Genomic DNA, 72,089 nt, shown 5'->3' on the forward strand with positions numbered 1-72,089 from the left:
TGGCAATGCCCCTACTTATACAGCCCAAAATGCTGTTAGCCTTCTTGGCAACAAGGGCACACTCATATCCAGTTTCTCATCCACTGTAACCCCTAGGTCCTTTTCTGCAGAACTGGTTCCTAGCCATTCGGTCCCTAGTCTGTAACAGTGAATGGGATTCTTCCGTCCTAAGTGCAGGACTCTGCACTTGTCCTTGTTGAACCTCATCAGGTTTCTTTTGGCCCAATCCTCTAATTTGTCTAGATCCCTTTCTATCCTGTCCCTACCCTCCAGCGTATCTACCACTCCTCTCAGTTTAGTGTCATCTGCAAACTTGCTGAGAGTGCAGTCCATGCCATCCTCCAGATCATTTATGAAGATATTGAACAAAACTGGCCCCAGGACCGACCCCCGGGGCACTCCACTTGAAACTGGCTGCCAACTAGACATGGAGCCGTTGATCACTACCCGTTGAGCCCGACGATATAGCCAGCTTTCTATCCACCTTATAGTCCATTCATCTAGCCCATACTTTTTTAACTTGCTGGCAAGAATACTGTGGGAGACCATATCAAAAACTTTGCTAAAGTCAAGGAATAACACATCCACTGCTTTCCCCTCATCCACAGACCCAGTTTTCTCCTCATAGAAGGCAATTAGGTTAGTCAGGCATGACTTGCCCTTGGTGAATCCATGCTGACTGTTCCTGATCACTTTCCTCTCCTCTAAGTGCTTCAGAATTGATTCCTTCAGGACCTGCTCCATGATTTTTCCAGGGACTGAGGTGAGGCTGACTGGCCTGTAGTTCCCCGGATCCTCCTTCTTCCCTTTTTTAAAGATGGGCACTACATTAGCCTTTTTCCAGTCATCTGGAACTTCCCCCGATCGCCATGAGTTTTCAAAAATAATGGCCAATGGCTCTGCAATCACATCCGCCAACTCCTTTAGCACCCTCGGATGCAACGCATCCAGCCCCATGGACTTGTGCTCGTCCAGTTTTTCTAAATAGTCCTGAACCACTTCTTTCTTCACAAAGGGCTGGTCACCTTCTCCCCCTACTGTGCTGCCCAGTGCAGCAGTCTGGGAGCTGACCTTGTTCGTGAAGACAGAGGCAAAAAATCATTGAGTACATTAGCTTTTTCCACATCCTCTGTTACTAGGTTGCCTCCCTCATTCAGTAAGGGGCCCACACTTTCCTTGACTTTCTTCTTGTTGCTAACATACCTGAAGAAACCCTTCTTGTTACTCTTAACATCTCTTGTTAGCTGCAACTCCAAGTGTGATTTTGGCCTTCCTGATTTCACTCCTGCATGCCTAAGCAATATTTTTATACTCCTCTCTGGTCATTTGTCCAATCTTCCACGTCTTGTAAGCTTCTTTTTTGCGTTTAATGTCAGCAAGGATTTCACTGTTAAGCCAAGCTGGTTGCCTGCCATATTTACTGTTCTTTCTACACGTTGGGATGTTTTTTTCCTGTAACCTCAATAAGGATTCTTTAAAATACAGCCAGCTCTCCTGGACTCCTTTCCCCCTCATGTTATTCTCCCAGGGGATCCTGCCCATCAGTTCCCTGAGGGAGTCAAAGTCTGCTTTTCTGAAGTCCAGGGTCCGTATTCTGCTGCTCTCCTTTCTTCCTTGTGTCAGGATCTTGAACTTGACCATCTCATGGTCACTGTCTCCCAGGTTCCCATCCACTTTTGCTTCCCCTACTAATTCTTTCCAAAAACTTCCTGGATTGTCTGTGCACTGCTGTATTGCTCTCCCAGCAGATATCAGGGTGATTAAAGTCTTCCATGAGAACCAGGGCCTGCGATCTAGTAACTTCTGCTAGTTGCCGGAAGAAAGCCTCGTCCACCTCATCCCGCTGGTCTGGTGGTCTATAGCAGACTCCCACCACAACATCACCCTTGTTGCTCACACTTTTAAACTTAATCCAGAGACTCTCAGGTTTTTCTGCAGTTTCATACCGGAGCTCTGAGCAGTCATACATCTGGAGATCATATGGAATCTGTGGTGTCTTGTGTACTAGAGTATCCTTGAATCAAGGCACTGAGACTTGATAGTGGTATTCATAAACAGTGTTCTTTATTGATCTCACCTGCACTGCATGGTATATGTACAGCACTCACTAAAGGCCAGATTTTCAAGGGAGCTCAGCACACTGTAGGTCCTCACTGTGCTGAACCTTTGTGAACATTTGGCCACAAACTCCTGAAGTCCTGTCCCAGCCAGCAAACCCTGGGCTCATTGTAAAAACAGGGAAAGATTATCTGGGGGCAAGTCTCTTTTTTTTATTGTTTCAAAGTCCCAGTCAGGAATCTGGAGATGGCCCCAGAACATCACATGATATAGAAAATCTCCATATTCCAGTCCATTCAGTCTTCTGATAAATTTCTAGGCTTGAAAGAAATGGTATCCTGAGTATAAGGCTAAAAATCCCAGGCACCCAGGAAAGAAGCAAATACCTGAGAGTAGAAGCAGCATCCCTGAAAAAGAGTGTAAGATCACTTTGGGTTTGACACAGATAAGTTTGTTAACCAGCTACTGCCCAACAGTTATATCCAGGGCAGAGTAAATAACCCAAGAGTCTGTCCCATATTCATAGATGAAAGGTAGAAAATGTGAAACAAATAGGAGGAATAAGAAAATGTGCAGTGGAGGGAGGGGAAAGGGAGAGGAACAGCTTATAGATGATGATGCAAAACTTTCTGTTTAAAATTCCACAAACTTTGTAGGCATCTACTAAATGGAGCTGGGGTTACACTATGAGTTTGAAAATGATTAGAGAAAATTGCTTCCCAAGCCACGTGCTGGAAACCCCATCACTTGGGACATATAAATGTGGTCCAGACAAAGACCTGAAGGCAAAACTGTAGTGGACAATCTTCTAGACGCTGGGGGAAAGAGAAGTGATGGACAAGACATGACCTAAAAGAACTTTTTCATCTATAATATAAAACTACTCAATAACAGCAGCTGTATCTCTGCATTGATGATGCTAGAGCACCATCTGGGGGCTGTTTTAGGGCACATACTTCTATTTAAACTAAGCTTCATCTTGAAATCTAGTCATCTTCTTCTTAAGTAGAATGCAGTTTCAGGCCCCACCTCTGCCCCTGAGCCCCTTTCACATTTTTTATGGTTTTACAAGCACATTTTCCTATTTTTAAAAATGTGTTTCTCTCCACTGGTGCTGAGTGAAAGACCTACACAAACAACAGTGATTCTAGCTAACTGGTAATACAGGGAAACTACTACAGAACCCCTTCCCCCTCGCACAAAAACAGAGAAAATATGATTTGTGAAGTCTGTTTCTGTTATAGTGTATGAAGTGAAACTTGTAACAATAATAGGTACATGTTCAGAATGAAGCGTGATTTTCAGATCAATGGTCTCCCTTTCATTATGATCTTACAGTTTGCTAGCCCAATTCCCTTCGCCTCCCTTTTAGTTTTGTACAGTCTTTGCTGTAAGTAAATCATAATCCTACAGGTTCCCAAAGTGCTTTCCCACTCTCTCCACATTCTAGGTTCTTGTTAGCTGTGAGTCCTTGCTCCATTCTGAAGGGGACTGTTCCCCCCATCTCTCCTCTTGTTCGCAGGGCAGATGCATACAGAGTATGACATCATGGTATGTCACAAGGGCCTGATGACATCATAGCCCACCCTGAGCTGGAGTCAGTCTGCCAGGAGGATCCTGAGTCCTTCATTAATTCAAGGGGCAATGAGTACAGGTATCTCCTGCTGGACGGGAGAGGTGGAGGAGGGGTGATCCAATCCTGATGGTTTCCCTGGGGTACACCATCTATTTGTTGGCCATACTTCTGGCCACCCACTTCCTCATGTTCTCTGATGCCTTCATACCATCAAAAAGCCAGACCATGCTCCATGGAGTCAAGGACAAGAAGCTTGAGGGAAGGAGCCCACCACCAGGTTAGAGAGGCTGTCTCTGGCTTTCTTGTGTGGAGAGCCAATGGGGAGAGAGGATGGACTGAGAAGATGGCAGAGTGGGAAGGAAGAAAGGATGTGGCGAAGGAGGGGTTAGAGTGTGAGTATTAAAAAGAAGGGAGGGTGCAAGGCGACAGCTAGAGATGGAGGAAGAGGGAAGGGAATGGCTAGAAAAGTGGAAATAGGGGTTGGCAAAGAGGAATGAGTGGGGAAAAGGAATGGGACGGGAAGTGAAGAAGGGTGATAAGGAGTGACAGCATTAGGGAAGGGTAGATATAAAGAGAGGGGATATCAGAGGAGCTTGTTTTTTAGTTATCTATATGTGCAATGCCTAAATTCAATGAGGCCCTGCTGTGGGCCAGGGCCTCTGAGTGATACTAGAGATTAGTATGCCTGCTGCAACTGTTGCTGAAAAAGCTGTCTTTTAGTTCAGGCAGCAGTCCTGCATTAAGATCCAGAGGTCTCAGGTTTGCTCCCCGCTGCTGACAACCCATCCAGGAGTCATAACTACTAAATGATACAATCCTGCCATTCTCTCAATCATGCCAGCTGAAATGCCGCTCATAGGCAGGGAGCAAGGTTTCCCCTTTATCTGCTCAGCTCCCCTTCCCAGCAGGGGTTGCTCTCAGAGCTTCTCTGAACAGGCATCCAAGGCTTCCTCTCCTTGCCCCACCCTCACTTGGCCTCACATGGGGGGAGAAAGGTGAGCAGGCTGTGAGCTTGAGCACATCCACCTCCAGCAGCCTTCTGTGCAATGAGGGAGATGGGACCAGAGTTCACAAGTTCATGGGGAGCAAGGGGTCTGGGAGAGGGGCACTGGATCCCTGTGGGAAGAGAGACAGTGGAAAAGGGGAGGAGAAAGGGCTGGGTGAGAGCAAAGAGAGAGAGAGAGAGAGAGGGCCAATAATGAAGAAGTAAAGGTGGGAGGGACTAGATGAGAGATTGTGGTTGAAAGGGAGGAGGGAAAATGCTGTAGGGACAAGTCATGTGGCTCATGCACAGGCCTGGAATTCCTGAGTTTCATTGTCAGCTCTGCCACTGACTTGCGGTAGGACCTTGGGCAAGTCTCATCCCTCCTCTTTGCCTCAGTTTCCCCATCTATAAAATAGGGATAATGACCTTGGGTCACGGGTGGGTGAGAACACCTTCATAGCCTCGGATGGCAGTGTGACATTCATTTATTAGCATTAGATGATTTTTCTGGTGTAGAAAACGTTCACTCACTTCACACACATCCATAAGCACGTCACACGAGGAGCTACATAGAATTTGGCAGCTATGACAACAATATGGTGAGGGATGGGCTAAGGGGAGACATCTAGGGAGAGGAAGGATAGTGAGGGTAGGGAGTTCGGAAAAGAGAAAAGGGGACAGGAAGGAAGGGAAGCAGTTGGGGAGCTGGAGGGGACTGAATGCAGAAAGGGAGTGAAGGAGTGAGAGAATGGAGTGGGATGAGGATGAATTGAGGGAGAGAATGGAGAAAGGAGTGGGAGGAGAGGAGAGACAGACATAGAAGCAGCAAGAGACCAAAAAGAATGAGAGAACAGATAGGATGGACAGCGAAAGAGACAGAGAGGAGTGAGAGAGGCAGAGAGGAGAGCTTATGTCCCCTTCTCGGGTTGCAGGCTGGGAGCAAATGGAAGAAACCTTTGTGGCCTCGTCAACAGGGGAAGGCATGGAGGTGATTGACATGGTGCAGAATGAGGATGCACAAAGACTGAGGAACGCAGTGGTGAAGGATTTGCTGTTGGATCTGGCCATCTCCTTGAACACAGGCAGCATCATGCTCTTTTTTTTATGCGTGACATAGAACCAGAAATCATTGCCATGCTCATGGATGAAGACAACCTGAATGTCTACCTGCGTTTCATGATTGCCTACTAAGCAGCAGTGCTTTTCCTCACTATTCACACCCCAGGGAACCTGTGAACCAAGTGACATCAACAAGCACCTTCCCCATCACCCAGACCTGTCTCATCTCCCAACCCCCTTGAGAGCCCTCAATAAACCCTCAATCCAAAGCTTGTGGAATCTCTTATAAACCAGACTTCCCCATCTCAGGATCTCCATCCTCTATCTCCCATCTGCTTTTTATGGCAGAGCAGAGCACTCCCCAGTGAGCTGGGCCAGGGGGCTCTAAAGGGGCTTATGCACTTCATTGCCATGCTGGAGACCTACCTATGGGTCACAGTCTTGATTCCTTTCTCACCTGGTGCTGCTAAGATGACAGAGACCTAGTTACAGTGTGGCAGCCAAAATACCTAATGGTCCACCCGGCGCAAGGATCTGGAGTGACTCACCCTGTAGGTACTTGCTCCAAGTATGTTAATGGTTAAATCAGTGACATGGATTGTTCACATGAGAATGAATGAAAGGAACTATCTACACAAAGGGTACGTCTATACTTACCTCCGGGTTCGGCGGTAAGCAATCGATCTTCTGGGATCGATTTATCGTGTCTTGTCTAGATGCGATAAATCGATCCCAGAAGTGCTCGCCGTCAACGCCGGTACTCCTGCTCCACGAGAGGAGTACGCGGAGTCGACAGGGGAGCCTGCCTGCCGCGTCTGGACTAAGTTCTAACTAAGGTACTTCGACTTCAGCTACGTTATTCACGTAGCTGAAGTTGCGTATCTTAGTTCGAACTGGGGGGTTAGTGTGGACCAGCCCAAAGGGAAGCAGCTGGTCCATCTGGTCTGGTATTCTGTCTCCAGCAGAGGCCATTACCAGATGCTTCACATGAAGCTGCAAACTCCACCATAACTATACAAATACATGCTTACAGGGGAAGGTATTTCTTAATGCAGGCAGCTAGTGTTTGTTTTATCCATAAACCAGTAGGTCTGATCCTAAGAGTTGATCCTATCCAATGTCACCGCAGATATTTTCTCACTCAGATACGTATCAGCCTGCTTTGAATCGCACTATACTCTGCATCTCCATAATATGTTGAGGCAATGAGTTCCACAGGCCAACTATGTCCTGTGTAATAAAGTCAGACTCTGTAATGGCCAAAAATAGTCCAAATTTAAAGATGTTTCTGGCTTTGAAAGAGCAGCAGTGTAAAGGGGTTAAACAATTACGTTGCGTACATTGCTGGAGAAGAAACTACTGAATGACAAACATTTTTCTCAACTAACATTCCAGAGAAAATGTTTTTTCCCTGATTAACAAGGTATAAAAAAGTCAAAACAGAGCTCAATGTAGATTACTATAAGAATCAGTTTAAATAACAAAAAATAGGTTTGTTGGGGACATAACAAAATCTTTTTTTGATTATGAAAATTATGAGTAAAATAACTAAATACACTTTGAGATACCAATTATAAAAAAATCCACCATGAGCTGAATCATTCCCAGTATATATTGCTCACAATTCATTAGGTCAGGCTGTGGTATCTGAAGGAAATAAATGCAAAGGAAAGAGGAGTATTCTTCAGGGAGTCTTTCTTGAGGTGACTGGACTAGGAATTAGTGGAACAAAATTGAACAAAGAGGAAAAGTTTGGGTGTGGAATCAGTAAACACTTTAAGAGTGACCTGCAAAGGATAGCAATATTGGGCTTGTGCTCTTCTTTATGAGGGACAAAAAAAAGCCTAACAGGATTTGTTAAGGTGGCGCCCAGTCATGAACCTGGAGTCCATTGCTAGGCACTGTACAGACACAGAACAAAACGGGAGCCCTCCCTAAAGAGTTTACAATCCAAGTAAGGGTGTGTCAGCACATGGAGTTATTCAATAATAGCTGTCCCTGAATAACTCTATGTGTAGTTAAGCTGTAAGGTATTCACCACCTTTTTTTTTTTTTTTAACCTTAGAAATACCAGGAAAATAAAGTCTTGCTTTTCCTGTTTTGCTGGACGTCTTTCTTGGAAGACATGGATATGTGGATTCTCAGATCTCACAAAACATACTTGAAAGGCAAGGTGTGCCCTATCTACAAGAGCTTTGCTTCACACTGATTATTCAGGCATTTGAATTAGTTAAATAGATGTTTAAAAAACAAAAGCATCACCGCCAACAACCAAACAAATCGTTTAAAACAGTTAGAGTAAAAAAAAAAAAAAACCTCTTTCCATATCAATGAATCAGGTTTCATTTGCATGATTTCTCTGATGTCATAAAGATCCTAGCTCTCTGGTAGTCCAAGAGACTTCCAAGAAAAGCATGGCTGACAAGACCTGAATTTCCAATGTTATAAAAAAAAAAAAAAAGGAAAAAATATTGGGGGAGGAGGGCAGAGGAGGCAATGCCAACACTTTCAGGAAGCAAACAAACAAACAAAAGAAAAACCCCACAAATCCAAATTTGTTTCTCATTGGAAGTAATCTTAAATATATAATATTAGGTTGTTTTTTTAAAGGGAGTCAGTGTGATGCAGTGGATAAAGCACAGGAGTAAGAATTGGAAGACATGGGGTGAAATCCAGTCGTATTAATGTCATAAGGGAGTTTTGTCACTGACTTCAAGGGAGCCAGGATTTCACCTATGGTTTATTCTCTCATCTCTGCCACTGACCTGCTGTGTAAACTTGTTTAAGTCATTAGTGTCTCTGTGCCTCAGTTTCCCCATCTGTAAAATAAAGATAATGATATCTAAACCCTCTTTGTATAGCGCATGAAAATCACCAACATAGGTGCTATTACTTATATCAAACTGTGAGTTTGATATACACCATTTTCTTAAAACTAATAGAAATGTTTCTAAGATTTTCTTTGTTCACTCCAAGGAATACAGATTTTAGTTTGGATTTAAACATTCTCCGGCAGCATTTGCAACTCTGATATTACAGCAGTGCTTGAGAGCTGGAAAATAAAACTGACAGAAAAAAAAGTAAAAGAAGTGCTCCTGAAGAATATACTGTGTTGGCCTATACTGGTTGGCACTGGATTCATAGATTCCAAGGCCAGAAGGGATGATTGTGATCATCTAGTCTGACCTCCTGTATAAACAGGCCATAGAACTTCCCCCAATAATTCCATTTTTTAGAACAACATCCAGTCTTAATTTAAAAATTGCCAAAGATTTAGAACTCTCCACAACCCTGGCTAATTGTCACAGTGAGAGGAAGTAAGACAATTAATAGGTCTTTTCCAGCTTTAATTTTGATGCTCATTCCCAATACCAGTATCTACTCCCAAAGAATCACCACACCGGTAATATAATGGTCAGAATAAAATAGCTCCCACCATTTAAAAAATTTCCCAGGGACAGCTTTACAAAGAAACAGGTGCCTGTGAGCTGCAGGAGGGTTGTCTTGCCAATTCTAGTGAATTTTAGGTTTTTTGTTTTTTTAAATATAGGTCTAATTATCAGGGCCTCCAAAATGATAGTTTTCAGGCTGTTCTTAGTAACATAGAAATGTTCTTATATGCCAGTTTTCTTGCTGCTCCTGAAATCCACTACATCTTTTACTCTTTTCCCCCCTACACTGCATTACTACATGACATTTGGTTACAATAATACTATGTCACAAAAACATAACAGCAGCAAAACTACCCCATCGGATTAGCAAAAATTCCTGAAAAGCAGTTTGGTATTTGGAGAAGCATTCTAAAATCTGGAGGCTGACCTCTGGAGGTTCCCATAAACCCTGGAAACCATCCCCTACCATCCCAACCTTTCATTAAACAGGCCCCAGCCATAGCTAACTTGATGTAGGGTGACCATATTTTCCCAAAGGGAAAAGGGACACCATTCGGGGCTAACCCAAGGCACCCCCTCCTCCCTTCCCATGTGGGGCCAACCCGAGGCCTCCCTTTCTCCCACATGTGTGGGGCCAGCCCAAGACCCCTCTGCCACCCACCTGCGGCCAAAAGAGACTGGCCCAGCCAAAATGAGACATATGGTCACCCTAACCTGATGCCTTTTTGTGAGAGGGAACAAGACTTATCTGTTATCTCCATATGGAGTGACTGGGGGCAACTAGTAGGAATCTCTAACATCTTGGGGCGGGGGCATAACACCCTCCCACACCCCATTGCCTCCTGACCGGGGCTGGCTCTAGGCAGGATCTTCGGAGGGAATTTGGCGGCGAGTCCCTCAGTCCCTCTCTTCTTCTTTGAGCTGCTGCCGAAGTGCCACCAAAGAGGGTGAGAGCCAAATTTGTGTGAGCGGCATTGCCACCCTATGGGCCAAGTGATGTGTCGGAGTGCCATTCCATCTGGAAGTCCCTCAGAACCTCATAACTCAATGGTTCTGGTGGAACTTCATTACTTGCAACATTATAGCTACGTCACTGACTATACGTCACTGACTCCTGAGATTCCACTCCCTGTCCTGTCCATGCATTGCTTCCCCCCTTCCTCTTCTCCACAGAAGGGGTTCCACCGTTTCAGCCTTTCTTCTCCTTCAGCCAGAGCATGCTCTTCCCCTTCTTCTGAGTGCGAAAAAGCTTGAGAATAGCTGCTGCTGCTACTTCCTTCTCAGCAGAAATCAGCAGGGGGGGCAATTAGAAAAGAGAGGCAACTGCTGCATCGGAGGAGTGGTATCTAGGGTTTGATCCAAAGTCCAGTGAAGTTAATGGGACTGAGCTTTCCATTCAAGCTGGCCAGGCCCCTAGTGGTCAGAGGTAAGAATAACCGGGGGGATGGGGGGGAACAATCACAAAGAGCTAGACAGGTCAGATCCAGGACACTAGGCTAAGTAGCAGAAAATAAGATAAAATCCCAGGACCATCCCACTCATATTGGGGGCACTAAGACAGGTGTGCCATGACATATCTAGGTGGGGTTTTTAGCAATGTACATTAATTAAATGTCTCATCTTCCCATCTGGAAGCGGTAACCAGTGAGTCTCTCCCCCCATGTGATTTCAGAGTGAGAGATCCGGGTTCTTCTATCCCTGGTGGTCCAGGGTGGGAGGTGTGCATGGAGACTTGTGAGGTTTCCCCCAGAGTTGTAAATGATTGTAGCTTGTCTATTTACCTTGCAAGCCTGTGCCCCCACACTCTGAAGGGCAAGTTTTGCCTAATTGGGGCAGAGCATGGGGAGCATTTGAGGAGTAGCACACACTGTACTGGCTGCTATGTTTAGCCTCTCTTCCCTCCTGCTACCCGGACTGGAACCTTCTGCCACCATGACCTGTTGGCAGGGGAAAAGGATGAGAAGAAGGGATGGGGAGGAATGGGTTAGGCTCCAGAATGTCTTTGTGTGGGGGCAGGCCATTCTTCAGCAGGGATGAATTCTACAGCTCCAGTCTCCAGCTTTCTCTCTCTCTCCCCCTCCTTCTCCATGTGGATTACCAGATGTGGCACTTGAAGGCTGGATTCATTGGTGCTGTGCTGGAGCAGTGGAAATGCCTGGCAAAGTCCTGGCTGTTGCTGAGGGGCCCGCGGACGCGGAGTGGTGGTGGGCTGTGTGGGTCCCTGTGCAGGAAGGCTCGCAGTCTCTCGGGGCTCTGGTGCCCACACATCCCCTGGAGGGAAACAAAACAATCATGTCAGCATTTAAGAATGATCCCAAAGGCTCACTTGCCCACGAGCCCTCACATAGGTTCTGCAGGGTTCCAGCTTGTCATCCTTCCTGGGCAACATGAGCATAAGGAGACAGGGCAGACAGAGAGATATGCTGGACAACAGTGCCAGGAGAGAGGATGACACTCAGATCTACATGTTCTTCTCTTCACACCTGGATACTGCCATTTCCTAGTGCATGGTAGAGGGCAAGAGTTCCATCTATCCATATTTATCTGTTCTAAACTCTTCACTATGTTATTTCAGTGTGTTAATTTAGTCACAGCCCCAACAAGGCAGAAATTATTCTGGCTGGCAGGGGAAGCACCTATAGGACAGGTAGTGCTGTGAATATGCCATTCTTTGGAGGGGAGTGTCCAGCCTTTATTCAGGTGGTTTGCAGTGTCTGGGTCATACTAGACTCATCACTGTTGCTGGAAGCCCAGATGATCACTCTGGTTAATCCTGCCTGCATTCACTGACAGCTGGTCCTAGAGCTGCCCCATCCCTTCTCTAATGCAGACCTTACCAGAGTGACCCAACGCTTTGTAGCCACAGGATTGGATCACCTTCTTCTGCACTCTTCTCAGGAGCCTACCATCAATAAGCACCCTGAAGCTCCAGCTAGTGTGGAATACAATGGCTGATCTCTATGATCCCTGAATCTCTATGAGAACATAACACCAGTGATCTATGAAGTGCACTTCACTTGCAGCTCAAGAGTTTGGTTATGTATAAATCCTAAACTTGCGAAGAGGAAGGTACCTGAAAAATCTCACTCCATCCATCCATCCATGCATGTACTTGACCCCCATCACCAAAATACTTGATCATCTCTCTCCCTAAAGCCCATCATGGTGGCAGTGCTGGTTCACTCTTGCTGTCTTTTCCTTCCTGCAAACCTAAATTTCTTCTTGCCCACTCTTCCCAGGTAAGTAAATTATCTTTTGATGGGCAAGTTAAATATCATTCTTTTTTTTCTTTCATTATCATCAGTCATCATAACCAAGGATGCTTAGATATTCCAGTGACTGCTGCCTTAGATAAACCTTAAATGATGGATAGTAGATAGATTGTTGTGCTTGGTCCCTTTGACAGTCTGATATTGCTTCAGAGCCCAGTGTAGGATGTATGCCTTCAGTGAGGCCTTTGATCAGCATTTAGGGAGCAGTCCAGTGCTGCGAAGTAGGGAGAGAGACTCACACCAGGAGGGAGGGAGATGGTGATGATCAGACACACAAACCAGAGAGAGAAAGTATGAGAGGAAGATACATTAAAAGAGGCCAGATGGGCTGAGACAGACAAGATGAATAAGATCAGCAGGGTGTTCATTACATTGGCAAAGCTGATGTAGAAGAGCTGATGGTGTGAGAGTCCACTCCCGGGTAAATTCCTCTCCTGTTTGTGCTTTTTCAGCCAGTTCTTATAGGCCTGTGGGCAAACAGGGACAGATAAATTAAAATAAAAAATCTCAGACTGTGTCCCACAAATATCATTAAAGTTTAACTCACAACAGAGAGCTGAAATCAGGAGCCTCCATCCTCCCAGTGTGGATGTTGGTGCTGTCCGCTGATGCTGCCCCAGAGCTCTTATGCTGGGACACAGACATCCATCCACCCACTCACTGAGAAAGTGTAGTATCCTTTTCTTTCCCATCCCATCTCCTTGCTCTCTGAGATGGCTTATCCCTGCCCTCTTTCTTATCAACCTAACTGTTGTGCTTCCCATTCAAGGCAATACAACATAGTGGCAGCAGAGGGTCAGAAGATGATGCAGTTTGATGCACTATAATTGAATGAAAACCATTTCAACTTGAGTCACCCATGCTCAAAAAATACTTGCCATGCTTTGCATATCACTAGTACCTTCTATCTAAAGATCTGAAGGCATGTGACAGACATTATTTAATTAAACCTCATAACTTCCCTGAAGAGGAACTTTCTTCTACAGAGTACTTTCAGCTTCATAGATATGGGTATTGATTCATACAGGACCAAGACAGGACCAGAGTAGGGGGGTTGCAGGGCAGGGCAGGATTGAGGGGTATTGGCAGAGTTGTGTGAAACTACAAGATTAGAACAGCAGGTAGCTTGTGATACTTGGTAAGCGATGGCGAGTCCTCCTGTGTCAGCTGCATTCTCCAGCAGGGTGAAAGTGCCATTGATTCTCAGGCCCTGCAGAGAGTAGCGTTCATACTGTTCCACCAGGCAGTCTGTACCCCGCACTAATGCATCCTTGTTGCATCTAGGACAGCTCTCAGGCACCACTGTGGAGAAGAGGGAAATCCAGGAAGGTAAATGCAGTACCAGTGTCCACTGGGATTCAGTCACTACTCCCATTAGTAATGAACATGGTCTGGGATTGAGTCTTTTGAATTTACCAAACCCACCTTTGCACTACACATTTAAATAGGGAGCAGGTCCTGGAGTAGCTCCCCTGAGCTCTCCAGAGGGAACACACCCCTGAGGTCTGTGACAGTGAGCAATTACCAGCAATGGTTTGGGGCACTGGAACAATTTTTATAGTCAGGGTGCTGAAAGTGGAAACCATGTATTTGGTTATGTATTACTACTTCAGGCCAGGGGATGTTGCTGCACCCTTGGCACCTCTAGCTCCAGCACCCCTGAATGGTTCACAATACGCACCGTAATCATAGAATGCGTGAAGCAGCTCGTGTGCCATGATGACTCCCATGGCTCCAAAGTTCACAGCGCTGAAAAACACAGAATGTAAAGAGGTATCAGCTGCCAAGCCTGCAGGAGGCAGGGGACGCAAGGGTTTCTCTGTACAGCCCTGCTCCATCAAGTGTGATTCTACTCTGCCAAGTGATGGTGTAAAACCAGTATCAGGAGCTGCATGCTTATCGTCTCTGTTATTCCAGATCAACACGTTCAGTAAATGTGCAAGCAAAGGTATGATTCTTCTAACTATCAGCACTGCCAATTCCCCCTGGCTATGTTTACATAGCAATTAAATACCCACACAGCTGGCCTGGGTCAGCTGACTTGGGCTTGCTGGACAGCTGCAAAATTGTTGTATAGACTTTTGGGCTTGCTGGAGGCTCCAGGCTGAGCCTGAATATTAGATCTACACAGCAATTTTAGCCCCACAGCCCGAGTCAGCTGACCCAGGCCAGCCACAGGTCTTTTATTCTGGTGTAGACATATTCTGAGAGTCAAGCTGAATTCTTTCTAGCTCATATCCTTTCACCATTAATAAAGATTCTGCAAGTCAAATTCTGCCCTCATTAATTGTGGAATCCCACTGTCCTCATGCCAGGTTAGTGACATGGTAATGCCAGGTTAGTGACATCTGTGCAACCCCATTGCCTGCTGAAGAGTTGCACAAATGGTAACTGAGGGTAAAGATAATGGGGTTGTACAAGGTGAACAATTGCAATTGGATGTTTGTTAACAAGTCTGCTAATTATGCACAAGATAGTAATCTAATCAGGAGTTTCACTAGAAATAGTTGTGGTACTCCCACAAATTCCACCCACAAACCAAGCTCCACCCATTTGAAACACCAGAATTAATCCACACACAGTCAAATTTCCACAGTATGATCATCCCTCTCCTTTCTTACATGCATTGATCAATAATGAAAAAGCAAAGAACATTGACATGTACATAGTGATCGTCACTACCTTTCAGAATTAACAGGTCACTGAAATGAATAGGAGCAACTCACATCTCTCTAACAGTGGCTGCTTTAATAGTTCTACAGACTCAGTTCACATTTTAAAGGTTATCTGCAACTACAGCTGGATGTATAACTGATTTTTCAGTTTACTGGCCATTCTGAAAAATCAAAACTAACTTTTGTTTCAGGGTTGACCAGAATTTAATTTTAATTTTTTTTTTAGCAAACTGTTGAAAAAAATATCTGCTTTGTATTGAATGAAACATTCAGTTCCTCCTGAAATGAAATGTTTCATTTTCAGTTTTTTTAAAGTTTCTTTAATAAAATTAAAGTAAAATTCAAAATGAAAAGTCATTTAGAATTGAAAAATCAAAACTTTGCTTTAAAAAATGTCGAAACAAAATGTTTTTATTTCAACTGAAACAACTTGGAGAATTCAAAATGAATTTATGAAATATTTTTATCAACCCCAACCCTGGATGTCTGACTCCTGAATCTAATGCTCTCTCTCTGAACTGTTGGCTCTGCTGGGCTAACAGTGTTAACAAACTTATTTCCCTCACAGTCAATTTAGTCAGCAAATCAAACTGAATACAGGGGGCAGATCTGCTGGTTCAGAAGTGACTCACTCATTAAGCGGAAGCACATAGCATTAGAAAAGTATATTTGTCTTGCCATTAGTCATTTCAGCTGTGTCCCATTCTTAATCCTGTTATGAGTTTTATGAGTCATCAAGGGCATATGGGTGTTCTACAGATAGGAAGTGTAAGTGTCACCATAGACTAAAAAGAATTATTATATTGATCAGACCACTTGTTTCATTCCTTCCCCTAGTGAGAGCCTACTTTTGTACAGAAATTTAATGAGTCTGGGATTATTCTCCCTGTACAAACCTTTCTCCCGGGGAACAAAAACAATGACATCAAACAGTGTTTGATGTGTCTTAAATGACCACTTAATGACAACACTGGTTGCTCAGCTGAGATACTCTCATTATAACAAATAACAGAGGAACAGAATTGTACTGTTCGATGGTTCACAGGAACGCATATAAACCTCATAATGCAAAAAAAAAAAAAATTAAAAAATGGTTGCTTAGTAGTGGTGATCTTTTTAAAAAGGAGGAGCAGAGCTGTCTTTGATCCATTTGAAGACACTTTGGACAGGAGATTGCCTAAAGGTTTCATAGGATTTAGTCTTGGAATCTAGAAAACAATATATCTCTATCTTTGAGTGACTCAATATCGAGGTGGGCTCAGGAACTGTCTTCGTTGTGGCCTGTCTTGATGAGCCTCATGTCTTTTTCCTTCTGCTCTATTATATTCTGCCTGTATGGGAGGGACAGGAAAACTGCCAGCCTGAGTCTCAGGTTAAGAGCCCGAGGTTACTCAGTGACAGATGAGAGATGGCTTATCTCAGCCCCACATAGGGTGACCAGATGTCTCGATTTTATAGGGACAGTCCCGATATTTGTGGCTTATTTTTATATGGGTTCCTATTACCCCCTCACCTCCTGTCCCGATTTTTCACACTTGCTATCTGGTCACCCTAGCCCCACATGGAAAGCACTTAGGCTCTGATTTTGCTCTCACTGAAGCCAGTGGACAAATTCCCACTGAGTTCAGTCAGAGCAGGACCCTCCCTCCCCACTTTTGGCCTTTTGCAGTGAAACAGTATGCTGGAAACTCAGCATGCTGAAGGGGTGAGGTTTATGCTGGTGGCTTTGCAGCCCCTCAGTACCTGGGGAACTCAGCGTGGAAGAAGGGGCTGCGGAACATTCCCGCGGGGAAGACCACGGCGTGGCGCCTCAATGAGTAGTAGGAATGGACAGACCAAGGGAAGACCTCCCAACTAGAAGCAGAAAAAGAAAGGAGAGAGAACACCCACTATTAACGGCTTGGGACCGTCTCCTGATCCCTCTCCCTACTGGACCTTTGTGGGAATGGTGGTGACATAGAGAAAGAACTCCCCAGTGCAATCCCATACAGCGAGGAGGCAGAGTTAGAGGTTCACATTATTCAGAGCCTCATGTGTTCAATACAAACACTGTATCTGCCTTTATTTATTTATTAGGCACTTATCACTGCCATAACTAAGTTCCTTGGAAACAGTCATGGATGTACCCTCCCCACACCACTATCAGGTAAGCCACGGCTAGTAGCCTCATTTTACAGAGTGGCTAAGAGACTTGCTCGGGGTCATGCAGGCGGTATGTAGCAGAACAGGGAAATGAACCCAGCTTGTCTGACTTTCTGCTCAGTGCATTAACCACAAGAGCAAATTTCCTCCCCACTGTCTTGGCCCATTCCTATACTATATCTCAAATCTTTTGTTTTTGTTATATCTTCTTTTGTGTCCAATCAGCTGCTCCTATACCTCCTCTCCACTGCCTATATACATCCTATAACCAGTCCCCTACCACACATCATCCCCACCACCTGTCAGCTGACACATACTTATCCTGCAGGTGGGGATGAAGGAGCCTCAGGGAGAAATTTTCCCTCACAGCCTTCAGGCAGGCCACCACATTGAGCAAAAAGGTATTGTCATGTATCTCCAGCTAAGGAAAGAGAGAGGCAATGAGAGCGAGTTTAAAAGGACACAGAAGAGAGAGCAAGAACAAGAGAGAGATGAGAATCAGAAAGAGGACGGGGCAAAAGAGACAACACCAAACAGGGCAGAAAATGGGGTTAATCAAAAAACAAACAATCAAATATTCTCTCTTTTCTCTCCCAACCCTCAAAATCTCCAACCTAAGATGTGGAAAAGGACTGCAGGAGATATTATCACAAGCAAAGCAGAGCACGCATTCTGTGGGGGATGAACGGTGCCACATCCAACTTTTCCTGTCCCAACAGGAGGCAGAGTAGGCAAAGACGCAAGAGCACTGGCTGGACCTCCCAGCTTCTCCAGACCCAACCTCTTTCAAAACAAGACATTGGAGGGAAAGGAGAAGGTATGCTAGTTGTATGGAGTATGCTCTGCTCCCTTCCCCTCCAGCAGAAGTTGCCCTTGGGTATGGAACAAATATATTACCAGTAACAAGACAGGTATGTTTGCATTGTATAACTCACATCCTGGAATTCCCGGTCCATTTCAGCAGTTTGGAGGATGCTGTCTGGATAGCCAATTTCCACCTGAAGCTTAGAAACCTTAAATCATTAAAATAAAATAAAATAATACACATAATCAAGAGGATTCCTTATATTTTGAATGTCCCTATAATGTGTTTCAGGGCAGGGTAAGTAGGACTTATAAGTTAGCTCTGTAAAAATAAGAGCTGTCCTATTTGACTTCTCCAGGTAACACATCTCCCCTTGCTCTTCTCCTTTCCCAAATCAGTGCTATAAGGCCAAATGCAACCCTGATATAAACAGTAGCTGCTCTAATGAAGCCCATGGAATTGCAGCTGCTTACACCAGTGCAGCTTTGTGCTTTTTTATCTCTCTCCATGTGGAAGCTTGTTGGTGCTCATATATGTTGGCATGTGTGCAGCTGTGGGTGCGCATGGATAAACACTGAACTTTTCCATATATACGTTAGTTTATGACCATGTGCATATGATGGTATATGTGTATCCACCTAGAGGTGTTGAGCAGGTATGTATAAAAGTGTCCATGTAGGATCATGTACATGAGAACACATGTCAAAGTATGTGCAGGTGCAGACACCCATCCCTTCCCAGGAGCTTCTGGGACATAAGGACCCAGTGACCTGTGTCTTCCACACATGCCTTGTCCTTGGCCTCTTGTCGGGTCTGCTCATCCATCCACTCCACCTGATCCAGCCGACTGTTGAGGGCATCTCGGACCACAGAGAACATCTTCTCAGCCTGCCAAGGGGGAAAGAGAGATACACTCAGGGCTACAGAAAAGCAGCTGCTCCTTAAGAAATACCATATCTGTCTCTGAGAGGAGAGGGGAGCAAACAGGGCCCATGTTTATTCAGTCCTGGGCTACTCTCTATCTATGCTCCACAAATTGAGCTACAACCCAGCCCTGGTAAGGATCCCTCTTTCCAGGGAGTGAGAAGGGAATTCGTTCTTTACTTCCGTTCAGCCATGGGCTTGTCCCTGTACACTGTTCCCCTAACCCTGCCCTGTTCTCCTCATCTCCTCATTGCCTCTGCTTAGGTGAGAGGAGAACACAATCCCTTGTTCATTCAGTCCTAGACTTCTCCTCTCCTAACATGGGATGGGATCTACTCTAGACTCTTTCCCTTTGTTTGAATTAAAGGAAAGTTCAGGATGTATTTAGTTCCAGCTCCCTCTATTATACAATCTGACCCTCCTCTTTGCTGGTGGTGTCTGAGGGGGATTCAGTCAATCAGTTCAGGGCTTTGCTACACACATGTGCACACATACATACACTTCTCCCACAGTGGAACCTATATTCTGCCCTGGAGGAAGCCCAGCAAATTCACTTCACTGATGACCTTACAAGGAAGATGAGCGCTGTAGTTTGACATGCTCTCCTGTGTCCTTCTTCCCTCTTTCTCTTCTCTGTTTCTTCATTGCTCTTCCCTCTTTAATCTCTCTCATTGTCCCATGTCCCTGGGTCATTTTTTTCATGGCATTTTTCACACAGTGCAAACCCTTTATAAATTCAGTGCTTGTGCTAATAACCTTGGAAATGGAAATCTGATCCCTTAGCAAAAAGGTTCCCCTTCCCCAGGGTATGCAGACTTGTTTGTTATTACTGACCCACTCAGAAGCCCAGGCATATTGGTTTGTTAATACAGTACTGGGTTCACAAGTACTGGGTAATCCATGCTAGTCTGTTATTATGAGATGGTTAATGAGTGCTGGATCTGCACTTACTGGGGCTGCATGCACTAGTTTGTTATTGTAGGGTCACATATAAGTACTGGGTCTGCAAGCACAGGTTTGTTATTATAAAATCACTCATGAGTATTGGGGCTGCATGCACTAGTCTGTTATTGTAGGGTCCTGTATGAGTGCTGGGGCTGCACACAGTGATTTGTTTTAGTGTAGGGTCATGCATGAGTACTGGGGCCCCCACTCTCTGCTTTGTTACTGAAGGGATGAGGATAAGGACGGCGGTCCTAGTACTGACTATTTTAGCAATAAGTGTATTGAAGCTCCAATAACCTACCTCACTCCCAAAGAATGATGGGACATTTGTAAGGAATAAGGAAGTGACCTGACCTTGACAGTGTATCAGGTGAGAATGGAAAGAGGAGAAGGAAATTAAACTGAGTTTGTGTTTGGGTGGGGGAAGAAGAATACCTACGAGTTCCTTTGTCTCTTGAGGGAAAATCTCTTGCACAATCATCTCCCCAAGCACAGGTTCAAAGAAGGTGCTGGTGTCACTCAGGCATTTCCTCCAGCGATGGGCCAGTACCTGGGAAAGAAGCAGAGAGAGAGAGAGAGAGAGAGAAACAAAGTTCCAGAGGAGGAAGGCAGAACAACACATAGAAAGAGAGAGGGACAGAGAAATATGTGTACATGTGTAGTAATGATCATAGCAAATAATCAAGAATTTAATTTATTTTACTTAGATTTTTATCAACTCTAAAAGCCTTTGAGCATTTCAGAAAACATGACCATAGAACTCAAGGCTGGTTCACCCTCTTCGCTTCCACAAGTGGAGGGGACTCATATCCTGGCTGGAAGGGACAGAAAAAGGAAACCTGCCCATCTGTATATTGTTCTCCAACCCCTGTCCTTGTGGAAGTCTCTTAGTGTGGATTGGACTCCATGGGTGCAGCAGGTACAGGGCTGGCTTCCTCCATGGCATCATCACTAGAGGAAAGTGCTGGGAAATAGGAAGTAATGCTGCTATCCTGGTCAGCATGTCCTTCCACTCTGTCCCTCCAACATGAGAAATTACTTCGAGGACTAGAGATCAGGGCAGCAGTCAGTGGGGGTGGCCATGGGAGCAGAGCATCTACAGAGCTGCCTTGGGAGCTGGGGGAACTGAAGGGAAGCTGACTCACCATCCCAGATTCTCCTGTCTTTCCATGCAGCTTTTCAAACAGCTCCCTGCGTGCATCTTGGAACCGGCTGTCGAGGGCTGGGGAGAGGTTTCCAACCAAGCAGAGGATCATATAGATCTGTAGGACACTGGGGAAAAGACACAAAGCAGCACATTTATAGGGACTAATATATAAGGATCACTTCAGCCAGTACTAAATGCATCCATATCTTAAACTGTGGCAGCTGTTTAACTGCAAACAGCAATATCACTTAACAGCTGAAGACAAGGAGTGATTAACAGTACTTCTGTCTGGAACTGCAGGAAGAATTTAGTTTGGCAGAATATAATTGCCTGAGCTGGAACTGGGCCAGGAAACAGGTCAAAGCTTGCAGAAAGTGCCATAGGATCTTTAATGACTACAAGTGGGAAGAGCCTTGCTCGGTCACCCACTGAGCTTCTGCAGTGCCTCAGTGTTTCCTTGGCCATCTCCTATCTGAACACTTACTAAGTCCATTCGGGTTTAGTTTGATACCTGAAGCTATCACAGCCTCCTCAAGGCACAATGGCTACAGTATCAGACATCAGTTCCTACCTCCCCTTCTGCCATTTTCCAATAATCCGCGACATGCCTTTCAAATAATCCATGTCATGCACTACGATTGGCTGGGAGATGTTCAGCTGCACAGGATGGAAGGCTGCCTGGAGGCATGACAGCCAATCAATCGCGGGTGCCTTTTCCTAAAGGTAAAGCCAAACAGAAATGCTGAAATGTGACTTCCCAGCCTATCCCCAGGACTGAATGGGGAAAATAGGAATGTCTCCAGGGAGATTGAAGTGCTCGCACATGATGGCATATATCACATTGGTAGATGTGCACAATGCCCCTGTGCCATGTACATTGGCCAAACCAGACAGTATCTACTCAAAAGAATAAATGGACACAAATCAGACATCAAGAACTGTAACTTCAAAACCAGTAGGAGAGCACTTCAATCTCCCTGGACACTCAATAACAGCCTGTGGCCATTCTTCGAACAGTGGCCATTCTTCAACAAAAAAACTTCAAAAACAGACTTCAACGAGAAACTGCAGAACTGGAATTAATTTGCAAACTTGACTATCAAATTAGGCCTGAATAAAAATTTTCCCTCTGTTGATACTCACACTTTCTTGTCAACTATTAGGAATGGGCCACATCCACCCTAATTGAATTGGCCTCATTAGCACTGATCCCCCACTTGGTAAGGCAACTCCCATCTTTTCATTTGCTGTATATTTATACCTGCTTACTGTATTTCTTACTCCATGCATCTGATGAAGTGGGTCATAGCCCATGAAAGCTTATGCCCAAATAAATTTGCTAGTCTCTAAGATGCCACAAGGACTCCTCATTGTTTTTACTGATACAGTCTAACACGGCTACCCCTCTGAAACTGACAATTCAGTGGCAGAGGAGACTCTAGGAGGCAGGAGAGTGGCAATTTCTGCCGGGCTCCTGCAAGGGGCTCCACACATCCTCTCTCATTTGGAAGTTCAAGACACACACCTGCAGCTCCCTGATAGTGGTGTGATAGAACAGCATCCCTCTCTCCCGCCGTTTCTGCAGTGGGGTGACCTCCTTCTGGAGGTTGGAGATGAAGGACAAGGCGAAGGAAATGAAGGTGGAGGTAACATTCTGTGGCCCTCCCAACAGTGTCCCCAGCTTCATCAGGTATGAGAAATACACACGGACAACCTGTGATTTAAAACCCATCACCAGTAGAAGAGCTATGAGTTGGGATCTGAGCCATCCCACCCGCCCAGCCATTCACCTGGATCATCCCACACAACCCTCAATCTTTCAGGGGTTGCTCCCCACCATCTCACCAACACAAACCACGCCTTTCATCCCAATGTTCCTGTGTATCTGCCTGGAGCAAGGTTTGTGAATAGGGCTGTTGGATCTGTGAACAAAACTGAATTATCAATGAGAAATAATAGCTTATAGTTCCCTCACACTTTACAAATGGTTTAAATATAGGGATCATTTTAGCACTGAAATGCAGCTACTTTTGGGGTGGGAGGAGGCAGCTGTTTAATTGCACGAAGCAGTAGTGAACAACAGTGAACAGTGTGATGATGTCTTCCCTGGTGCCAGCTCAGGACAGGGCTGCAGGCTAATTCAGTCTATTATGTTAATAGAAATCAAAGCAGTGTCAAAGGTATTGTAGTGTAATCAGGCCAATTCATTTGTGAACACACAAAGGAAATGTTAGTGGTATTGTCTTTGCTTATCTATAACCTGTTGATTGCTATCACATTACATTATGTATAGCTCTGTAACTAGATAACCCTAGATCAAAAGTGTTAGTGTTAAAATGAGAATGTACTTGATGTGTAAACTTCACGAAAACTAATGAAGGATTGTTATTTGCTATTACATTACCTTTCACATTATGTATATCCCTGTAATTAAATTACCCATCAAACGTGATTGGAGCCTTGGAAATGTAAATGAAGAAGAGTGCTAATTTCAAAGCAAGGGCCATTGTATCTGATAATGGAAATTCACTGGCCCAGGTGGGTGAAGACATGCAGATGTCACTAAACTGGAAGGAGTGGTAGATATGCTGGAGGGTAGGGATAGGATACAGAGGGACCTAGACAAATTAGAGGATTGAGCCAAAAGAAATCTGATGAGGTTCAACAAGGACAAGTGCAGAGTCCTGCACTTAGGACGGAAGAATCCCATGCACTGCTACAGACTAGGGACCGAATGGCTAGGCAGCAGTTCTGCAGAAAAGGACCCAGGGGTTACAGTGGATGGGAAGCGGGATCTGAGTCAACAGTGTGCCCTTGTTGCCAAGAAGGCTAACGGCATTTTGGGCTGTATAAGTAGGGGCATTGCCAGCAATCAATGGACAAGATCATTCCCCTTTATTCGGCATTGGTGAGGCCTCTTCTGGAGTTCTGTGTCCAGTTTTGGGCCCCACACTACAAGAAGGATGTGGAAAAATTGGAAAGAGTCCAGCAGAGGCAACAAAAATGATTAGGGGGCTGGAGCACATGACTTATGAGGAGAGGTTAAGGGAACTGGGATTGTATAGTCTGCAGAAGAGAAGAATGAAGAGGGATTTGATAGCTGCTTTCAACTACTTGAAAGGGAGTTCCAAAACGGATGGATCTAGACTGTTCTCAATGGTAGCAGATGACAGAACAAGGAGTAATGGTCTCAAGTTGCAGTGGGGGAGGTTTAGGTTGGATATTAGGAAAAACTTTTTCACTAGGCGGGTGGTGAAGCACTGGAATGGATTACCTAGGGAGGTGGTGGAATCTCCTTCCTTATTGGTTTTTAAGGCCAGGCTTGACAAAGCCCTGGCTGGGATGATTTAGTTGGGTATTGGTCCTGCTTTGAGCAGGGGGTTGGACTAGATGACTTTCTGAGGTCCCTTCCAACCCTCATATTCTATGATTCTATGATTCAGATTGTCTTCTGTGAGCAGAAACTATGAATACCGATTCAAAGGAATAATCGTCATCTCTGACTGTTTGGACTTTTGGATATTCTATGATTCTATGACTTTTAGAGGGAAGATGCCAAATGCAAAGTGACGATCCCCAGAAACATCTGGGTTCCCTGAAAAGACTTTTGGGCAACTAGCAGTTTATTATATCAACTGCTATCGTTTTGGACTTAACCTTTTATCACTAAGTTTAGTTTGTCTGGGTGGCAAGATAGACTGGAGAGGCTATGACTCCATGGTAAGGATGATGTAGTGATCCAGGAGTGCACATTTGTTACTGGCTTGGTGAAATCTAATTATAGAATACACCACCAGTTTGGGGTATGTACCTTGTTTTCTGACAGTTCTGAGCCAATCCAGAGAGTGAGACAAACAGAAAGGAAATTTTGGACAGAGATAGCAGACCAGACTCCTGGTTGTACTTGGATTATCAGGGGATCTTAAACATCCATGGTGGGAAGACAGAACTTTGGTATTTCAGATCTCTTCTGAAAGACCCACAGTCAGTAAATTGCAGCCAATTCAGCTGATCCAGTTCAGAAAGATGAAGAAGACGAGATGACTAAATGGAATTGGATTTTCTGGACTGAATTCAAAGGTGATTCCAAGGGCTCTCATCCACACTAGAATGAAATGTGTTACATTTTAACTAACAGGTTATAAAGTCCTACTATAATCAGGACAAGTTTTTTGTACACCACGTTCCCCTTGACAAGCTAACACATTAAAAAAATGCAACATGCCCTTCCTACATCAGGACTTAAAAACCTGTTAGCTAAAAATATTCCAACCCCCCATCCTGTCCTAGTGTGGACAAGCCCTGGAATAGCCCCATGATCTCATCAGACACTGATGATCACCACTCACAAACCAATCCAAATCAGGGGACATTTCAAAGTAGATCGCTGAACCCAGTAGGCCTCTTATAGGGTACCTCAGGATAATTTGCTTTTTCATTGTAGTCACTCTCTGGTGGCATCTCAAACTCAGGATGGTCAATCTGAGGAAAGGAAAAACACTTAGTTAATGCCAGAAACACTAGAGATGGGGAAATAATTTATTCAATGACTTTTGTTTCTTTATCTGTTCAATAATTTGTCTGCAAGCAGCTTATGATTGTCATAAACTGATTTTATTATTGAGAAGTGTCCCCCAAACAGTTCTAGGCTTAATTTTTGGTCTCCAGCTCATTTGCAAGAAGTTTGCTGTGAGTATTTGACATTTAAATTCAAGCTACATTGGTTAGTCTTCACTGGATACAGAAGAAAGTAGCAGGAGGGGGAAGGATAACTTAGTGGTTTGAACATTGGCCTGCTAAGCCCAGCATTGTGAGTTCAATCCTTGAGGGGGCCACTTAGGGATCAGGGACAAAATCAGTACTTGGTCCTGTCTAGTGAAGGCAGGGGGCTAGACTTGATGACATTTCAGGGTCCCTTCCAGCTCTATGAGATAGGTAGATCTCTATTATTATTAGGGCTGTCAATTAATCACAGTTAATTCACATGATTAACTCAAAAACTTAATTGTGATAAAAAATTAATCACAATTAATCACAGTTTTAATTGCACTGTTAAACAATAGAATGCCAATTGAAATTTATTAAATATTTTGGATGCTTTTCTACACTTTCAATTACAGGGAAACCCCGCTATAACACGCCCCGCGATAAGGCGAATTCGGATATAACGCAATCATAAGGTGGCTCTCGCCACCCCAAGCACGCAAACCCCCCCCCCCCCCAAAAAACAAAAAAAAACCACCGGCCGGAGCGCCGCTGAAGCACAAAACAAACAAACAAACAAAAAAACCCAGCTGGAGCACCGCCCAAGAAAAACAAAAAACTAAAAAAGGAACGTGCCTTCCCCACTGCATCTTCCCCCCCTACCCCTGTTTCTCCTTTTGGCGGGAAGAGCCATTCTCCTCCCCAGCTGCTCTTCACTCTTCCTCTGTCCCTTGCACATCTCCCCTGCTCTCTGCCCAAGAGAAATGGACCGGCTTGAAACTGACCCCGCTATACCACGACCCCGCATTTATTGCGATCGAATTTTTTGAACCCCAATCATCACGTTATAGCGGGGTTTCACTGTATATTGATTTCAATTACAACACAGAATACAAAGTGTACAGGTTCACTTTATATTATTTTGATTACAAATATTTGCACTGTAAAAATGATAAACAAAAGAAATAATATTTTTCAGTTCACCTTATACAAGTACAAGGTGTACAAGTACGTAGTTCAATCTCTTTATCGTGAAAGCGCAACTTACAAATGTAGATTTTTTTGTTACATAACTGCACTCAAAAACAAAACAATGTAAAACTTTAGAGCCTACAAGTCTACTCAGTCCTACTTCTTCTTCAGCCACTAGCTAAGACAAACAAGTTTGTTTATATTTACAGGAGACAGTACTGCCCACTTCTTATTTACAACCTCACCTGAAAGTGAGAACAGACATTCGCATGGCACTTTTGAAGCCAGCATTCCATCGTATTTACATGACAGATATGCTAAACATTCGTATGCCCCTTCATGCTTTGGCCACCATTTCAGAGGACATGCTTCCATGCTGATGGCACTCATTAAAAAAAATAATGCGTTAATTAAATTTGTGACTGAACTCCTTGCGGGAGAATTGTATGTCCCCTGCTCTGTGTTTTTACCAGCATTCTGCTATATATTTCATGTTATAGCAGTCTCAGATGATGACCCAGCATGTTGTTTGTTTTAAGAACATTTTCACTGCAGATTTGACACAATGCAAAGAAGGTACCAATGTGAGATTTCTAAAAATAGCTACAGCACTCGACCGAAGGTTTAAGAATCTTAAGTGCCTTCCAAAAATCTGAGAGGGATGAAGTGTGGAGCATGCTTTCAGAAGTCTTAAAAGAGCAACACTCTGATGCAGAAAATATAGAACCCAAACCACCAAAAAAGAAAATAAACCTTCTGCTGGTAGCATCTGACTCAGATGATGAAAATGAACATCTGTTGGTCTGCACTGCATTGGATTGTTATCGAGCAGAACTCATTATCAGTATGGACGCATGTCCCCTGGAATGGTGGTTGAAGCATGAAGGGACATATGAATCTTTAGCACATCTGGCACATAAATATCTTGCAACACTGGCTACAATAGTGCCCTTTGAATGTCTGTTCTCACTTTCCGGTGAACAAGAAGTGTGCAGCATTATCTCCTGCAAATGAAAACAAACTTGTTTGTCTGAGCGATTGGCTGAACAAGAAGTAGAACTGAGTGGACTTGTAGGCACTAAAGTTTTACATTGTTTTATTTTTGAATGCAGTTATTTTTTGTACATCAAATACTACATTTGTAAGTTTAACTTTTATGATAAAGAGATTGCACTACAGTACTTATATTAAGTGAATTGAAAAATACTTTCTTTTCTTTTTACAGTGCAAAAATTTATAATAAAAAAAATATAAAGTGAGCACTGTATACTTTGTATTCTGTGTTGTAATTTAAATCAATATATTTGAAAATGTGGAAAACATCCAAAAATATTTATATAAATAGTATTCTATTATTGTTTAACAGCACAATTAATCATGCAATTAATTTTTTTAATAGTATGATTAATCATGATTCCTTTTTTTAATCGCTTGACAGCCCTAATTATTATTATTACATATAATACATAACAACAACAACGTATGAATTTTTATTTAAGTGATGCCAAGAGACCCCATTTGAGACCAGGGCCCCATTGTGCTATGCACATAACAAGAGCCAGTCCCTTCCAAGACAGCTTACTATCTAACTAGACAAGGGCAGATAAAGGGTGGGAGAAAGGAAAATAACTTTATCTGCATGTGCTCACCCTAACCCACTCCCCATATGCTCAATTTCCAGAAATGAATGATAAAGATTATGTTATTGTTTAAAAAAGTAATTACAGAATTAAGAAATGAGTGGAAAATGTAAGAAAATGAACTGATATAAAATAGCATCTGGTCTCCAGTCTCTGACAGACAAAGGCTTTAAAATATCCACAACATACCTCATTATGTAATATTATAAAACTGGAGCATGGAGGACTCCTAGGCCTCCCAGCTCACGAGGATTGATGACCAAAACAATTTGGCCCTTACGTAGCTGGTGTTGGTTCAGTTCATGGAAGTGCCTAATCCTCTTCTAGTCTCCCTGATCTAGTAACATCAATGACATCCTGCAGCAGGGAGTTCCATGGGTTAATTACATACTGCATGGCAAAACAGTTCTTCTTGTTTATTTTAATTGCATAGATTTGCAGAGATCTTTTTAAGGAGATAATATGTTTATAATACTCATAAGATATGTCCAATTTCCACTGCCTCTCCCAGTAGCTTAAGCAGTTATTTGATCCTAAAGGCCCACAGGTACTGCCCTGACTTTGTCCTTTCCGACTGCCATCTCCTGCTGATCCTCTCACCTGGATGATATTGGTGCTGGGGTCAGAAGAGTTGGGTCCCACATATGCTCTGAAGAAGGGGAAAGTGTTGTATTTGCCCATGAGTGTTTGCAGGGTCTGGTTAAAATCAGTCTGTTTCTCGGGGCCTGTGACGTTCCAGCCACCAACCTGAGGAAAAAGAGTGACAAACAGAGAGAACTTACTGATTACCATTGGTGGAAAGAGAAATGGGAACAGCTGCCAGATACTGATTTCCAAATTTCTCTCCACCTACCCACCCCCATGGAACATGATCACAGAATGTCAGGGTTGGAAGGAACCTCAGGAGGTCATCTAGTCCAACCTACTGCTCAAAGCAGAACCAATCCCCAAATGGCCCCCTGAAGAATTGAGCTTACAACCCTGGTTTTAGCAGGTCAATGCTCAAACCACTGAGCTTTCTCCCCCCATGAATATGACAACCAAGCTTCAGGATCAGTACAAATAATTAAGAAGACTGGGAAGAACCCATGAAAATCTTCACACTCGCTGTGTGACCCTAAAGTGACCCTGTCACTTTATCTTTATGGAATGACATAAAATTGCTATACAGGGCAGAGGAGGGCAAGAGGATGAGAGGAAGTCACTTGAGGTCCACAGGTGACATAAGAAGGTAGAGGGGGATGAAAGGAAAGTGTCTACACTTCACTGTGACCCTCAAGCAGGGCAGTTAGGGCTCATTTTTCATACTTGGGGATTTAGGTGCATTCCTTGGGCCCAAAAATTCCATCTGTTTTGGAGGGAGTTTCCTATCTTGCAGACTGGATCTTATGAATTACATGAGTTCCTGTTAAGAAAAATATCCCTGCCTGCAGGATGGGAGGAATTCTAAAACTGCAAGGCTGCACGTGCCTGAATGGACATTAAGGTATACTAAATACATATTCAGGGCCTGAAATCAGGCAGCCAAATATGAGCGTTGAGCCCAACATATCTATTAGGGAAATGCTGTTTGTGCCATGGAGTCTCGTCAGTTATAAATTAGGCTGTGACTCCTCATTTACAAATTATGCTCGTTCCATGGGCAGAAGCCATCAACTTGCCATCACTGACACCTTAGTCACCAATGACCTGGTGCTGGCAAGTGCAATAATGAAGGAGCAAATAATGAAGCAGATTATTATTTTTCTCCCTATTGTTTTCTATCCTTTTCCTGGTAGAACTGTTTTCTGAAGTGTAAGGGTATACATATGCTCAGAAATAGTATTGTGTGAACAATGATCACCTGATTTATAAGCTCCTTCAAGGGCTGAGCCCCTTCTGCTTCTATCTGTTGGGTATCCATGCAGGAGTGGTAGAACTGGATGGCTTTTTCCTTGGCTGAACTTCCAACCCTGAGCTGTGGAACCTCTGAGAAAAGGAAAGCACACAAAACATTAACGGGCCAAAAATTAAAGAAGACCAAGAAACAGCATCAGGTGAGGAGGTGGGGTTGGTAAGAGGTAATGTGCATCCTGAAGCAGGAACTACAGCTTGTTTGACAATCCTTGATGAAATGTAGCATACTGAAGCTGCGATAGATAAACGCCATGGTCACCAGTGCAGATCAAATCTGGATCTTCCACACTAAAAGGTACAACCCACAATCACCTAAACCAAAATAGTAGCTTTAGCAGTGAGCAAGGAGGTTTCTGCTATAATTTCTAGGGGCCCAGAGAGTAACGAGAGACATGATCACATCCAGACTCTAGGAGACAGAGGGATACAGTCACAAGTCAGCACTGGAGAATCCCAAGAGAGCTTTATTTTCTCATCTAGGATGGTTATAGCTCTGGTGGCAGTGACAGGGAGATAACATGGGGGTGGTTGTGTGTCAGTGCATGGTTGATTATATTGCTGCCTGATTGATGTGGCTATTTCCACAGTGGTGATGGTGTGAGATGGCAGGAAAATGATTTGGACTTAAGGGGCTGAAGTGAGAGACCATGTGGTTGTTACTCTGGCTATGGTGACTGAAATGGTTTGGTCATTTTTTGGGGAAGTTTGTAGTGATGCATGTTGGGGGTTGTAGTGACAGGGGGATGGTGTTATTCCCATTGGTGTGGTCCCATACTGGTGCATGCTGGGATTCATGGTTGTGGTTGCAGTGACAGAGAGGTGACAGGGGTTGGGTTTGGTCCCTGTTGGGAGTGGCTGCACTGTTGTATATTAGTAATCAGAGCTCTGACTGAAGAGCATGCTGGCAGTACATACACCATCCATCTCCCCTCCCTACCTAAGAGCCTCTTCAGGATCAGCTGGTTTTCTTCCAGCAGGACATCAAACACATTTGATGACTCCATAGTCCCCGTGCGCAAGTGGTTGGCTTCCCAGTTGCCACAGGCGTAGCCATAAAAATCCTCACAGGGGTCTATGGTGGCATTTCTCACCTCCAGGAGTCTGGCCAGGAGCGTGAGACACTCCTCGGTGTCACAAGGTTCTGAGCAAGAAGCAAAGACAGGAGCCATCATTAGCAGGGTGAAGGAAACTGTATGAAAATATAGGGGAGAGGTTATTTTGAAGTTTTATTTGTGGTAAAAATTCTATGCTTTTGGCACAGTGTTGGATTCTTTGAAAAATTATTGCTGAACAGAGGATAAAGTGTATCCTATGTTTGACTTTATGGATGGATGTCAATAAGTACCAATTAAGGGAAGCCATTAAAATAAAGGATGAATGGTCACCCCAGGGAGAAGGTCCCATCTTGGCACAACCCAAACGGCCACAAAGCTGATTATCAACAAACTTCTCCTCCTATTTTCATCTTCTTACCACATTCACTGTGTGTTTGGCCAAGTAATGACCCCAAGGGAATATGATAACCACTACAAGGTTAGGAAGGGTGTAAACACCAGAAAGGAAGAGAAGGGCATAGCTAGGGGAAAAGAGCTAAACCTGAACAATGATATTTCAGGAAGCATTTTTCAAAAGTGACATCTGTCAGACCTTTTCTACAAAGGAAAGTTGCACCAGTCCAACTTATGTTGATTTAAAAACTGATTTAATTAAGCCTGTGTAAACTCCTGGGTAGACACTCTTATTTTGTTTTGAGAGTGGTTTGTATTGGTTTCCAGTTAAGTCTGTTTTTTGCTGAAATAAGCCACTCTTCAGTCAAAATAATAATACATCTTTAGTTAAACCCTTGGAAGTTTGTGTCTAGACAAGGCCATAGGCTGCGGCTTAATGTCTCAAGGTGTCTCAAGGTGAAGGGTGGAAGGGCCATTGTCTGAGACAGAAAACTGGCCTAAGTAAAGTGATGTATAATATACAAGTAGGGCTCAGAACTTCACTGTTTGTTATGATGTATGTGGGAAAAGGTGGAGATCTGAACTAATATAGCCTTTCTGTCTCTAACTTCTAGGGGTTTATAGTGAGGGGCTCCCCAACCCGCACAAATGGGGAAAGGACAGGAGAGGAGTTAAAGGGAAATGCCTGCTAAGGGGAAAATAAGTAAACTGGGGAAGAGGATGTGTATGACTTGGCCTCTTCATATTTATAGATCTTTATAGCAGAGATCTGTCTAGTGGTTAGAAAAGTGGACTGCTTGTGGATCTGGATTCCTGGGCTCTATTTCCAGCTCTGCCACTGACAGGAACTCTCTAATTGTCTTATTAATACAAGGATTCCATTGGTTGGACCCGTGAAAACTAGGACGGGCCTATGAATTCAGGGATGGAAAGGAGGGGCAATTCCAAGCCCCAGCCCCAAATTCTAGACTTATCCACATTTCTGCTGGGTCACCTACAGACAGACCAATACTGCTCAGGGATACAGAAGCTGTGAGTTAGAGGGAGGGGATGAGAGTACTGTAATACAATAGCTTTTAGAAAGTGCAGTGCTGCTCTTCATGGAAGCTGGGCCAGGCCACACTAGATTGGCAGGAAGCTTGGGAGTGAGGCGGTCTCCACATAGCAGGGAAGGCTTCGAGAGGGGTAGGGCAATATCTCTTTATTAGAATTTATTTACTTCAGACATTTATGTTTTCCTAAGACTTAGGAATCTTCCAGGGCTTGGGCCTCATATAGATGCTCAGCCCAAAAGGCAATGAAGGGAGAGGAGAGAGAGGAAGGGGTCTCACTGGTGGGTCGGGTGCGAGGGAAGGGAGAAAGACTGTCATGTCTTGTACCCAGGCCCTGGTGTAGGATGGTGTAGGCAAGAAGCAATGCAAACCCAAGGACAGTACTGAGCGTGAGAGCACACAGGAGCAGGCTCTTCCCCCGAAGACATCTTCCTTTCTTTGCAGCCTCTCTTGGATCCTCCTCACAGGGCTGAAAAGGGGGAGTTAGGAAAAGAGAGGCGATGAAGAGAGAAACATTCCTTTTAAAGTTACGCCAGGTCACATGCCCTCCCAGCTCCACCCGTCTACCAGTATTGATACAGGAGGGCTGGTAACCAGAGACATTAGTAATTGTACCAGTTCCCCAGCTGCTTCTATCTATGCCTTGCAGAACCCTCAACAGCAGTTTCTGCACCTCTTCCTCACCAGCTGCAGCGATCCTTCCCTTTCTTTCCATTTAGCTGAGCTCCCAACTCCTCCCCAAAAATCATGGCACTAATATGCTGCCATCCCATTGTTCATTCTGCTTGTGTGTTACCCCCTTGCCCCCACCCTGTGTCTCTCCGGTCTGTTCAGACTGTAAGCTCTTTTTGGCAGGGACCATCTGCTGCTCTGTGTTTGTACAGCACAATGGGGGCCCAATTTTGGTTGGCCTTGGGCACTACTGCCATAAACATGATTAATAATAAACAATAATAATAATAAAAGCAGAGAAAAGATAAGAACAGAAAACCCAGGCAGGGAAGGAGGAATGTGGAGATGGTATAGAAAAAGAAGGATGCATCGGTGCAGGAGACAAAGCTTTCTCAGGAGCTGATTTGAGAGTGTGGAATGGACTCCTCCAGAAACTAAGGACCATCCCAAACCTCACCACCTTCTGCTTCAAGTGCAAGGTGCACTTATTCAGCCTGCCTTCTTTACCATAAACACAGAGCAATAAGTATATTTAAGCAACAACAACGACAATACAAAACTAAACAAAAAATTCTACCAAACTGAACACTCTCGTGCAACACTCTTCTCCCCATGGGAGAGTATGAGAGAACTAACCAGACATGACAGACGTTAGTCACGCTGCTTAATGCACTACTGGAAGGTGCTTATACATCTGCTGGAAGCTGCTCACACACTACAGTGATGAGCGTGATATAAGATCCTATACAGAGCTGAATAGAATAGATGGAGAAGAACAAAAAGCAGTGTTATAGCCCCAGATCCACAAAGGTATTGAGGCTTCTAACTTCCATTGATTTCAATGGAATTTAGGAACCTGCCTCAATATTTTTATGGATCTGGGCCATAATGCTTAGCACACCTAGTATTTTATATCCTCGAAAGGCAGCACAATCGTTAATGTGGGATTTTCAAAGACAGACATTCCAGTACGGTCCTGCTAATGAAGACAGGGGGTTGGACTCAATGACCTTTCGGGGTCCTTTCCAGTTCTATGAGATAGGTATATCTCCTTATATTATATTAATTATATTATATTATATTTTATATTAGGTGCCCAGTTCCCACTGGCTTTCAATGGGTGCATAACTGTGCCTTTGAAAATCTGCCCCCAACTAATTAAGGCAGGATTTGGAATAGGAGAAAGGAAATCAAATAGACAGAAGTTGGGCCTGCACATGTAGGGTAAAAAACATAGAAAGTGACCAGACAGAATACAACAAAGGGAGAAAAATGGTTTTCTTCCACCCTTTGATCCCACTGTGATGGTAACACACACTGGGTTTTACTCTGAAAGTGAAGACAGTCTCAGGGAAGGGGTGGAACGGGAGGGAGAATCTGCATGGCTTAAGAACAGAGAGGAGTGGGTACCCTTTTCTTCTGTGTGCAACTCCTTAACTCCCTCCAAAACCATCCCTTGTGCCCCCTCTTTGCCCCTGCAATATGTTTCCCTGTTTTTCAGGTTTGCAGCCTGATTACAAGGTGTTCAAAATCCTGGATTACCCTGGTCTTGTGCTCTTTGAAGGGTACCTATATCTCCTCCTCAAATGCTGAAAGTTGTGGTATAAGAAGACAGGAAGCAGCAAGATGTGACTTTTCATTTCCTGTGGAAGCTATGATTCAAAGTAGACTCTACACACACAGTGTATTAATATTTTCCTTGTTAAATAATGCCTCTGTTAAATAATAGTGATTAAAACAAAGAAGCAAGCAAGCAAACAAACAAAAACAGACATTTAGAGTGCTCCCTCCAAATGTACAATTCTGAACAATGCAAGGAAGCTGAGATGTTAGGGTCTGTGCAATAAGGGACATGACAAGAACAAATGTTCCTAAAACACTTCATATTTCCTAAATAATAGCCTTTGGATTTAGCTTATCTGTTTTTGATGTTGGATTTGAAGGAATGACATTCAACTTTTGAATAACAATGTCTTGGGTCTGCTCGGAAGGACACTGATCTCCTCCCTTAGTGCTGTGGGAAGAAGATACAGAATGGGGGAATGCCTCCTCTGCCTCTCATGGCTAGATACACATGGCCCAACACAAACTAACTATCCTTGACCGTGGCTCTGGGGGACTGTTGGGAGGAAGGGGTGCCACTGATCTACAGAATTTTTCAAATAGTCTGGCTTCAGTCTGGTCTCAGCTCAGGTAGGTCTGGATACTCAAAGGGATTTGGCAATGGGATATGGAGGCTTTTACATCTTGTTCCAATCTGGCCTGAAGTTGTGGGGAGCAAGACAGTTGGATGGTTTACACAAGACTGAGGAATGGGATATGGAGCCTATCATGTGCAGGTTGCCCCTCCCCACCTGGCCTCAGATAAGAGAAGAGTGAGTGAATAAACTGGCAGTATGGTTGGAGGAGATTGAGGAAGAGGATAGAGAGCCTTTTACCTCCAAGCCATCACTAGCTTCAATTCATGAAGGAGTGTGGAGTCTGAATGGTTTACAGGAGACCGAGGAGTGGGTCAGCATTTCTAGTGCTTCTCCATGTTGTGGGGACTGGATATTCCAGGGTAGGGGATGGACATGGGTGAATGGGGTATGAACCCTGTCATTTATAGGTTACATATGCTAATACAGATAGGATTGCCAGGCATCCGGTTTTCAACTAGAACGCCCAGTCGAAAAGGGACCCTGGCAGCTCCAGTCAGCACTGCTGACCGGGCCGTTAAAAGTCCGGTTGGCGGCGCAGCAGGGCTAAGGCAGGCTCCAGTGTCAACAAAAGCAGATCTCCCCAAAGCTCTGCTTATTTCATGAGCTCCTCACAGAATAAATGGCCAAATTCAAATTTTCTGTTTCAGTCTTTAAGGTTAGACACAGAATCAAGCCAAGTCAAGTAACCACCTGGGCAGATATGTGGCCCCCCAAAATAGGGTTTAATTAAAATATTTTTTTGTGAATAAATATATAAATAAATATATCATTGCTGATGACTTGTTTGTTTAGAAAAATTTCTAAACAAAAATGTTAAAATATCCAAAACTCTTAAAATGTTTGAATTTTTTATTTCAAAATAGTTAGAAATTTCCCAGTTTCTCTCTATTTTACTTACTTCCCAACTTTCTTCCCCTGAAAAAGGGGGATGGGAAAGGTAAAGAAGTTAGAGAAATAAGGGGGAAAAACCCACTATCTCTTATTTAAATTATTCACTACAAGAAATGTATGAAAATAAGTGTATATAGTGAGAGAAAATTCCCCCCCCCTCCCCATTTTTATACCCCGTTGCCTTTTTAAAAAACTGGGCAGGAGTAAAAATTGATATAAGTGGGAGGGGATCCAGAAATTGTAAACAATTTTTTTCAAAATTAATTTTCTTTTCCCTTTTTTTTTCAAAAATTGAAAACAATGTGAAAATTTTTTAACAAAACTGTTCATTTTCTTTTTAATTTTTTTGCTGAATCTTTGACCATAATTTCAACCAGTGCAGTGCTAGAAAACATCTTTGTCCGTCTCCATAGATGTCTAATCAGGAACTATGAAAATGTTAGTCTGGAGAATTAACCCTGGGAGAGAAGAAAGCAGAGCTTTTTCAGCAGTTGGCTCAAGAGATAGAATTCACTTCCCATGAAAAATAAGCTCAGAGCTCACAGCTCTTAGAGCAAAATATAAAACTTGCTTCTTCAGCTGAGCTTTCCCCACATCTGCAATAAAGGGGACGATAGAGGAGGAGAGGAAATTGCTGAAAAAAACAACCCAGAGTGTCTAAGGAAGAGGCTTTTGCCTTGTGGTGATGATAATTTTGCAAGGTGCTCAGATTCTGAAGTGCTGAATGTGGGAGAAACTCTTGGTGGTTGGAGGGAGGGGAGAGAGAGAAAGAGAGAGAGAATTGGCATCTTAAGCAAATATATATCTAGAGGTGAACAAAGCAAGGAGACAATTCTCTATGAATATTAGTATGAAGTGGAAAGTGTACTTCGACTCAACCATGTTCACAATCCTATTTGCTTTCCACGAATATTCAGGCACTCAAGTTTTACTATAACATCAATTCTTGTCAAATTTGCCATTTCAGCCCAAATGCTTGAATAGCACTGGAAGCTAATTTCTAACTGATTATTTGAGAGTAAAATACACAATTTGGAATTTACAGTGTGTAGGTTAATTACATAAGTCATCCACTCAGGGATGTGAACCATGTGACTTATAAACTAAGAGGACATGAACTGAGACTGTTACAGTTAGAGCTAGTAGCATTATTTGTTGCAAATAAATTCTCCAAATAATGTAGCCCTTTTTCTGTTTGTGACAGATTTCTGCCTATGCATTCCCTGGGCCTGGTTCTCCATTGTCATTAACATTTACACTTGTGCAAAATGAGCACAAAGCAGGTGTAAAACACTACCAAAGCAGAATGGTAGCATTTTACATCTAATTTGCACTCAGTTAGTACGGGTGTAAATGATGAAACAAAAGATGCAAGGCAGCGGAGAATCAGGGCTATTATTTGTAAGTATTCTCTAAATAACTTGAATGAATTATTTTCAGCCATTGGGTTGTTCACAAAATGTTCACTTTGATCATTTGCTATTCAGTGGGCCTGAAGTGTGACTTGCCATGGTAATCACATGCAGGGGTGGATGTAGTCTCCCAATTCAATGGGTGCACAATGCCTCCTCCTCCTTGCCCTGATGAGGGAGCACTGCCCACAAGCAGCAGCACCCTCCGCCTCAGCACTACAATCCTAATACTGTCACAAGGCAGATGGAAGGTGGGTGAAGTGGGTGGGTTGGAGAACAAGCCTGCCTCACATTCACCCCCCCAAGCAGTGGTTCTTGTCCCTTGGGGCTCTGCCCGACTCCCTAGAAAACCAATGGGATTGAAGCACACATTGAAAGTGAAGTACATACTAAAGTGCTTTGCTGAATAGAGATGGTTTGCTGAACCCTGGCCTGGAAGACTGAAAAGTGTGAAGCATAAAAACAGCCAATAAAAATTTAAAATAATGAATGACACCTACTCTTGTTCTCATGAGAATATGAGTATTTGTATGTAAAACAGCCATTCCCCAAATATACATGCCCATTTGCCTGAACAGAAAATAAAAATGGGTATGAACATGAACAAATGGAACAGCAATTCAGAATACAAACAAAGGCTTATGAACACTACCTTTTGCTGTATTCAACAGCTTTAATTATAACATAATAGATATTTTGAAAATCATGTTGATTAGTTACATAACTCATATGGTATTGTTTCTGTTCCATTTGGATCTTATATAGTTAACCAAATTAGCACTACTTGGCAAATGTACAATTGATTATAAATTTGCAGTTATGTTGATTAATTACATAAGACATCTAGTCAGGAAAGAGAAACAAAACCACATGACATATAATTAGCCAATACAACGTGATTTTCAATTTGCAAATATTTCCAATTGAAGAATGATCTCCACACTAAAAAAAAAAAAGTTGAAAAAAATTGCAAATAATTCTGAATAAAGAGGGCATCTGGAATTCTGAAATTTGTGTGTGAACAATTTGTGGATACTATAAAAAAAAACCGCATCAGATACACTATTTGTTGCAAATTGTTCACTTAGGTCTCAGCATAACCTAAATATGGCCACCAGTGGGAACCGGTTTTCTAAAACCTTTAACTGTGGACAGCAATTCCAAGACAAAACTGCCCACTGGGATGACCCTGAACTGTAGCTGGTGGTTCTAACAGCAGTTACCAACTGGAATAGCGCAAAATGAGCCTCCCCCAGCAATTACTCATCTGACACAGAGATATGGAAAGAAAGACTCTTAGAGACAAATGTGGGCAAAGCAGGGGATACAGATACATATAGAGTCAGAAAACTCTGATATCTTGTCTCACCGGCAGCAGGGAGGGGAAGCCAGGAGTTATCTATGTGTACATTAGGCAAGTCTAAACAAAGTTGAAACTCAAACTTCGTAGATCCCCGTGCTGGAACCTGAACCCCTAGTGTTGGGCCCTGTGCAAGTTCTTTTGTACCCCAACTCTCAAGTGCAATTGAGTCCAGCTGTTCAACCCCCTGAGGGCACAGAGCAGGGTAAGAGTGAAAGAGAGACATAGAAAGGAAGGAAAAGAGAGGGAGCACAACTGAGTTAAATGATATGAGTAGGGAACTAGAATTCTTTCCCTACCTGCTGAGGAGTCCTTATGCTGTTCATTGTGGAGACTCTCCTGTTCCCTGTGTGGTTACTGCTGCTGCTGCTAGGTTGTTTATGCCCTACTCCTCCCCGAGGGCTGGTAAAGAACACAGTTCACATCACAGATAGTCTCTCCTTCCCACCTTGGCTGAGTGCTCGGAGGAGGAGGAGGAGATGGGAAAAAGGGCTTTGAAAAACACCCTTAAAGAAAACAGGAGGCAGAGAGAGAGAGAGAGATATGGATACATTTCTGCAGCTCCCCGCCCACCTTCTCCTTCTGACACCCCTTCCTCCCCTGACAGTGCATTTTTGCTTTCTACTTCCCTTTGGGAGAGCAAGGTTCTACCACAGTTTATCTATCTGTCTGAGTTACCCTGTGCACCTGCCCCCTCCCCACCATGCCAGGAACCCATATTGGTCACAAATATGTAATTCTTTCCCCGGCCAACTCACCACTTCTTCCTTCCTACCCCAGCTGCCCTGCTGTTCCCTGCACTCCACATGCCTGCTCTGATATTCAAACTGCCTGTTTGAACCTGCTGTTCTGGGCCCTGAGGCCTCTGTTAACCTCCAAGATAATGAGAGTTACAGAGTCTGGTGCTCCTCTTCCCCCAGAAGGTGCAAAAATCCAGGTGTGCTTCTCCTGCTGCTTCTACAACAGCACCAAAATCTATTTCCAGCAGGAACAGAAATGGAATTCTGATTCTCTTCCTTCTGCACCCAGAATCCATTCCAGGGTGGCAGGTACACCCCGTGTGCATTCCAGCTTGGTACAAAATAGCAACAGCCCACTTCCCTGAAGACCCTTCCTGGGAAGATTTAAGAGGCATGGTTCCTCCGCTTTGAGAAACCAGCTGGTGGTCCCTTGAAGGTTTCATGAGTGGAGTGGGAGTCTAGGTTACTTCCCCCAAGACCCGTAAAGCTCAGTGACAGGGAAGGACGGTGACAGAGGGGTGGTTGGGACCAGGAGCACTGCCAGCTTTTCTGCTGCCCTAGGTGGCGGAAGGTCCCGCCCCGAAATGCCACCCCCCCCCAGAGGTGGCGGAAGGTCCCGCCGCAGAAATACCGCTGCGGTCGCCGCCCCCCAAATTGCAGTGCCCTAGGCGACTGCCTAGGTCGCCTAATGGGTTGCGCCGGCCCTGGCTGGGACCTATTTGGAGGGTGAGAGTTTACAGAAAGGTTAGACCTGAGCAGGGGTCCAGTGCAGGGTCCTCCCTCACCACTCCACTCTGACAGACTCTCCAGATGAATGTGCCATTGTCTTCCCACACTGCTTTTGGGATGTACAAATAGGCTTGGATTCCAGTTCAGGCGTTCAGATATTTCCCAAGTATTAGCCCCCACCCCGCATCTAACAGTGAGGTTATTTGTGTATCCGTGAAGTGCACATGCAGATTCATAGTTTTATAATTATGAGATAAGGATATTGATCCCTTATGAAGCTGAAGTCAATTACTTATCCCCAGGTCCTTATACCTCTAGGTCACCCCAAGTCATACATCTCCATATCCATCTGATGGTTCTGAACAGCCAGGAACATGGAGTTCCCTCTAGAAGTTTTCTTTTTGTGCAGTGTTTTACCCTGTGTCACCCCCAGCTCAGGCTCCATTTTATAAATGTTCCTCGAATATGCAACTAGCTGTGTATGAGAAAATAGCTCTTGGGTCACCCCAAATCAAGTCTCTGAGACTGAGAGCATCATGTCCCAGGATGTTCAGAACCATTTGACAGACACAGGGACATATGACTTGTGTGACCTGAGAGATGTTATGTCAAACGACCAGTTACTTATTTAAATTAAGAGCCCCTGAACAATGAACCAGGATCCTGAATAAGGGGATGGGAATAGGTAACTCATTTCAGCCTCATGATTGCTTTATTTAGCACAGCCTCTGTCATCCCCTGAGCAGCATAAACTATTGTCCCCAACCAGTGTAGGGAGAATAACTGTGAAGTGATTTATATCATGTGAGGTACTGAGGTACTCAATTTGTCCTCAGACTGGCTGATAAGGCTCTCCTGACAGATGGCCTGGACCCTTATGCCCATGTCTTCACTTTGGCATGTGCTCTCTCAGACAACTGGCAAGATGAATTACAGCAGTATTTATATTCATATTCAAGCTCTTTATTTTGCCTTCAAGGCCCTACACAATTTAACTTCTACCTAATGCTCAGCTCATGATTATTTTTGCTCCCTGCCCCTTCCAAGCTGCATCTAGCTGATCCTTTCATGTCCCTGTGCCACACTTGTCTCTGTGCCTTTACCATGGGGCTCACACTCCCGTACTCTTCATCCAGAGGTCCCCCTTCCACCCTCTCCTCCTTCAAATCCCTTCTCAAAACATAGATCTTCCATGACACCTATAAGCATCTGTGAATAAACTGGCCAAATTTGTTCACTGCTATTTGCTCTCTGACTCTGTCCCTCTGTCACCCTTGCACCCATAGGTGCTGGAACTAGGGGTCCTGGGGGTGCTGCCGCACCCACTGGCTTGAAGTGGTTTCCATTATATACAGAGTTTACAGTTTGGCTAAATGAGGCTTGGTCTACACTACCCCCCTAATTCGAACTAAGGTACGCAACTTCAGCTACGTGAATAACGTAGCTGAAGTTCGAAGTACCTTAGTTCAAATTAGTTCGAACTTACCTTGGTCCACACGCGGCAGGCAGGCTCCCCCGTCGACTCCGCGGTACTCCTCTCGGCGAGCTGGAGTACCGCAGTCGACGGCGAGCACTTCCGGGTTCGACTTATCGCGTCCAGACTAGACGCGATAAGTCGAACCCAGAAGTTCGATTTCCAGCCGTCGAACTAGCGGGTAAGTGTAGCCAAGGCCTTACTCTCAGCACCCCCACTATACAAATTGTTCCAGCACCCCTGCTTACACCTGGTGGTGTTGACAGCAACAAGGGCTAGGTTCCATATCTAGAGGTTCCTGTTAATATTGCAAAACAGAAATGCCTCGAGCCCCCACCCAGAAATCTGGTAAAACTAAATACCACCCCTGGGCACCTCTAAGAGGCAATACTTCCCCTCTTGCAAACACGGAGTCTGTGAATAACAAAAGAAAACTTTTATTGCCAGGGAAAGGAGACCCAGCATTAATTTTGGAAAATACCATAATAATGATTCAAAAATATGCAAACTACAAGTGAACATCTGCCCCACAATATCTTGGGCAATGTCCTTTGCCTCAGTTTCTCACCGGGTAGAGTAAAAGCCTGACAGACAAATGTCCCTTTAACATGCTGCATCTCACTCACAGTCAGTTGTCCAAAGTCAGCAAAGTCCCAGAGGTCAGGGGTGCTTTCATGTGGGTTCAGCTCCCGCCCCTGAGGGGGGCATTGAGCAATGCCTTTTCTGCTGCTCGCTGCTACCACTGTTGTCTATGCTGCTGTCTGCCACCTCTGCATCTAACTGTGATGGTTCCTCAACCTAGCCCAGTTCTTAGCCATTTCACTGGGTAGTGGGGAACCTCACTGCTGCTGCTGCTGTACCCTTTGTGTTGTATTTCAGTGCAATACTGTCCCTACACAAGGTCTAAGGTTCAACGACCAGCGGTTCTCAAACTTTAGCAATCCGAGGACCCCCATTTTAATTTTAAAATTTTCACAAACCTCCTGATCAGCCCCAGGCCCCACCTCCCACTCCACCCCTGCTACTCCTCTTCCCTGCCTTTTTCCACCCCCCTCCCTACCAGTGCCTCCTGCATGCCACTGAACAGCTGTTCTCCGGAGTGCAGGAGGCACTAGGGGGAGGAGTTGATCAGTGGGGCCCACAAACCCCCTGAAGTGCCCTCACAGACCCCCAGGGGTCCAGAGACCCCAGTTTGAGAAATGCTGCCCTAGACCCCATCAGTGATTTTACCTCTTGTCATTAATTAGTAAGCAGAAACAAGGACTCTCCTTTGAGTCTGATCAACTCTGTCTTTAGACACTGAAGGAGAGTATCAACTGGTACAGACTTTTTAAACAATGTCACATCAGTAGCTAGGAACACCCATTCCAATCCTCTCTAACTTTCACTTGGATTTGGCATCACTACTCCCTATTTAATGAGTAAGGTAAGAGAGTGAGATTAAAGTGAGGGTGACCCCCTCAATTAGGGCATATTAAGTTCTGCTGCCCTTTCGTCATACAATCAGGATAATAACATTTCATTATCCCTGGGTCCAAGATTAAAGTGAATTTTAACCCAAAACAGCCAAAATTGATTACTTTGGCAAAGCAGGTCTCTCTGCTTTTCAGGTGTGTCTATGCAAATACAGTCTGCTTCTGAAGTCTCTTCCCCCAGTTCATCAATAGAGGATAGAAGAAAACGTATTCTGACTGTTTACATATCTAGCTAGCTATTTAAATGCTTCCTGTAACTGAGGTACCTGAGAGCCTCCTAAAACTAAGGAATGTACTCATAAAGTAATATTTACCTCTCCTCTCCAGTTAGCAGGGGCTGGGCTTTGTATGCTCTTTGAGGCACAGATCTTATTTCCATTTTTGTATGTAAAGTGCCTAGAATGATTTGGGCATGATACAATTTAAAATAAATTGGTTTGCTAAATAGGATCAATTCTCCTGCTATTCAGCAAACTAGATTCTGCTTTCCTGACCCAGAAATTTTGATGCTTGTTTAGGCCCTAACTATCTTTTAAAGAACATTTTATCTCCTTTCCTTGAAGTTCACCCACACCCTTGAAAAACAAAATGTTGATAAATACATTGGAAGCTCAGATGGAGGAATAGCTGCCAACAAAAACCATCTAAAAACACACACAGAGTAAAGGAAGCAGGGTCCAGCTTTCAGAGTTGCTGAACATTTACAACTTTGCAGGGCTCAAATTCAGCCAGAGGTGTCCAGAGTGGAGCTCTGGTAAATATTTTTAAACTCGTGGGGCAGAAGCCTTGAGCCCCAGCACCTTCAATAGGGCTAAAGCCCCAAGCCCAGTGTCTCTCAATGGGCTGAAGCCATGAGACCCAGTGCCACCCCACATGGGGCTAATGCCCTGAGACGCTCTGCTCCACAGGTGAAACCCAGAGCCCTGCTGAACCGCAGGGCAGAAACTTTTAGCCCCATTACTCCATCACTGGGCAGAAGCCCTGAGCTCCCCCAAGCCCAGGAGCTGAAGCCAAGAGCCCCAAATGTGCCCCCATCCCCGATGGGCCCTGGAGTTTTTATAGCATGTGTGTGTGGGGGTGGCCCTGGGAAATAATCTATGAGAATTTAAGCCCTGCAATTTTGATGGAAGTCCTTGGGAGCTGTTGCAGCTCAGACCCTCTGAAAATGAGGCCCCAAACACATTTGGTTTTAAAATTACTGTGAAATGTGAATTGGCCAGCAATCAACATTGGATAACATCAATGAGAGAATGAGACAGGAGTTAACCTGTTTAAGTGAATTTCTTAACTAGATGCTAGGCACTGATAGGCTTTTTTTAATGTATGCCCCACCAGTGGGAGAAATGTAATTCTATTATTATGACCCTGCTATGTATTCTCCATGGTACAGTATCTAGACCATTTTGGGTGAGTGTGAGCTGTTTCAGATCTCACAAGCTAAGGATAGGAAACCTTCATGGAGATCTAGGGTGCTTCAAGAAGTAGTGCCATTTCCTCAACAGAGACCACTCATCCCTCTGTCAGTGCTCACTGCAATGACCAGCATGGCACTAGAGGGTGCTGTGCTGTAGTGTATGGGTGGCTCAGTTCGGGGTGCTCTCTCCTCTGAGTCAGCACTGACCCCAGTGCCCCAGAATGGAGCTAGTGTGCCCTAGCATGGTACTGGATTGCAGGGAGAGTGATTAGTAATTCGATAGGAAGGTGCCACGAGTCATCTAGCTGTGATATAAAGCGACTCTTGGCCATTAAAGATTCAATGGCGTTTTTTCTCCAAGAGTAGGGGATGTTAAGCCCCGTGTCCTTGCCAAACTCCATGTATCTCTCTCAACTGTCCATATTTCCACTGGATATTGAACTCTTCTGCACTTCATCACCTATACTGTTGTGTAGTGTGACTGTGATGGAGGAGTGATGCCTGTACTGTCTAATAGCCTGCAAATAGCTTGGGATCCTTCAGGGGGAAAGGTGCTGTGTACGTGAAGTTGTTTTTGTTGCTAACTCATGAATTTCTTCGAAGACACCTTATCAGCTACTGAAAGAGCAGACAAAATGCTTTTCCCTAGAAACTTTCTTGTGTCACTGATGGAGGCAGAGGTGTCGGGGGGGACACCTCAGAACCCTTTATCAGCTGACTCATTTCTCATCTCTGAGCTCTGCAGAGGACAGCTCTGATCTCTTGAGGCCCGTAGTTGTGACAGGAGTTGTAGAAGTGGCAATACTGGCTTTCTTCCTCTTCCCTGTACAGAACTCTACTCTTACGTGGGCTTTGCATTCCTTTTCTCTCCCATCCCCTCCCTGGGCCCCCAGGATGCAGTGCAGGGCTGTCCTGCAAGCAAAATAAACTGTGTCACATGTTGTGTGAATTGTGCTAATATAATCCATGTCATAGAATGCTCTCTGCTCTGCTACAATGCTGTAGCCTGTCCATGTCAGGGGAAAGGATTGTGCCCATTGGCATGAGGGACTGGGTAGCAGAAATACAACAGTACTCTTCCAACCACACAAAACCATGAGTTTGCCATAAAAAACAGGAGGGTTTTTTGTTTGCTTGTTTGTTTTTAAATGTTGGTTTCTTTGTCTTCTGGTTCTGGAGCCTTTCGGGGTCACTAGGTTCACATTTTCAAACTTTTCTCTGCAACCATGAAAGCTAGAAACTTCCTTCTATTTTTATATGAAAGCTGAGATTTTCCAGTAATTGCTTGAATCTAGGAGCTGAGACATAGAGCAAAACATGAAACACTGTGAGAGCTGGCAAGAGTGCTGACCAGCCCATTGTCAGCTGGAGAAGGGAGGAGTGGGGAGAGCGAGGAGAGTCGGTGCACACAGACAGCATGAGGCTGTCACACTGTGGAGGCTGGGAGGGTGACCCTATGGGCAGGGTGAGTTCACCTCTCATCCATAGACTAGGAGTGAGGATGCCATTCAGGGCTTTTGTCACTCCATTCTGACCAGCCAATGGTTGGCAGAGCCCATCCGTGGCAGAAAGTGCTGATGGAGACTCAGTGACACACACAGGTGGCACCTTGCTTCTCACGTTATCTATACCTTTCCTCCCTCTTTATGTATGCTATCTCTTCTACTTTCATTCCTCCACTTGCTTCTTCATCGCCAACCATGAATGGGGACAGGAAACCTGTGAGGCTGCCCACGCTCAAATGGCAGGAAAGCTCAGCCACCAGGGCAGGGAAAAGGGGAAGGAAACTCTAGCATTCCAGCCAGGGAGGGATAATGGGATAGTCCAGCTCATAGCAGAAGAGGTGGCAGACAAGCCTACAATAGAACTAGGGCAGGGAGGGTGGAATAGTGTCATTTCTGTGGGCCCTTTGAAGAGAAGGAAATGGCCAATCCAGTCTGGAGCCAGAGCACACTTAGGCCAGGAAGCTGAGTTTGTATGAAAGAAGCAGAGGCTGGATCAGGGAGCCTGATATCCATGGAAAGGAGAGAAATCAAATTAAGGGTGAAAATGGAGAAGGGGCGGGGAGGAGATCATGGGAAGCCAGGAAAGAGGGGAAAGGACTGGAGGGTAATCCTGGATGGGGGGGGGGGGAACAGGAGGAATGGAAGAAGGAAAGTAATGCAGAGAGAAAAGAGCAGGAGATATGTGAGAGCCAGGAAGAGAACAGGGGTGGATAATCATGGGAAGGGAGGAAAAATCAGGGTATTCAGGGCCTCAGGAAAAGGAGGGCAGGAGAATAGAGAGGATTGGAGGTGAAAGCCAAGAGGCAGGAGATCAAAGGTTAGGTAGTAGGAGAAGGTGTTGGATAGAAATTGTAAAGCACCTACCTCTTCTTGTTATTGTCATTTTCCCTGGGCATAATTCCGCCTACCGAGAATGCCTTTCATCACTTTCTGAGAACTTTAATGCCTGGTTTTACTGCTGCATTGGGCAAGGTTTCTGAGAGCGAATCTGTCTTAATTATAACATCACTTCAGGCTAGATCTAGTGAGTTCTTGTTTGTGTATACGTGAGTTCACAAACGTGATAGTGAGTTTAAACTTTTTCCACAAAACGTTATAAGGACTCAAGCTAATCATAATACTTAGAGCTTGTATAGTGCTGTTTGTGTTCAGGTACTAATTATGAGATGCAGCTGCAAAAAGGCTAATACAGCAGTTCCCAAACTTTTGAGGGTTGCACCCCCTTAACCCCTTCCTGCCTCCCCCACCCTCCCCAAAGCAGGGGCCGAGAGCGGGGCCACGGCTCTGGGGGAGGTGGGACGCGGCCAGGGATAAGGGAATCTATGGGGGCTGGCACAGGCCCCACTGCTCCCCCCTGGATGTTCCTTCATGCCCCCCCTAGGGAGGCACACCCCACAGTTTGGGGACCTCTGGGCTAATAGTCTGGGGTGAATTAAAGGGAGTGTCATGGGTACGACACGGGCTGGTGAGGCCTCAGCTGGAATCCTGCATCCAGTTCTGGGTGCCACACTTTAGGAAAGATGTGAATAAATTGGAGAGAGTCCAGAGGAGAACAACAAAAATAATAGAAGATTTAGAAAACCTGGCCTATGGGGAAAGGTTAAAAAACTGGGCATGTTCAGTCTTAGAAAAGAAGACTGATGGGGGACCTGATATCAGTCTTCAAATGTCTTAAGGGTTGTTATAAAGATGATAGTGATCAGTTGTTCTCCATGTCCACTGAAGGTAGGACAAGAAGTAATGGGCTTAATATGCAGCAAGGAAGATTTAGGTTAGATATTAGGAAAAAACTTTTTAACTATAAGGATAGTGTGATGGGGCAAGGCCAGATGACTACAGTAAAGTAGTGAGGAACAGGTATGTTAGCCCCAGGCTAAACAAATCCCTGGTACCATGGTAACCAAATGGCAGTTGCTCCAGGTTAATCAAGACACCTGGGGCAAATTAAGATCCTCTAGAAGGCAGGAGAGACAGCTAGATTGATTGGGACACCTGAAGCCAATTAAGGACTGGCTGGAACTAGTTAAAAGCCTCTCAGTTAGTCAGTGTGGGGTGGGTGCCAGGAGCTATAGGAGGGAGCTGTGCTGTTGGAGGAATGAAGTAGTATGAATCCATATCAGGTGCAAGGAAGGAGGCCCTGAGGTAATTGTGAAGAAGATATTGAGTGGGGGCTGCTGTGGGAAAGTAGCCCAGGGAATTGTACATGTCCTATTTCCAAAAAGTCAGCTTTCATAGCTGCTAAGTTTAGGGTCCCTGGGCTGGAGCCTGGAGTAGAGGGTGGGCCTGGGCTCCCCTCCCTGATTAATCACTGATACTGGGAGACAACAGAGACTTTGTGAGGGAGGGTTGTTTCTCCTCACCTCCCTTGCTGGCTTATGATGAAAATGGCTCAGTAGACTGTGACCCTTGCCTCTAGAGAGAGAAGGGCTATGTGGAGGGTCACCGTGAGCCTCTGAGGCTAGCAAAAATCTGTCAGGAAATGCAGGACCCATGGAGTTAAGGACAGAACTTTGTCACAATAGTTGAACTCTGGAACAGGCTTCCAAAGGATCCCCATCACTGGAGGTTTTTAAGAACAGTTGGACAGACACCTGTCAGGGATGCTCTAGGTTTACTTGGCCCTGCCTCAGAGCATGGGGCTGGGCTTGATGACCTCTTGAGGTCCTTTTCAGCTCTACGTTTCTATTATGGCTATGATTCTATAAAATTCTGCCAACACTACTCTGGGGTGCTGCTTTCCTATTAAAAAAAGCAAACCTTGAATGACTTTTATTTTAGATTATGGGAAAACAAAACACGGTAGAACAAAAATAAGATCCCTGCAAAGGAGAGCACAGTGTATGTATCTCCCTTATAATAGGCTGGAATCACTCGAAATACAAAATGGATGCTGTTGTGTAATGCACATATTTCACAAATTTAAAGGTACATTACACAAACTAAAGACATCATGGTTTCAAGCTACACACACATACTTGTGATGTAAGTAAGAATAATTATCCTCATTTTACATATAGGGAAACTGAGGCAGAGAAGTGAATGACATGCCCAAGGCCAGCAAGTCAGTCATAAGACCTGCATTAGAACTCAGGAATCCTTCCTTGCAACCTCATTTTTAGTCCTCCAGAGTATACCATCTACCCAAATATATGCTAAAAATCGAGCTACCCACAGTCCTAAAAGGTAGTGTCTACTCTCCAGTTATTTTTTTACAATTACAGTTGCATCTGGCCAGAAGCCCCATGATGCCATTTACAGGGAGTCACTTTTCAGAGTAGAATTGTTTTCTTGAAACACTTGTTCCCTTGAAAAGATTTTTGAAAAATTAGTAAATGCACAGGAAGTTGAAAGCAGGACAAGAACAATATTTCTATAACTCCGGTATAACAAACTGGATTGAGACATTCTGAGAAATCATGCTGTAGGAAACAAAGGATATGCAGTATACAGGTGTAAATCTGGAATAACTCTGTTGAAGTCAAAGCAGATATGCTGGTGTCACTGAGAGGAGAACTGGGCCCAGAGATTCTGTCATTTGCAAAATAGGAACAATTGCATATACATACAGTGCAAGTGGAGATTCAACAACTGGATTTTTAAAATTTTTCTGGGTGCAGCAAAATTGTAGGGGAAAGTCACTCATTTGGGGCCCAATTCTGCAAGATGTTGACCACCTCCTGAGAGCTGTTGAGTGTTCCCAACTGCTATGGAAGTGCATGGGAATTGAGGGTGCTCACCAGCTCTCAGGATCAGCCAATGGAGGTGACCTACAAAATGACACCAATGTAACTGCTGGTCCATTTAAGAGCAAACTGAAAACCAGGCCTCAGTAGCATGTATCCTCACTTTAAAATGGAACCTCCACCCATTTAATTCCTTGTCAAACCTCCTATTGACTTTGGAAGGAGTTAGGGTCATACCCTTTGAATACTTCATCCAGGCTTGCTCTCTTCTTAGAAAAAGCAGATATAGTAGAAATAAAACAGGCTTGGAGAAGGGCAACAAAAATGAGAGATGTGTTTGCATGTGCATATGTATGCCGGGGGGATTTAAAGGAGTCAGGGTTAACAGATTAACAGCACAACAGTTTAATTTGGAAAGAACTTGACTAAGAGGAGTTTTGATAAAGTTAAAATATTAAAAAGAGCAAAAGAGTAAGACGCCACTGACAATGAAAAGAAGACACATTGAAAATGGGGAAAAGGAAATCAATTTTTAGTATAATATTCCTAAGGAACTCACAGTAGGAGAGGCAATTAATTTAGGAAGAATCAAAATTGATTTAAACATAGAAAGAACAGCACTTGCAGTTAAATTAGCTAGAATAACAATTACAAGGCCACCAGTTCTTATGCTTCTGGGCTGCTAGAGTTGTGATGCTGCAGACTGGGATATCTGGCCATGGTGAATAAAACTGCAATAGTCTTTGCTCTGAGAACCTGTGTCTTTTCTACTAATCACGATAAACACACAAAACACGTTGGCTTCCTGGAGTAGCCCTCTTTATCTTTAGAAACTACATCCCACCTTTCTCACTCTGTGCTTCCTCCAGCTGGCCTCACCAAACCCAGAAACGTCATATTTGCTAATGATATGTGTGACGCATGGCTAGAAAGGGTTAAACAGCTTGCAGGCTGGATGACCTAAAGCTCATCTTTAAAGTCATGTCAGAAAAGTATGCAAATTATAATTAGGGCCATTAATGCTAAATAGGCTAGAACTTTGAAATGCAAACCTATATTTTAGAAGTAATATTAATGGTGTGTATCTTAAATGCTACCCATAAACAGACAGTTCCTGTCTGTCATTATAACTATGGATTCAGAGATCAAAAGGGAATATTAACATTTGGATGTCTCTTGGGTAAAATTATGTCATTGTCTATATGTCTCTTTGAAGTTTGTGATAGATTGCCTAATGGATAAATTGCCCTATGTTAATTTGTGTAACTAATTACTGGTGGTATTTAGAAATCAAAAGGTTACATCAAAAGTCTATTGTTTAACCAGGACTGTGTGGTCAAGTGGATGCTAGAACACTGTCTAAAAAGACCCTTGGGTCCTGATCCTGTTAATCTCAGATCTGCTTAAGCTTCATTAGGGGAAGTTTAAGTCACAAGACTGAGGTCTCAATTATGCTGGTATGCCCTGAATATGATATTTGGACATTGGACTATAACCTATGAACTGAATTCTAAAGGAACTCTTTGAAACTATAAAGCTCACCATCTCTGCAATAAAATTATTTGAGCATAAGCTTTCGTGGGCTACAGCCCACTTCTTCAAAACCTTATTCTCAAATAAATTTGTTAGTCAATAAGGTGCCACAAGTACTCCTGTTCTTTTTGTGGATACAGACTAACACGGCTCCTACTCTGAAACCTGTCATCTCTGCTATGAATCTAAACCTCAGTGGATTGAACTCATGTCTGTATGTATATTGATCTTTTAACCATTCTCTCGCTCTTTTGGTTTTTAATAAATTTTAGTATAGTTAATAAGAATTGGTTGTAGCGTGTATTTGGGTAAGATCTGAAACATTCATTAACCTGGGAGGTAATGTGTCTGATCCTTTGGGATTGGTAGGACCCTTTCTTTTATTTGATGAAACAAGATTTTCAGAAATCATCATGTTTTGACTTGATGGAGGCCTGAGGTTGGGTCACTTTAAGGGATCTGTGTTGTTTGGACTTCTGAGTAACCAGTAGGATAATAAAGAAGCTGTTTCATGCTGGCTTGGTAAATCTAAGTATTGGAATATCCACCAGCTTTTTGGGGATTGTGTGCCCCATTCTTTGCAGTTCACCCTAATTGAGTGACCACAGCTGGCCCCCACTAGGACCCCGGTCACAGTATGGTACCCAGGCCTATAGGAATCTAATGGCTGCTGAGGGAATTTACCCATGATTAGAGTTGGTCAAAAATTCTCCATTAGAATTTTTTCTGTTTTAAAATGCTATTTTTGTCAAAATTGAAACTTCCAGTGGAAACATGTCAGTTTGGACAAAATTTCATTTTAATAAAATGTAAAAATGCTTTTACATGAAATGTTTTGACTTTTTAATTTAAAACAGTGTTTTGTATCAAAATTTATTTTATTTTGTTTTAAAAGTCAAAATTTGAACAAAACTTTTTGATTTTATTGAAATGAAACATTCTAGTTGTGTTCTGTGGAAAATTCTGATTTAGAATGAGAACAAATTTTAAAATTTTTCACAGAGCAAAAATTCTAGTCCCTGAGCAGTTCTACTAACCTAGGCTCCCATGATTCCAAGCAAAATGGTTTAGTCATATTCCATTCTGTAATCATACTGAACTACCCAGACTTCTTGACCTGGGGCTACAGCGAAACAGGGGACCAAGAGATGAAAAGCTCCATATCCCATCCCCTGGCTGTTCTGAGTCATCCAGTCCCCCCAGGAGCTTTGACTGTGATCTTAATTTTGTTTCTGGGAGACAAGCAGCAGGTGAGTCCCAAGATGAATGGACACAAACACAGCCATGGCGATCAACAGGCGGAAAATCCAGGAGCTCCAAAAGTAGAAGACACGGCGGTGGGATGGACCAACTGACAAATCCTCTGGGGAAACATAAAGGGGAACAGGAGTCAGCAGGACAAACCCAAGGGCCATCAGTTAGCATTCCATGCACACTAACACAGGATAAATATTTTCACTTTGAAAAGTCCATCTAAGAAAGCAGGGACAGGGTGGAAGCAAGAATAAACTAAGCCAAAACCGTCACTCCAAAACTAGAACCTTCACCCCAAATTTCAACTGCACCCATAATTCTTCTCACTCAACTCAAAATTTGCATCCAAAAATTCAGCCCTGGCAAACCTTCGGTCCCCAAACTCAGCCGTCACTCCTTTAAAACTCCCTCCTCCTCCTGGCGCTTCATACAAAGAACCTAAACCACAGGGTTTCCAGGGCTGTGAAGAGCAATATTAGAGCCATTCTCCCAATCACACAACTCCCCCACCCCCCAGCTCTCAGATCCCTTCCCCAAAGATTCCCCTCTCCCAGGCTTACTCTGCTACCCTAGAGTCCTCCCATAGAGTCATAGAGGACCACCAGATCATCTAGTCTGACCACTTGTAGATCACAGGCCACCAGCACCACTCAGCACCCACACACTAAATCCATAGGCTTTCTGACACTGGTGAGAGGCAGGAAGGAGAGGGACATGCCCCCCACAAGGGTTTACTATCCTGGTTATGTTCCCCTCTTTGTGGCTATCAGACTCAGGACCTCATTCTGACCTTCTCCCCCATTACCCTCCCCAAACCCGCTTTGCCTTGGACTGGGGATAATAAGGGGTTCCTCAACCACAGAGCTCTGGGGTGGGATCAAGACAAATCCTTGTCACACCTGTGTCTGAGCAGACCACCACCACGGCATTTGCATCAGCGTGGAGCTTCCTGTCCGACAGCCACGAGCTGCACTGAGAGATGTTGCGGTCTGCAGGGCCACAGAGTAGGCCATGGAGTGCCAATGAGTGGCCTGACACTGATGCTGGCATAGATGATGTCTCTAGAGGTGGTCCACAGCCCAGACTGCCACAGAGGATGGAGGAGGATGTGGTGCTCCAGCCCAGGCTGCACACAGTGCCCCACCTGCCCTGGAGAAATACCTCTACACGCCCCGCACAGGGGCCTTGGTCACCTACCAGGCGCACACCAGAGATATCTGCAGAAGAAAGGGCAAGGTTGGGGACAGGTACTGCAGACTGATATTGGCCCTGTGTCAGAGTAGGGAGCAGCTGCAGTGTTTTCTCCATGGGAAGTTAGAGATCAGGACTGGGAATTGAGCCCTGGTCTCCAACATCATGTGTCTCTAGGAGGCAGCCAACTCAGCCTCTAAGCTCTCCCAACACCTGCTGCAGCTGTAGGAGGACAGCAGGAGGCTAGAATTGCTAAATAAATCCTGATCTCCCATAAGGCAGCTCAGAGTGCCCAACTCTAGGTCCCCCAGGCCCATCTGCTTTGGCACTCCCAACCTCCATTGGCCCTGGCCAGGGAAAGCTAGAGACCTGGCACAGATGACCCAAATCTGTATCTTCTGCATGGCAGTGCAGAGCTCTAACTCATAGGAGGGAACAGACTCAGCCTCCACAGCAGCACTCGTGGTTCCTGGAGGGTGAGCAAGTTGGAAGGAGAATTGTCTCATGGCTGTCTGCACTAAACCATATGAGTTTAATAGCAAAGAATGGAGTTACCTGATCCTGAGCATATTACTCCAACATCCTGAGCATGACTGCAGGACTCCTGCCCCATCCCATGGTTCAGACACTGTGAGAGATATTGCTCAATACCACGGCAGAATGTGGCCTCCAGCCACACAGGACCAGAGCCTGGTCCAAAGCTGAACCATGGAGATTCCAATGCAGATCCACACCCCAGTTGTTTGCACACTACCGCAGAGTCGTGAGCATCCCAGTGCTTATCACACACTGTGCCCCAGGTACCTTCATGCAGCAACTCCAGCCGCCCAGCGCAGGGGTTGTTCCCACCTACCAGTCGCACACTAGAAATACCTATGGGAAGAGAAGCAATGAGAGGAGTCAATGTGCTCCTCTCCAAGGCCTGGTCCACACTAACCCCCCACTTCGAACTAAGATACGCAACTTTAGCTATGTGAATAACGTAGCTGAAGTCGAAGTCCAAACGTGGCAGGAGTGCTCCCCCGTCGACGGCGAGCACTCCTGGGATCGATCCCAGAAGATCGATTGCTTACTGCCGGACCCAGAGGTAAATATAGACCTACTCTAAGGGCTGAAATCTCACACTCTCCTATGTACCAGTGACCTATCAGTTTATACATAGGTGACCTGAACTAAAGTAGTTCTCAGGGCTGGCAGCCACATTTCCTCATTCCCTTACTGTCTGCTGCCACTATGTGATCACTTGGTGTCTTGCACTCCCATCCTTTTATGCTCACATACATCTCAAACTATTGCACCATGCTCCAGTGGCTAAGGCACAGAACTGGTGGTCAGGAGACCTCAGTTCCATTCCCATCAAGGTGTGATTTGGGGCAAATCACTTAACCACTCTGTGCATCTGGCAAATGGGATAATTATGTTTATCCACTACTGTAAAGTGTTTTGAAATTAAGTAAAAAATCTCTTGTATAAGTACATAATAGGGCTGTCGATTAATCGCAGTTAATTCACATGATTAACTCAAAAAAATTAATCGTGATTAATCACCGTTTTAATCACACGGTTAACAATAGAATACCAATTGAAATTTATTAAATATTTTGGATGTTTTTCTACATTTTCATATATATTGTATTCTGTGTTGTAATTGAAATCAAAGTGTATATTATTTTTATTATAAATATTTTCACTGTAAAAATGATAAAATAAATAATATTTTTCAATTCACCTCATACAAGTACTGTAGTGCAATCTCTTTGTCATGCAAGTTCAGCTTACAAATGTAGATATTTTTGTTACATAACTGCACTCAGAAACAAAACAGTGCAAAACTTCAGAGCCTACAAGCCCACTCAGTCCTACTTCTTGTTTAGCCAATCACTAAGACAAGCAAGTTTGTTTACATTTACAGGAGATAATGCTGCCTGATTCTTATTTACAATGTCACCAGAAAGTGAGAACAGGCATTTACATGGCACTTTTGTAGGTATTTACATGCCAGAAATGCTAAACATTATTATTATTATGCATTAATTAAATTTGTGACTGTTTTACCCGCATCCTGCCATATCTTTCATGTTATAGCAAACTCGGATGATGACCTAGCACATGTTGTTCATTTTGAGAACAATTTCACTGCAGATTTGACAAAACGCAAAGAAGGTGCCAATGTGAGATTTCTAAAGATAGCTACAGCACTTGACCCAAGGTTTAAGAAGTGTCTTCCAAAATCTAAGCGGTACAAAGTGTGGAACATGCTTTCAGAATTCTTAAAAGAGCAACATTCCAATGTGGAAACTACAGAAGCCGCACCACCAAAAAAGAAAATCAACCTTCTGCTGGTGGCATCTGACTCAGATAATGAAAATGAACATGTGTTGGTCCACACTGCTTTGGATTGTTATCGAGCAGAATCCCTCAGCATGGGCGCATGTCCTCTGGAATGGTGGTTGAAGCATGAAGGGACATATGAATCTTTAGCACATCTGGCACGTGCATATCTTTGATGCTGGCTACTACAGTGCCATGAGAACACCTGTTCTTACTTTCAGGTGACATTGTAAACAAGAAGCGGGCAGCATTATCTCCTGCAAATGTAAACAAACTTGTTTGTCTGAGCGATTGGCTGAAGAAGAAGTAGGACCGAGTGGACTTGCAGGCTGTAAAATTGTACATTGTTTTATTTTTGAATGCAGGTTTTTTACATAATTCTACATTTGGAAGTTCACTTTAATGATAATGAGATTGCAGTACACTACTTGTATTAGGTGAATTGAAAAATACAATTTCTTTTGGTTTTTTTACAGAGCAAATACTTTTAATCAAAAATATTCTTTAAGTGAAAAAGCCAAGGAGACATATCTGTTGTATGAACAAATGCCACATCCAGTTGTTTGCAGGCATCTTTTGCTCTAAGCTTAATTGAAGATTCCACAGTTTTGCCGACAGTCCTAAGTCTAGTTCTGAAAAGCCCAAAGAATGGAGAGAACAGTGAATTTGAAAACAGCCAAGCGAACTTTAGAATATGTATCTTCTTGAGCTGTTCCTCTAGACATAAACTTAGAAGGCACTGTAGATTCATTTGACAAATGCAGAGCCAATAATTAATATAAAGGCTTTGGTCGAAATAGCACATTCCCCTACCTTTGCCCTGGGTAAAGCAGCAGGGGTGTAATTTGGAGCATTTTCTTTAAAATGCTGTTTTGCTCAACCCTGACTCCCTAAGACTCTTCCAGCCCTAAATTCCCATGCGATATAGTACTTGGGCACAGACTTTAGCCATGAAAACGCTACAACTGGGGTGATTAGATTTGCTCCCATAGACCTGAGGGAAACATAGCACTGCTTGTGTAGAATTTAAGGCTTTCTTCTTTCTTCTTTACACCATCTATATGTTTGTCCCATTAACCATCATGAAAAGTTTGGCTGTGCAGGGCTCTCAGGAGATAAAATAGCTTAGCTAGTATACTAGCTCATGCAAGTTTCTCCAAGAGATGACCTCTGTCAATCCAAAGCCAATTTCAGGTCGACAAAGGCTGCATAACATTTTCCCTGCTTGAAGGAACAATATTTGTGAATCAATGAGAGGACAAAGCAGTTAGCAATGGTAGAGTGGCTATTCAGGCTTATTCCTTGGCAAATAGCCTGTTTATTCCTGGGCAAATAAATTACAGTTCTCTGCCCAATATTCTACTCACCCCAGGAGATATCTAGTGTAAATTTTAAAAACTACATGTAAGAGGCTAACTGGCAGTAATTCCCAGGATCATTTCTGTCACTGTTTTTATAAAGTGGAACAATAATACCTGTGGACCAATCTGAGGAGAAAACTCCTGTATTTTTTATATTAATAAAAAGTTTTGCTCACACAGGGGCCCACCAATCAAATTGTCCGTACAACTTCTGCTGGGATGAAATCCCCTTCCTGTCTTGTCAAACCCCATTGCCACCAACTTCCAAAATAAAGATGAATTTTTCTCTGTGATTGCAAATTCAGGTTACTTCCAATTTTGGGTGTTCCAATTTTTCCTTATTCAGCATTTTTTAATATTCCCTTCTGAGGATAAACTAATTTCTTAATAGAAACTGGGGAATCATTATTTCTGGCAGCCTTTGCAATGATCTGAAGCTGTTTCTGAATATTGTACCCATCGGAATCATACCAGATTCTTTTATCTTTTAAATGATAAAAATAAAACATTTTGGAGGTAGGGTCATCCTGTAATTTTTTAACAATCTAAGTACATACTGTATAAACTGATGCTGGATCTCTAAGGTCCAAAAGTTAGTTCTTTAAAACCAACAAATCACTGGATGTGAGTTTCTTTCTGATTTTAGACTTAACTTCATCAATGATTTAGACAATGGCATAGAGAGTATACTTATAAAGTTTGTGGACGATACCAAGCTGGGAAGGGTTGCAAGTGATTTGGAGGGTAGGATTAAAATTCAAAAAGATTTGGACAAGCTGGAGAAATGGTCTGAAGTAAACAGGATGAAATTCAATAAGGACAAATGCAAAGCACTGCACTTAGGAAGGAACAATCAGTTGCACACATACAAAATGGGAAATGACTGTCAAGGAAGGAGTACCATGGAAAGGGATCTGGGGGATCACAGTGGATCATAAGCTAAAAATGAGTCAACAGTGTAACGCTGTTGCAAAAAAAGCAAACATCATTCTGGGATGTATTAGCAGGAGTATTGTAAGCAAGACACGAGAAGTAATTCTTCCGCTCTACTCCATGCTGATTAGGCCTCAACTGGAGTATTGTGTCCAGTTCTGGGCGCCACATTTCAGGAAAGATGTGGACAAATTGGAGAAAGTCCAGAGAAGAGCAACAGAAATTATTAAAGGTCTAGAAAACATTACCTATGAGGGAAGATTGAAAAAACTGGGTTTGTTTAGTCTGGAGAAGAGATGACGGAGAGGGGACATGATAACAGCTTTCAAGTATATAAAAGGTTGTTACAAGGAGGAGGAGAAAAAATATTCTTTTTAACCTCTGAGGATAGGACAAGAAGCAAGGGGCTTAAATTGCAGCAAGAGCGGTTTAGGTTGGACATTAGGAAAAACTTCCTAACTGTCAGAGTGGTTAAGCACTGGAATAAATTGCCTAGGGAGGTTGTAGAATCTCCATCATTGGGGATTTTTAAGAGTAGGTTGGACAAATACCTGTCAGGGATGGTCTAGATAATATTTAGTCCTGCCTTTAGTGCAGGGGACTGGACTAGATGACCTCTCGAGGTCCCTTCCAGTTCTATGATTCTAATGGATTCCATTTAATTCACCTTGAGTTTACAGCTTCAGAATTAGGAGTCAGACACAATCTGCCAGCAGTTGTCTCGGGGAAAATGGTTAGAGGATAGGGGTTGGATTACTGTCTGATTTAAAAGTGAATAAAAGTTAGAGAAACAAGACCAGCTTAGAATTGTAACTGTGATATAATCCATCATATTGTCCTCTCTGTAAGAGGAAAGGCAACCGTTTTTAAAAAGCAACAAATAGAATCTTTACAAAATAATAATATCCTAAAATAATTCTTTCCAATTTTCCACACAGTTTCCGGACCCCTGCACATTCCCTACTATTTAAAGGGCAACATATCAAAAGCAATTAGAACTGAGTGAATTAGGAAGCATAACCTTAGTGAATGCATCTTTGTTTTCAATAAAAAGCTTAATAGGGCAGTTCAGTGTTCAGACTGGAGTATGTCCAGTAGAGTTAATTGTGAAATGTTTTTTCCCTATCAACTTTTTTATTACATTTTTTTTTATTTGCTACAATTTTTTTTGAGTTCTCAACAAACGTTCCAAAACTGACATTTTCTTGGTTTTCAGCAACCAGAGTTGATTTAAGATTAACTAAAATAAACCACTTTTAAACTGAAATAAGAGCCCTTTGCACCAGTTTAACTAAATCATATGTTAAGTTAAACCCAGGCAGCTTTCTCATGCAGACAAGGCCACTCTCTTCCAAACTGACACATTTCCCACCCAATGGGAATTTTTCATCCTAAAATTATAACTCCCCCTTTTTTGAAAGGAAACCAGAGAAGTCAACATGCTTCCCTAGCAAGCACAGTGCCATCTGCATTCAGTGTAACTGGCTGATCAGAGCTGCAGACTCACCCTCTGCCATGAAGCCTCCGTCAAAGAGAAGGCAGAGTAGGAGGAATCTCAAGGTGGATATCATTATCCAAATTAATTCTTCACAGTGCCCCAGGAGAGATGTGTGAGCAGGGGACTCCAGACCACGGTTAGTGCGGCTTATATCACCTCTGCAGAGTGCGAGTGCTGGACACTCTCTTGACTTCCTGCCATTCGGCTCTGCAGTCACCCCCAAAGTAGTGGCTTGTGACCACAGCCAATGTCTCATGCAAAGCGTTGGCTATGGGAAGTAACTTGACTTATTGTTATCTGGCTCTGTGGTCAGCCTTCAGCCTGGGGTCCTTAGGCTGCTGTCAGAGTTACAGAGACCTTGGAAACTTAGCAATAGAAGTTACTACTAATAATTATAACAACTGGTGTTTCTATAGAACCTCTGAACCTCAAAGAACTTTACAGGCATTATTGAATTTACCTTGAATGGGGCCTGATTCTGCTCTCGTACTGTTGGAAATCAGGAGTGACACAATGGCATTACACTGGTGTAAAATTAGTAGCCTCCATGCTTTAAAGCAGGGACTTGAAATTAGGTAGCAGGAAAGGGGGGGAAGGGGTCAATATAGTGAGAAGGATTTGTTCTTTGCTAGCCCTGTGAAAATCCACCCAAATTAAACACCTCTGGAAACCACCATTTGCACATGTGGTTTCTTAGGGTATGTCTACACAGCTTACAGAAGCGAGCCTCCCAGCCTGGGTTGACTGACTTGGTCTAGCAGGGCTCATGCTAGTGCTCTAAAAATAGCTCTGTAGAGAGCGCTCTGAAGTTTGGGCTGCGGCTCAGGCTCTGAAGGCTAGGAACAGGGGCTTGGCTTCAGAGCCCAAACTTCAACCTGGCCTGCAACTTCAAAGAACTGTCTACACAGCTATTTTTAGAGAGTTAGTGTGAACCCCATCATCCCAAGTCTATCATCCTGGGCTGGGAGGCTCACTCCTGCTGGGTAGAGGCTGGCAGCATTCTTGTCCAAAACTTCTTTTACCCTTCTTCCCCACCAGAGCTCACTGAGCATGCTTTAGCCTGTGGCTGAGCAGGACTTTTTCTGCAATTGGTCCTCCTGGCTGCTGTGAGGCTAGATGCTGGGCTGGAGACCAGGGATCCTGTCTCTGTTGTGCACTCAGTGACCCCCTTCTGGCACCCTGACAGCAAGGAAGAGAAGGAGGAAAGAACATGATTGAAATGCAGAGGGGTTAGTAACAGGGGTGTGGTGGGAAGGGGAGAAGCTGGGTGAGGTGGGATAGCAGTAGAGGGGGACCAAGACAGACTGGAGTGGGGACAGATGTGGAAGGGATAGAAGCAAGGACAGCAGGTATAGAAGGGGGCATATGTGTCTTCCTGTAAATGGCTCATCACTTTGTTATTTTGCTGTCTTAATGGACCCCCCCACACACACACACTGTCTGTGAAACCTAGTTGGCTGATCCTCCTTTATCTTGTCCGTGCAGCTGGTCAAAGTTTATTCATCAAAACTTTTTTGGCCAAAAACAGCTTTTCAGCACAAAGGAAAATTTTACATTTTGAAGAACTGTGTTTTTGTCAGAATGTTTAATGGAAAAAAGGCATTTCCCAACCAGCCCTACCCTGCTGCATGAGTAGGAAGACATCCCAGAGTGCATTGCTCCATGTGGTGCTAGTGCTGTCCTCTGTGCACTCCGTGCTCACTACGGGATTGTACCCAGATTTTCCCAGCATACACTGAGACATCCCTTTTTAGACAGTGGGGTGGATGTAGACACACAAACATCATTTACACATAGTTAAAGGTGAGAAAAGCTGCTTCTGTGTGGGTGCTGCTTGCTTGCATTTACTATAACCAGGTCAGATGAGAATGCAACAGCCTGATTACTAATGCACATCCATCCTTGTACTATGGACCAGGCTATAACTTTGTGTTCCTTTATAACAGAATTCTGAAGGATTCTAGAGACTGAACTCCGGAAGAATTTCTGGTCAGTTTATGGTTCTGCAGCTCTAACAGCTCAGAGCTGAAGAGACAGCCTGATGTCTTAAATTACTGATCACATTTTCTACTGGAGCTGGAGAGGGCAAACTCCCCCCTGCAGCCTTCACACTCACTGAAAGGCATCTCATTCAGCTGGCCCATGCTTGCCAGAGACAGATCATAGAATGTCAGGGTTGGAAGGAACCTCCAATCCCCTGCTCAAAGCAGGAGCAACCCCAACTAAATCATCCCAGCCACGGCTTTGTCAAGCCTGACCTTAAAAACCTCTAAGGAAGGAGATTCCACCACCTCCCTAGGTAACCCCTTCCAGTGCTTCACCATCCCCCTAGTGAAAACGTTTTTCCTAATATCCAACCTAAACCTCCCCCACTACAACTTGAGATCATTACTCCTTGTTCTGTCCTCTGCTACCACTGAGAACAGTCTATCTCCATCCTCTTTGTAACCCCCTTTCAGGTAGTTGAAAGCAGCTATCAAATCCCGCCTCATTCTTCTCGTCTGCAGACTAAATAATCCCAGTTCCCTCAGCCTCTCCTCATCATTCATGTGCTCCAGCCCCCTAATCATTTTTGCTGCCCTCCGCTGGACTCTTTCCAATTTTTCCACATCCTTCTTGTAGTGTGGGGCCGAAAACACAGTACTCCAGATGAGGCCTCACCAATGCCGAATAGAGGGGAAAGATCACGTCCCTCGATCTGCTAGTAATGCCCCTACTTATACAGCCCAAAATGCTGTTAGCCTTCTTGGCAACAAGGGCACACTGTTGGCTCATATCCAGCTTCTTGTCCATTGTAACCCCTAGGTCCTTTTCTGCAGAACTGCTGCCCAGCCATTCGGTCCCTAGTCTGTAGCAGTGAATGGGATTCTTCCATCCTAAGTGCAGGACTCTGTTCTTGTCCTTGTTGAACCTCATCAGATTTCTTTTGGCCCAATCCTCTAATTTGTCTAGGTCCCTCTGTATCCTATCCCTATCCTCCAGTGTACTACCACTCCTCCCAGTTTAGTGTCATCTGCAAACTTGCTGAGGGTGCAGTCCACGCCATCCTCCAGATCTTTAATGTAGATATTGAACAAAACCGGCCCTAGGATTGACCCTTGGGGCACTCCGCTTGATACCGGCTGCCAACTAGACATGGAGCTGTTGATCACTACTCATTGAACCCTATGATCTAGCCAGCTTTCCTTGCCCTTGGTGAATCCATGCTGACTGTTCCTGATCACTTTCCTCTCCTCTAAGTGCTTCAGAATTGATTCGTTCAGGACCTGCTCCATGATTTTTCCAGGGACTGAGGTGAGGCTGACTGGCCTGTAGTTCCCTGAAACCTCCCTCTCCCCTTTTTTAAAGATGGGCACTACATTAGCCTTTTTCCAGTCATCCAGGACCTCCCCCAATTGCCATGAGTTTTCAAAGATAATGGCCAATGGCTCTGCAATCACATCCGCCAACTCCTTTAGCACCCTCGGATGCAGTGCATCCAGCCCCATGGGTTAGTGCTCGTCCAGCTTTTCTAAATAGTCCTGAACCACTTCTTCCTCCACAGAGGGCTGGTCACCACCTCCCCATACTGTGCTGCCCAGTGCAGTAGTCTGGGAGCTGACCTTGTTCATGAAGACAGAGGCAAAAAATGCATTGAGTACGTTAGCTTTTTCCACATCCTCTGTCACTAGGTTGCCTCCCTCATGCAGTAAGGGGCCCAGATTTTCCTTGATCATCTTCTTGTTGCTAACATACCTGAAGAAACCCTTCTTGTTACTCTTAACATCCCTTGCTAGCTGCAACTCCAAGTGTGATTTGGCCTTCCTGATTTCACTCCTGCATGCTTGAGCAATATTTTTATACTCCTCCCTGGTCATTTGTCCAGTCTTCCACTTCTTGTAAGGTTCTTTTTTGTGTTTAAGATCAGCAAGGATTTCACTATTAAGCCAAGCTGGTCGCCTGCCATATTTACTATTCTTTCTACACATCGGAATGCTTTGTTCCTACAACCTAAATAAGGACTCTTTAAAATACAGCCAGATCTGCTTAAAATACAGATCTGCTAGGACGGAAGAATCCCATGCACTGATACAGGCTGGGGACCGACTGGCTAAGCAGCAGTTCTGCAGAAAAGGACCTGGATTACCATAGACAAGAAGCTGGATATGAGTCAAGAGTGTGCCCTGGTTGCTAAGAACGCTAACGGCATATTGGGCTGCATTAGTAGGAGCATTACCAGCAGATCAAGGGAAGAGATTATTCCCCTCTATTCGGCACTGGTGAGGCGACATCTGGAGTACTGCGTCCAGTTTGGGCCCCCCTACTCCAGGAAGGGTGTGGAGAAATTGGAGTGAGTCCAGTGGAGGGCAATGGAAATGATTAGGGTGCTGGGGCACGTGACTTACGAGGAGAGGCTGAGGGAACTGGGTTTATTTAGTCTGCAGAAGAGAAGAGTGAGGGAGGATTTGATAGCAACCTTCAAATACCTGAAGGGTGGTTCCAAAGAGGATGGAGCTAGGCTGTTCAAAGTTGTGGCAGATGACAGAACAAGGAGCAGTCTCAAGTTGCAGTGGGGGTGGTCTAGGTTGGATATTAAGAAAAACTATTTCACTAGGAGGGTGGTGAAGCACTGGAATGGGTTACCTAGGGAGATGGTGGAATCTCCATCCTTAGAGGTTTTTAAGTCCCGGCTTGACAAAGCCCTGGCTGGGATGATTTATTTGGGGTTGGTCCTGCTTTGAAGTCTCTTCCAACCTAATCTTCTATTAATCTATGCTAGATCTAAAGCATATTCCTCCATGAACTGTTCTTCCTCCTGTAAGCAGAGTCTGAATGAGCTCTCCCCTGACATCTAGTGACGCTCTGGGGGAAAAGACTTAAAGAGCAGACTGTGTTTTCATAGACATGCCTAGGTGCAGCATGATGCTTTGCCAAAATGATCAATTTTGGCTGGTTTTAGATTACAAATCACTCTAGTATTTGAAATCAGGGGTAATGAAATGTTGTCATGCTTACTGTCTGAGTAAAGGGCAGTAGAACTGTGCTTGGCCTGCCCTGATTAAGGGGGTCATCCTGAACTGAACCTCACTTGCTAAGCAAAGTGAAGGGATGCCAAATTCCAGGGAAGCTGAGAGTGGGTGGGGACAGGTGTTCCTCCGGGTGGGTGTGGTCTCTACCTAAAGAGTTCTAGACACTCTTTGACCTGCCCCTCTCTAATGGTTAATAGCAGAGCTAATTAGACTAAATTAAAAGCCCTTGTTTCTGGTTGGTGATTCCTGGTGCTGACATCACTGCTGAATGGGTCTAGAAGCTAATCCTTAGTCCTTGCATGGGGACTGTGAAAGACAACACAGAGACTTCACTGACTGTGAGGTTCCCCATTCCCTGCTGAATTCACTAAGAGTGGTGGAACCTCAGACGGTGACATCAGGATAGCAGCAAGCAGTGGTGGCCAGTGGCAGCATAGTGACAGTGGCTAGCAGTGGTAGAGAGACAGTGGCAGCTGTGAGCCAGTTGCAGAAGGAGCAGCAGAGGCATTGTTTGATCCCCCTCCCTGCAGGGGGTGGGAGGTGAACCCCTGTGAACACACCTCTGAACTCTGGGTCTTTGCTAACCAAGGACAGCAACTGTGAGTGGGGTGCAGCAGAGGGAGAGGGGAGTGATGTGTTAAATCATTTGTTGGACTTTCACACACAAGATTGGAAACTGAGGCAAAGGACCCTACCCAACACATTGTGGGGTCGGGTTTGCTTATGGTCACATGCTTTTGAATGTGGTTGTGGCATTTTAACAAACTAATGCTGGGTTCCCTTTCCCTTTTAATAAATGTTCTCGTTTGTTAACACAGACTCAGTGCTTGGGAGTGGGGAAGTATTGTCTCTTAGAGGTGCCCACGGGTGGTGTGACATTTTCCCAGATCACCCGGTGAGGGCTTGAGCTGGTTCTGTGTTATATTATTAAGAGGAACCCCAAGATATTGAACCTGGCCTTTGTTGCTGCTGACTCCTCCTGGCAGAAGGTTACACTCCTTGCATGCATGGGGTGGGGTGGGGATCGCAGGACAGGTTTGAGTAGGTGTATCTGGAGATGGGGCCTCATCATGACCCCTCCAGATCATGGAGGTTAGTCAGAAAAATTAATCTAGGCTGGGATAATCACAGCTCTTTTGGAATTGCACTACAGGGGCTCCTCCTCCCACATCTTTCTACAACTGTCCACAGAGGCAGTCTCAGGCATGAGAGGTCATGGGAATGCAGTTCCAATGGAGCTGTGATGCCAGGAACTGGGGAGGGAGGAACCAGGGAACTTTGAGCCAGTACAAAGAAACATAGGTGTTGTGACGGAGGTTCCAGGGGGGCCACTCTGAGATGGGCAATCAGGGCAAACTGCAAAGAATGGGGCAGACAATCCCCCCAAATGGAGGTTATTCTAATACTTAGATTCACCAAGCTTACAACAAAACAGCTTCCACAATACCTTACTGGTTACCCAGAAGCCAGAAATATAGTTCCCTTAAAGCAACCCAACCTTGAGCTCCCACCTAGAGTGCCAAATCAAATATGATGAGGGGATTACTGAAAATCCTGTTCATCATACCGTATAAAAAAGTTCTAGCAATTTCAAAGGATCAGACACATTACCCACCAGGTTAATGAATATTTCAGATCTTTTCCAAATACACGCTTGCAGCCAATTCTTATTAACTAAACTAAAATTTATTAAAAAAGAAAAGAGAGAAAGTATTGGTTAAAAGATCATTATACATACAGATGTGAACAGAATTCTTAGGTCAGTTTCATTGTAGAGATGGTGAACTTTAGAGTTGCAAAAAGTCCTTTCAGAATTAGTCCATAGGTTACAGTTCCATGTCCACTATCAGAGTGATCTAGATGAGACTGGAGACCACAGTCTTGCATCTCAAACTTCCCCTGATGAAACTTAAGCAGATCTGAGATGAAAGGATCAGGGCCCTAGAGTTATTTTTATGGTTGTTTAGCAGCCTCTTGACAGTGTGCAGTCCTTGGGTAAACAACAGGCGATTATCCTAGCTTTCAAGTAGAACTCCTAAGCATATACAGGTAACTATTTGCATTCATTGGTATAAGGTAATTATCCATTAAGCAGTGCGTAGACAGTTTACTACAAACTTCAAAGAGAGATCTAGACAACGAAATTATTACACCCAAGTTTCATCTAAATATTAATATTCCCTTTTGATCTCTGAATCAATAAACATAGTAACAGACAGGAACTGTTCGTTTACATGGTTAATAGCTAACAAGATCTAAGTAAATACATACAATTAGTATTACCTTTAATTCTCTAACAGTATAGGTTTGCATTTCAAAGCTCTAGTCTATCTAACATGGAATGGCCCTAATTAACATTCATACACTTTTCTATGATGTTTTTAAAGGTTGAATTTGGGTTATTTAGCCTGCTAGTTGCTTAACCCTTTCTGGCTCAATGTCACAGATGTGCTCTACTAATTAGAAATATATTGTCTAGAAATTATTTCAGGGAAGTTCTGTGGCCTGTGTTATATAGGAGGTCAGACTAGATGATCACAATGGTCCCTTCGGGCCTTGGACTCTATGAATCTATGAAGGCTCATTCTTCACATATGTTTGTGGTGTCAAATCCTGTCCCCTTCATGGAAAGATTTTGGGAGGACTCTGTTGGGGACCTTTGTAGAGTTTTCCTCACCCTGAGCCCCTTCCCCCTGGTAATTCCATGGGAAGGGGTGAACCAGCTCTGGAGCTGGCCCATAGTATGCTACTTCTACATGGGAGATGTCCCAGTTAGACATCTGAGCTGATGTTTTAGTTGATACTGTGGTCCAGGATGGGTCCAGGGTTAGCCACAAGGCCTCCTGTGGATCTGTAATTTAAGGAAGTCAGCAAAAGAGTTTAGAAACTCAGGAGACAAGTTAGGTGAAGACATAAGTCACAAGGAGCTACCTTGAATATTGCCTGGGTGCGCCTAGGACATAAAATCATTCCAAAGAGAAGATATTTGCCGGTGAGGAAGAGGAACAGGAGAAAGAAATGTCCAGGGGACCAAGTTTATAGCATACTTATATCAGTAAGGAAATGCCTGTGCCCATCTCTTGCCTCTCCAAATATATATATATATATAGGAATAAGAAGTGAGGCATACATAAGATTACATGAAAAAATGATTATTTCCATAAGCTGCAGGTTGTGAAGTCCACATTCCAAAGAAGGGCTGGCTCAGCTCACTCTCTCCAAGCAGGGAGCATGTCAAGTAATGAAACCGGAGAATTAATTATTAATTAAATTAAATATTAATAATGGTGATTTTTTATCAAATGTGAAATACCAGTGGAGGAATATGAGCAAAATAGTAGTAATAAAAAAAGAGACAGAAAAAGAGATGGCAAAAGAGGGACCATAAAAGGTTAGAAATAAGAAGGGAAGAGGACATTAGGTGGTAAGAATGATGTTATTTATTCCTTGCATATGGAGCCATATCCTGAAAGGTGCTAAATGCTCTTAACTCCCACTGATTTCAGTGGGAGTTTGGGGTTGCTACTTCTGAGACATGAAACATTATCTTTATTGCCCTTAGGTCAAATCTCTGCCCACAGCCTGAGCAGATGGGATGTGCACAGAGGAAGTGAGTTTGCACAGGGTCTTTGTAAATGGAATCCAAGTTCTCACCATGCTGCACTTACCACTAGCCTGCCAGTAGTCTGTCAGGCAGCAGCTTCCTGGCTCCTGATTGGCTCTCTACACTATATAAACTGACAGGGCAATCCAGGAAGTGCCCACGGAACAGCATGGATCTCCAACCCGGACCCTGAATGCATGCAGCTGTATAGCGACCACTCTGAGGGGAAAAAGCGTCACTGCCACCACTGGCTGTGTTTTTACTGTGGAGGATCCAGCCATGCTCTTGCCAACTGGCCACCCTGAGGTCTAGTACTAAGCAATTTGGGAAACAACCACACCCAAACCCAGTAGAAGGAGTTGGTCAGGGTGAGCCCTGAAATAATGCCCCCCTACTCCTCAGGGCCGCCCGGGGCGGGGGCAAGTGGGGCAATTTGCCCCAGGCCCCGGGACCCGCTGCCGAAGTGCCGAGTCTTCAGCGGCAATTTGGCAGCGGGGCCCCCTGCCGCCGAAGACCCCAGGCCCCCTGAATCCTCTGGGCGGCCCTGCTATTCCTTACCAAGACATGCCCTCGGCATGGTGAACCCTTCACCCACCTTAAAGTCTAGGTCTACCTTTGTGTTTCAGGGGAGCCTTATCAAATTCTGCCACAGTGGGCACTGGTGGATTCCAGGGCAGTAGACCACTTCATAGAGCTGATACAGCCCAAGCCCTCGGTATTCTGGTTCAACCAAACATTGTCCCTCACCTAGTGAAAACTAAAGATGGCTCACTCCTGTCATCAGGGCCAGTGATCCAGGAAAAAGTGCCTCTGGAACTTGTCATTCAGGACCATCAGGGAGGTCTTCAGCTCAGGATGATCCACCCATCACTCTTCCCTATAATCCTTAGCATTTCATGGCTGGTGGCTCATGATCTGCAAATCCTTTGACATGAGCACCTGCTTAGCTTCTACTCCAAGTTCTGTGAGCAAGTCTGCCTGCACACCATCTGATGAACACAAGAAAAAGGTGCACCCCCCCGTCCCTGGCTGTGAGTCAGGTGGGAAAACAATCAGAGTTTACTTCAACACCGCCCTCCCCAGTACAGCATCTATGGTGATGTCTTTGAGAAGAAGAATGCTGGCACCCTACCACCATGCTGGGATTGAGCTGCAACCAGGGGCTAGGATGCTGTTTGGCTGTATCTATGTGATGTTGGAACTGAGCTGGCTGCCCTGCATTCCTATCTCCAGGAAAATTTGGCCAAGGGTTTTATACATCTGTCTACCTCTGCTGCCAGGGTCCCAGTTCTGTTAGTTACAAAGAAAGATGGAACCCTGCACCTATGCATGGACTACCAAGCCCTCAATCAGTTTACCATCAGGAATCAATACCCGCTTCCACTCATTACACTCATTCCAGAACTATTGTATGATCAACCCAGGTATTCATGAAAATTGACCTGCAACCTGATTCAGGTTTTTTGAACCCAGTACGGCCACTATGAATGCCATTTGGTCTCACAAATGCCCCTGCAACATTCCAGAACTTCATGAATAAGGTCTTCCTTGACATCCTACACTTGTACATCATAGTCTACCTAGATGTCATCCTCATCTTTTCTGAGGATCCTGAGCAACATCCCCAGCACGTCCGGTCAGTCGGCCCTGGAATGGCTCCACCAACATGGTTTGTATCAAAGCTGGGAAAGTGAGTTTTGACCAGGGCTTCATGGAGTTCCTGAGTTACATCCTGTCCACTGGTGGGCTCTGAATGGACCCCAAGAAGGTGGATCTAGTATGGAGTTGTGCACCCCCACAAAAAACGTCAAGAAGCTACAATGCTTCCTGGGGTTCACTAACTTTTATAGATGCTTCATCTCCAGATTTTCATGCCAAATTGCCCTATTAATAGTGCTTCTCCAGAAGAACCACCTTCACCTGGTCTCCAGAGGCCTAACAAGCATTAGTCTGTCTCAAGATGACCTTTACCATTGCCCCAATCCTGGTCCATCCCAACCTGGCATGACCCTTTGTTATCGAGACAAATGCCTCCAATGTGGCAATTGGTCCCATATTATCTCAAAGACATGGTCCCTAGCATATCATCTCCATCATTGTGCCCACGGTGTTGTCAGTTGGCTTGCATGTTTGTGTTCTTTCCGTGTGCTGTCCAGCTCTGTACAGATAGCTGGTTTAGCAGACCTCGAGAGTACTACCTAATGTTAAGTGCTGAAGGCCTTAGTGACATTGTTCAGGCTGTTCAGTGCTTCTGTTCTTGGATCTGCAATGTTGTTAGTAGATAGTGCAGCATTTTCATTCAGCAGACTTTAATGTTACTTATAAAGGAAGACCACAAGCACGGTTTGGTGGCAAAGGGGCTGGCCAAGTTTATTGTCAATGAAGCCTCAGACCTTCTAGCAGGCCCAATGCTCCAGGATGTCTCTCTCTCTCTCTACCACATTCATAGGCATGCGCACAGGGTGTGCCGGGTGTGCCCAGGCACACCCAAATGCCTGCGGGCCAGATCCAGCCCCTCAGGGCTTTGGATCTGGCCCACGGGATTTGTCCCCTGTGGTGCTGCAGATCCCGCGCAGCTCTCAGAAGTGGCTGGCACTACATCCCTGGAGTCCCGGGGGGGGGGGGGGCAGAGGGCTCCGTGTGTTGCTCCAAGCACCGCCCCCCGTAGCTCCCATTGGCCGGGAACAGGGAACCGCGGCCAATGGGAGCTTCATGGGAGGTACCTGGAGGCGTGGCAAGGGCAGCACGCGGAGCCCTGTGCCCCCCCCCGGGCCATGCAGGGACATGGTAAGCGGTGTGGCGTGGGGCCAGGGCAGGCAGGCAGGGAGCGCACCGCTGCAGGTAAGCGGTGCCGGGCCAGAGCCCCTTGCCTGTACCCTGCACCCCTCCTACACCCCAACTCCCTGCCCGGATCCCCCTGCTGCACCCTGCACCCCATGCACCCCAACTCCCTGCCCTAAGCCCCCTGCCTGCACTTCACACCCCAACCCCCTGCCCTGAGCCCACTGCTGCACCCTGCACCCCCAACTCCCTGTCCTAAGCCCCCTGCCACATCCCTCCTGCATCCCAACTCCCTGCCCTGAACCCCCTGCCGCACCCTGCACCCCTCCTGTACCCCAACCACCTG

General features: G+C 44.5%; 1 protein-coding gene across 5 annotated transcripts; it reads right to left on the reverse strand.

Annotated features, from left to right (window-relative positions):
- Positions 1 to 7,130: 7,130 nt before the first annotated feature.
- On the reverse strand, positions 7,131 to 39,797 carry KEL (Kell metallo-endopeptidase (Kell blood group)). Of its 5 annotated transcripts, none has more exons than XM_034786629.1 (18): positions 39,528 to 39,792; positions 32,972 to 33,161; positions 31,130 to 31,333; positions 30,140 to 30,264; positions 28,897 to 29,043; positions 25,397 to 25,462; positions 22,506 to 22,694; positions 21,552 to 21,697; positions 20,979 to 21,105; positions 20,273 to 20,383; positions 18,754 to 18,852; positions 18,095 to 18,172; positions 17,477 to 17,580; positions 16,761 to 16,871; positions 14,024 to 14,091; positions 13,478 to 13,644; positions 12,714 to 12,809; positions 7,131 to 11,341 (listed from the first exon to the last, which is right to left on the reverse strand). In XM_034786629.1, exons 1-18 carry the CDS (start codon positions 39,552 to 39,554, stop codon positions 11,165 to 11,167), a joined length of 2,232 nt encoding a protein of 743 aa, XP_034642520.1. In that variant the 5' UTR covers positions 39,555 to 39,792; the 3' UTR covers positions 7,131 to 11,164. The 5 variants fall into 5 exon arrangements, with proteins under 5 accessions (XP_034642520.1, XP_034642524.1, XP_034642533.1 ...); XM_034786633.1 differs by having other exon boundaries at positions 33,020 to 33,161; positions 39,528 to 39,791; XM_034786642.1 differs by lacking the exon at positions 22,506 to 22,694 and having other exon boundaries at positions 39,528 to 39,793.
- Positions 39,798 to 72,089: the final 32,292 nt, after the last annotated feature.

This window comes from Trachemys scripta, chromosome 1, assembly GCF_013100865.1.
Source record: "Trachemys scripta elegans isolate TJP31775 chromosome 1, CAS_Tse_1.0, whole genome shotgun sequence".
In the NCBI taxonomy this organism is placed as follows: Eukaryota; Metazoa; Chordata; order Testudines; family Emydidae; genus Trachemys; species Trachemys scripta.

Excerpts from the sequence above, each read along its gene's own strand:
- KEL (XM_034786619.1), bottom strand. The coding sequence starts at position 39,554 with ATGAACAGCATAAGGACTCCTCAGCAG. Across the intron at positions 25,463-28,896 it reads CCAGCACCAATATCATCCAG|ATTGACCATCCTGAGTTTGA; the intron begins GTGAGAGGATCA and ends TCCTTTCCTCAG. Across the intron at positions 17,581-18,094 it reads TGGACCGGGAATTCCAGGAT|CTGGAGATACATGACAATAC; the intron begins GTGAGTTATACA and ends CTCTTTCCTTAG.